Source organism: Amblyomma mixtum, chromosome 1 (assembly GCF_055824585.1).
Source record: "Amblyomma mixtum isolate Tamu chromosome 1, ASM5582458v1, whole genome shotgun sequence".
Lineage (NCBI taxonomy): Eukaryota > Metazoa > Arthropoda > Arachnida > Ixodida > Ixodidae > Amblyomma > Amblyomma mixtum.
In genome coordinates this window covers 159,563,937-159,636,025 of record NC_143012.1, presented here as the reverse complement: position 1 = coordinate 159,636,025, position 72,089 = coordinate 159,563,937, and the positions used below count along the sequence as shown (strand labels likewise).

The 72,089-nt window shown below is 47.0% G+C and overlaps 1 protein-coding gene across 2 annotated transcripts; it reads left to right on the top strand.

Moving 5' to 3' along the window:
- The first annotated feature begins 14,387 nt into the window (after positions 1–14,387).
- On the top strand, positions 14,388–44,172 carry LOC149369521 (putative 4-coumarate--CoA ligase 3). Of its 2 annotated transcripts, none has more exons than XM_089573587.1 (9): positions 14,388–14,510; positions 19,082–19,283; positions 20,158–20,261; positions 23,649–23,851; positions 26,205–26,373; positions 29,485–29,766; positions 32,374–32,518; positions 35,526–35,795; positions 43,942–44,172. In XM_089573587.1, the coding sequence occupies exons 1-9, from the start codon at positions 14,388–14,390 to the stop codon at positions 44,058–44,060; spliced, it is 1,617 nt and encodes a 538-aa protein (XP_089429713.1). In that variant the 3' UTR covers positions 44,061–44,172. The 2 variants fall into 2 exon arrangements, with proteins under 2 accessions (XP_089429713.1, XP_089429720.1); XM_089573594.1 differs by having other exon boundaries at positions 23,649–23,874; positions 26,228–26,373.
- The last annotated feature ends 27,917 nt before the right edge of the window (positions 44,173–72,089 follow it).

Sequence of the window (72,089 nt, the reverse complement as noted above, 5' to 3'; positions counted from 1 at the left end):
CCTTCTTGAAAAAAAGTTGCCCTCTCTTTGAACTATTCCTTGACTTGGAGAATAGATCTAAGCATGAATTGCTTCTCAGTATCGTATCACACTATGGTCGCAAAGTGCTGCTCATGCCAAGAAAAGCAACTCGACGTAGCACTCCCGGCGTGACTTCGCTGAAGCTCCTAGCAATCCAGAGACGCATTGCCGCTCGGGCGCTCCGTTTCCACCGCCATCACTTTAAGAGCGTTAGCTCTTACTAGTGTTTCTGTGTGGACATCACCCATGAAACTCATTGCATTATGCCATCATCAACCTTTATTCGCACTTTCTCTTCCCAGACCCGTGTAATGTGCGATGTCAGTCCTCGTTAAAGAACCCCAGGTGGTCGAAATTTCCAGATCCCCTCACTACGGCGTCTCTCATAGCCTTAGTCGCTTTGGCACGTTAAACCCCATAAACCAAACCAAACCTTTCTCTTCCCTCGCCTTACCTTTCCCCTGTGTGGTGTAGCAGGCCAGGGCCATGTTACCGCCGGCTGACCTCTCCACCTTTTCCTGTAATTAAAATTCCTCTCGCTCTCTCTCGTCTCAAGTATGCGTCTCTGCAATAAAACAGTAACCACGTAACCGCACTATATCAGAAAGCAACAATTATGTGCCAGTACAGTAGCCATCAAAGTGCCCCCCCCGGCCCCCCCCCGGCGGGCCACCTTTTGCATAAAATTGTGGGGCCACCCGTTTCGCGCACAGTGTTCCAAGTGGGTCAAATGACCCGGCTTGCCCCTGAGAATAAAATTACTAATTAAAATGAAGCCTAATTTATGTGTGAGCAACGGCGACTTTTCCACCCCCAAAGACTGAAACATATCAAGGAATACAAATATTCGAAAAACACTGTGGCCAAGTGTCGACCCATATTTTTCTTTGACTCCTTCTCCCTTGCTACGTACCTCGTCTGCTGTCAATGAGCGAAGTGCTGCCATGGCCGTCTTTTTGTCTGAAGCCGCAACTCCTCTCGTTCCTAGATTCTCTACTTTATGATGATGCTGTTTTTTTTTGGTAATGTCAGCTATCTCCGGTATTAATTTGTTCTCGCAGTAATTCTTAAACGATCAGGAAAAAAAAGCACGTTCCATTTAATGATGTAGCGAAGTTACAGGCCATGAGAAGAACGTCTCGCCGAGTGCTGAGCTCCTATAATTTTCAACAGTAAACGGTGCTTTAAGTTTTTCCAGCAATGTTTCCTCTTCACAGCATGGAAAGTGTTGCAGTTGTGTCATAGCTAACGCCCTTGGCGATGCTCTGCCCTTTAGTCTAACACTCTAGGCCACACAAGGCTGATTACCTAAATGTTCCTCAAAATGTGTATATTTAGTGCAACGGATAGTCGCATTGTGAAACTCTCTCAGTGACCTCCACATCAGGCTTTATTTGTATCCACGTGTGCCTGTAAAGGGCATTTCGACACACAAAGCTACAGCCTCTCCGGCAACGATAATGACGTACTGGAAATGTGAGCGATCGGGCTCTGCCTACACTGCGAAGCACGCGATTACAGGCGGCGGGTCACGGTTAGGGCGCTCTGGTTGCCGAGCTGTTGGTAGTTTGTTCACGTAACTGGAAATTTACTACTAAAGGGCTCTTTTCGAGCTTTATGCAAACTGAGTGAAGTTAAGGTTACTATTATGTAAAGATCACGCCACCAACTCTTCAATGCCTGAAAATTGAATTGTTCAAATCCCCGTTACAAGCGGATAAAAGCTGCACGAAAACGCAGCTAGACAAAGCGAGAAGCTCCTCTACGTAACCATAAAAGCAACATTCAGGTACCTCTGCGATCTGCCCTCTGTGCAAATATACCCCGGTGATAAACATGTTGCAGAAGCTATGTCAAAGAAAATGCCACTTGGTAGCACGCGTTTCTAAATATTTGAACGAGGTTTTGCTTACTTTCTAGTTGTGAAAAAAAGAAAACAACACCTCGCTGAAACTTTTTCTAGCCGGTTTGACTGCTGGCTATTTCCGGGACACAGCTTCTGCTGCCTTTATCACCAGCATATCGCCATTGAGATGCCTTGGCTGCATTTTTCTACACAATAGGCAGGCTTCAATTTTTTTTTCGCTGCCATGCGGTTTAGGACTGAGACAAATGTTTCTTGTTTTGGCTTCGCATTTGTGTCGCAGTTCAGTGGTTTCAGAATCAATGTTGGAGTTCCGCATTTTTATGTATCGTCTTTGTCCCGTAATCATTTAACTTCACGAGCCACGAAAGTACATGCAGTGCCGACCTGGAGAGCCATACCTTTGGTTTACTGACATTTAGTGCGCAATTCCTTCTACATACAGAACCCTGGCACAAATCATCTTGCCATGCTGCGTCGCATGGCCTCAAACCGGTCAAAGTAGCTGTATGTCTATTTCATTTCTATTCTAAACAGTTGGAATGAATTAATGCAAACACAAAGGGAAACACAGGGCCATCGACAGCTCTGGTGCTGTTCAAAGTGCCGCGCAAGAAAGAATTGAAAAGTGAAGAAACAAAGAAAATTGAGCGCCACAGGAGATGTGTGTCCTTTTTTTCCGCATTTGTTCAGTGCTTCTTAGTCGCTTCTTTTCTGTGTATCCTTTTACGCTGCTGTTAACACTTCGCCGGTGCGTACATAACACGTGCGTGTGCTGTCTGCATACTTCGCGCATTACGCAGCCTGCGATGAAGCCAGACGCTCATATCTTGGTTGTCACCGGCAAAAATGGGCGGTGTAATCAGCGCTACGCCCACACAACCCCAATACAGAAAGAATGCGTGCTGACCCTTGTTTCGTCCATCTGTGGCATTCGGTTTGCAGCCTTCGGGCTGCGGCCGTGTATCTGTATTTTTCAGCCAGCGTCCGTTCCGGCGGACGCGGTTGCTGCGACGCGCGTCTTTACTCGGTCTTTTACTCTGTCGTCTTATCTTTCAACTCTCTTCTATCTGCACGTGGCAGCGGTGGTGGCTCGGCTTGAGCCAGTTGGCAGGCCCGTGCACTTTCCTTTTCAGCCTTCTCTCAGTCGCAACCAACCAACCAACCCTTGTTTCGTTGCCATAAAAAATATTGGTTTTTGAGAAGATTTAGGTACTATATTCATGCGTATGTTCTATGCTGTCGCCCAGGACTACGAGTAGCTGAAATGTAGCTGAAATATTACACAAAATTTTTGCTGGTGACATGGACGTGTGGTGCAAAGATCTGGTCAATGGAAGGAAAAGAAATACTAGCATCATATTTGGCTTTAGTGCACGTATTTACAACATTCATTATATAGATAATAAAAAGAAAAGGTACCAGAAGGCTGCTTTGGGGCCCACCTCTTGCAATCGGTTTTGGCTCGGAGCCGTGCTCAATTATTTGAACACACTCCCCCCGATGCTCCACGTAAGACTTTATGACGTTCGAGCATCGGCCACGTACTTTATATAATTTAAGTCCTTTGAGTAAAATTAAATGCTCTATTGTTTAGTCCGGGACGCATGCGCGCTATGTTGCTTCTTGATTTCGTTGTCTGTTTGTTTGTTTGATATTTGTCAAAAGATGATGCTTCTTATCATTTGCTTCTTGAATATGTACTCACTTTGTAGATTTTTGTCTCTGTTTTTGTGTGCTAAATGTTCTAACCTATAATTTACTCCTCTTTATTGCAATCTTCAGCGTTCGTATAAACCAAGATAGAATGCATATCTACTGCCTCATCAGTTCAAATTGCTTATGACCGCGCCTACTTGAAGTTTGTTGCTTTCAATGTGTAATGTGTCCCTTTCCTGCAACGGCCTCAAATGTGAGGCTAGCAGTATGTTCAAATAAATAAATAAAATGATCAATACGATCTAATGCATCCGTGATGTCAACCAACAGGCCGTTTACAAGCATCTTACTTGCAAATTGGTATAAAATAAAATGTTTTTGTTCCAAAATGCTAGTTCCGTAGATCTGTGTTTTGTAAACCCAAACAGAGCTGGAAATAGAAGAAGTTTATTTCAGCTGAATGGGAGTACATGATAGAAGATATTTTTTGTTTGTTTCTTTGTTTATAGATCTGCTGAGGTACCCTAGCCAAAAGGTGTCCAAACGACGACTGACATGGACCCGTAAGCTTCGTATACGCTGCACGGCAATGAACAGTTCCATGTTTTGCTGGCCAGAAGTCTTAGACATGATTACCTTAAGTGTCACGGTGGAAACTCGGCATGGCATATAACATGGATACATGAAGATAGAGACTGAGAGGGACCATCTAAATTAGTCTACGAGTAGCAAGAAAAAACTGATTCTTTGAACAAAGAAATAAACAACAGAAGTGACACGAAGAAAGCAGAACACCTTCAAGAAACAGCCGGCAACCAACAGTACAAGTTCACTTATTATTCGACAACACCGGCAACGCACACCAAAGCATTCATGCTGTATTCAAAACGATGTGTTTGTCAAAAATATTGCAAGATGGTCATGAATAATTTTTTGAAATGCGTGGAAAATATAGGTAATACTCAAATAGGGCGATAGTTCTTGAGGTCATTTGCATCACCTTCCATGCGCAACACTGTAACCTTAGCAAACTGCATTGATCCTGGGTGAGTAGCAGTTGATAAGCAAAAGTTAAATAGATTGGTAAGAACTGGAGCAGTTATGCCAACTTTTTTTACAAGGCTCAGTTTTAGTACTTCCAACATCAAAAGTCGAGCTATCTCGAAGTGACATAAAGACAGACCTAACTCCCAATTCGCAGACTGCCTAAAAAAACAAGTAAATTGGTTACCACAGGGCGTAAACTTTGAAAATTCAGGCGCAGAAAAATGATCGCCACTTTGCAGAAAATAGTTAACGAATGCATTCGCAAGGGCGATGCCTGATACTGCGAAATCGATTATTTAATTTTTTTTGTCTCTGGGGGACGTTTGCCATCTTTTCCCACAAAAGATGAGGCTTACGAGACCGGCCGTCAAGTTGAGCATTAAAATATTTCTCTGTATTTAGGTTTATTTCATTATTTAATTCTTCCAGGTACACCTTTAATTTTTCTAGGTGTTTAGTTTTTAATAACTAGTGACACTTTGTATTCTTCTGAGAGCTTTTTACGCTGCCCAGGTTCGCATACCAAGTTTGAATTTTTTATTTCGGAAGTGGCGTTTGTACAGTCCAGAAGTGTGATCTAGGAACGTTTTATACGCCTCAACAGCGATATGAATCCCAAGGAGATATTTGGTTGGTTGGTTGGTTTATGGGGTTTAACGTCCCAAAGCAACTAAGGCTATGAGAGACGCCGTAGTGCAGGGCTCCGGAAATTTCGACCACCTGGGGTTCTTTAACGTGCACCGACATCGCACAGTACACGGGCCTCGAATTTCTCCTCCAAAGAAATTCAGCCGCCGCGGCCGGGATCGAACCCACGTCCTTCGGGTCAGCAGCCGAGCACCATAACCACTGAGCCACCGCGGCGGCCCAAGGAGATATTTATTCAGAATTAAGCACGTCCTCCCTGACGGCATCCAGGCATGTAGCATTTCACCGTAATGAACTGTATTTTGTCATGACGATTAACTTTGTGTAACGCTATAAAAGCAGGAAAACGGTAACTCAGATTCTAGGATATCAGACCTGCAGTATTGTTCAAAGCCCCACAATTAATAATAATAATTTCTAACAACGTTTCTCTGTGTTCTTTGATTCTTGTTGGTAAATTGATTTGATCTCAGCGCTCATTTGAAGTAAAGGTAATATTTATAGGCGTTTTCTCTCCTGGCAAAAAAAAGGTCGCCTGCTGATAGAACAAAGTGTGCAGCACCAGAGAAAAATAATGTAAAATCCCTTCCTAAATCGAAACAAAATTTCAATATTCTCACATGGTGGCTGATAACAAACGGAGATGACAGAATTTACTTTCACGGCCAGAAAGTAAAGTCTACGCCGGCGTGGTGGCTCAGTGGTTATGGTGCTCGGCTGCTGACCCAAAAGACGCGGGTTTGATCCCGGCCGCGACGGCGGAATTTCTTTGGAGGAGAAATTCTAGAAGCCCGTGTGCTGTGCGATATCAGTGCACGTTAAAGAACCCCAGGTGGTTGAAATTTCCGGAGACCTTCAGTACGGCGTCTCTCATAGCCTGAGTCGCCTTGGGACGGTAAACCCCATAAACCAAAGCAAACCACTTTCACGGCCAGAATCTCGTAACAGGTGAGTAAATGCAGAAACTAGACAGCAGCTCACATCTCACCCTGTCTTCAATAGCAGCATTACACCACCGCCAGGGCGATTTGAGTGCTTATGGAAGACTGATAAGAAATAATCTGGAGGTTCCCTTGATCGTATTTACACTATATTTCAGTGAGCGTTATAACATCGAACAAAAATGGATGAGTCGAGATAAAATACTCTGCAGCAGCTTCTTTGTTGCAAAGGGATCAAACATTTGTGTGACGGCATTTCAAAACGGTGGTCTGAAGGGCCTAGACAATATTACTGACTTCATGCAGCAAAAGAAAGTTGCGACGTGTTGCTCCGCACATCATAAAATATAAATAACTGCAGGACACTCAAACTTCACTGCTCAGCCAGATTATACCGGAAGGTGACGCTCATTGCGACACCTATTGCAGGATCACCGTCACCTTTACGAAGATAAATCTGCCTGTTCTGAAGCAGATACATTTTAATCGTTTTTTTTAGCCACATCTTTGCAGTTCGAAACATTATTCGGCATAATATCAAAATACTGTTTTAATTTTCTCTAAGCTTCTGCCTTTTTTCCGGCCATTTATCTCTGATGGATTGCCTTGCATAACGAACAATTGCGCGCGGCACGATGCCAGGTTTCCCCTGGAAGCGGTGTACTGCATCCAAACCCAGTTCACTCAACTCTTTGATGTCTAATAAGCATACCACGGATTTCGCTTTTAAAAATTTATTTTCCTTTGTTTTCCGCCCTCCAAGTTTCTCTCTCCCGTGATTCCTAATCGTGTATCTTGTGACTACATTCCGGTTTCCATTGCTTCAAATAACATTCTGACTTCACCATGATTGCATATGGATTTTTGTTCTTTCTTTTAGATGAATGAGACTGCATTTGTGATTCTTTCACTTAGTCGGCTGAACTATCACTGTGTATATTTGTTGTTTTTATAGCATGAACGAACACGTAGTTTTCTAATTATTTCTTCTTGCTTTATTCAACCGTATTTGTATATATATATATATATATATATATATATATATATATATATATATATATATATATATATATATATATAAAATGCTTTCGGAGAGGGAATCACCAACTGTGAGCGTGTATCGTACGTTTTTTTCCTAGAAAGAACGCCGGTGTGACGCTGTTCAGTATACGGGTGCCTGCGGCTCGGTCAAGCGGTCACTTACGACAGCTTTTACTGCCCGCCTCCAGTGTCATGGATTCTTTTCGTGGCACAAATATAGGCATTTAAATCTTCGCACGTCGTAACCTAAATCCCACGCAATTCCAAATTTAACCGATGATTTCTCCACTACAGTTAATTGATTTCAGCGACCAACTTTTCATCCTCAGTCTACTGACCTTGGGCCCTTTGCTCATACTTCTCTACCCGTGCTGTCATATCTTTTGTGTCCTTTTCCTGTACAGCAAGATGGTCCAACAGTTCATCATGCTTAAGAGACATTACCTTCATACCTTTTATAGGTTTGAAACCGTCTCATTAAAATGCATCAACCCACAGAGCTTTTTATTCATGCTGCCCAAAAGTGAGCGCAATTCAGCGGTATCGTCCCGAATAATTGCATTGCCCTGATTTTCTCTCTTCTGCTTAGTCGCTTTGTAACGCAGACATGTCCACTTTTGGTTGGAAGACGGACTCCAACTTTTTGTTGTTTTCATCTGACACCAGCACGGTTTCCAAAATGGTGACTAATACTTACAAGAATAAAAGCAAGAATTTTCGAACCTTGTTCCAGAAGTGAGTTTGTGCTATTAAAAATGTACTCAGGACCTGCCCGGACGGAAACCGGACAGACGGAATTTGGGGACAAAGAGAAGCGCAAATTCAACCGTTAAACGAATTCCCCTATGAAAAATCTATAGCATAATTTCTACATTTTTGACAACAGTAAGAAAGAAAATGTCGCGTGTACTTTAACATAGATTCAAACGATAATATTTTAAAGGTGGAGTGATTAGATACCTTGGCGTAACGCTTACAAAAAATTAATCTGCTCGAAACACCCATCAGTAACTTCGGCTGATGAGCACCGGAAACTGTGGTTCCTGAAGACGAAAAGGACTACCCCGGCAAGTACCAAACATCTAGCATATAACTGCGCAAGAACTATACTTGAACGCATGGCGGTAGTATGGGATTCGCATAATGAAAATTATATCCTGCAACTCGCACGTGTTCAAAGGAAAGCTGTGCGGTTAATTTTTGACAAATATAAAAGAAATGATTGACCATATATGCTAACGAAACAACCAACAGTACACGGCAAAATACATGCGCTTTAGAGAAGCTTGGCGGCAAAGCAACATCTCGAGTGCACGTAACTAGTTGAAGTGGCCGCAATTGGTGTGGCCAGAGGGCCGAGGGTAACCGCGTTTTCAAAGTTCTAAAAACGAGCATGGATAATACTTACGGTTTCCTACACGCCTCTTAATAATCAGGGAGCCTAATAGTAGTAATTCAAAAGTTAACAATTAAATATTACTTAATTGTCCTGCCAGTGACCACGTTATAGCTTTACTCTGATGTACTACTCCACTGACAATGCTATGTCGAATAAAGAGCTCTTCTAATACAAACATAGTATTTTTAAAAATTGTGTAGTCTTAAGTGAGACACCCTGCACGGTACTCGTAACAAAATGTGATGACTAACTGAAACAAATATTTTCGTAGGTCTGGTAACACACCCCGGGTTTATATTGGTTCGCTATTATCCAGTTAATGTTCGTTTTATTGTTGGCCGTTTTAGAGAACTTCTCTTGTTGTGAAAACTGTGATGTTGGTGACGCTTGCTTCTCTCTTAATTGCGCACTTTGCAAGTTAAGAAAGTGCGCATTACGTTGCTGTTCTTCAAAACAACAATAGGAATGACATATACTATTCACTCCTTCCGCTACAATTTGTGTATGAAGAGCAACAACCGCAGATATGATTAATGTCTCTCCGGGCGAGCTAGCACCGGGGTGATAACACGGCACAGTGTACTTGCATTCCATCGAATTTAAGAAAGATCGCTCTGGGAAACAGAGCGCGGCGTGAGTGCCACATTCCTATTCCAGTGAGTCATGCAGCAGACCCAAAGCCGGAGTGTCACGGAGCCCCGCACAACGACCTAATTACAGCCTCAACGTTGTCATTGTTGTGATGTGATATGCGTCATCTTAGGTTATCGGCTCCCCGTAGTATGCGGGCTCGCTGGAGATATAAAAGGATCCGGGGAACAACCGCTCGCATTGCCTTGCTCATAGTGACGTCTAACGTCTGCTGTGCAGTTGTCAAACACCTAGGGATAACCATAGGCCGACAGCTGACCAAAGAGAGCCCTGTACTGAGGTATGTGCTCTAGAATATCATTTTCTGTCATGCTATGTGAACACCAGCTTTGGGCGCGGATCTCACAAGGGGTTCATAAAGTCGCTCTCTGTTATCTGGCTACGGAGACAACAGAATAACAACATTTATCTGCCCACCCACATTTTGGGATCGGCTCAAGCCGGTTTTGAGACTAGGTCAGGCCTGTCTTCCACCCGAGCAAGTCGAGATTCACCGAGAGTGGAATTCAGGCAAAGTCATTTCAACGGGAATTTCGGGTGTCCTAACCATATCTGGCACATGCCCCATGTGCCGCCCATATGTTACCATCTTACCTTGCAGGGTCATTCCCAAATTAAGCTATGCTTGGTGTGTCACACATCATTAAATCTGCAAAGGTCATTGCAATTAAAAAATTATAGCAGTCGGAACCATGTTTGGTAGACGTATCATGTGGAATACTATGTGGTGTCATCCTTACCCTGCCGGGCCATTAACAAAATTTGACATCGCTTTGTCCATTGCATGCGTACCCATTTCCTTAATGAGTCTGGCTGAGGCTTCATCTTCCTCTCGCAAAACATTGTCGAAATTTCTTGGTGTAGGCTAGAAGTGATTTGGCACTAAAAAGCAAGCACATCTAAATACCCAGATGGGCAGAATGAAAACGACGCTGACTTTTGAGCGAGAATCAATCTCAGTATTGAAGAAGAGATAGAGGCCACGAGGAAAGCAAAACCTCAAAATTTTGGGACGAACACTTATACCGCAGTGACAAAGGCAAATTTGCAGTTATTTTCTAGAAGTTGTACTCGCGTTTAGAGTTGATCGTTAAATCGCACAGGATAAACTTCGTTGACGCCCTTTAAACAATGAACCCGCCGCAGTGAGCTACGTGAACTCACATCACTCGGTTTTCACACACTTCGAGCTGCTCATATGCGCAGCCTTAGTATCTTAGAAGTGAGCTTCCCTCTGCGCGGAAGAATCCTGTCTAGTGCCGGCGTAATCTACGCGTGTAGATCTCCATCCGCCGTCTGTAGAAACACCTGCCATGCAGTAAGCTGTGAGCGGGGCACTTAAGTTTAATCTTCAACTCCCTGACGTTGGCGATCACGACCGTGTTTTTTTGCGTGAGACGTATGCGCGTGGGGATCCCGAACGAGCCTACTTATGCCAAGAAGGAATCAGCACTGCACCTATGTTCTGTTCGCCAATACTGCCTCGCAGCCATTGAAGGAGAATTTTCGGCACCCAAGAAAGCCGACGCTCCATTATTTATTTTTTTAATGCGAGAGCATTACTTGGCTCATTGTGCGAAAACTCGTCCGTCATGAGAGACCAGAGGCCGAAACGCCGGACAGTAAGCCGCCAGCGTCCACGCCAACGCGAGTCCATAGATTGCACTCAGGTGCCTCTTACAGCCTTAAGTCTGCTTACGTCGGAGAATGCGAAAGCATGCGTTTTCAGGAAAGGGTGCAGTAGCTCCCAAATCTCGACATCTCGTTGGACAGCTCAACCGGGCCTTAAAGCATATTGTTGTTCCGACTAATGGAAAGATAAAACGGAAAATGCAAGGGCCTGCCCACTGGCTCGAGCTGAGCCACAACCGCTGCCACGTGCAGACAGAGGAGAGTTGAAAGATGTGAAAGATTGAAAGAACAGACGCGCGTCGCAAAGACCGCGTCCAACGAAGCGACGATACCGCAGTCCCCTTAAAGCATGCAACTGAAGGTGCATGTATCATCGGTCCGAACGCCTGTCGGAACCTATAGCCTCCAACCACGTATCGACATCTCGGTAGGCACCTCAACCGCACCTTAAAGGGGCCCTGCAACATAATCCGAGTGCATTGTTTTGCTTCCTTGTTGTAATTGTTGAGTTATGGCGACGCTATTACCACCGGTCATAACACGCATATTTCTGTATTTAATATTTTAACTTGCTGGAGAACCAAAATCATGGCACTGACGGTGTCGGCACACAGCGGTGGTCTTTTGCAGCGGATATGACTTCAGCTGGCGGGCGATTATGATTGGATGAACAACTAATAACAAGCCAATTGTGTTCGTTAGCAAAAATATGTTATGTTATGTTGTGTCCTTTTATATTAAATTAAAAGAAAACTACCATCTCTTCTTACGCAAAAGCATTTCAAAGTTTGTTAGAAAAAAAGCCCCAGCACAGGCGCTGACTATTACTTTGCATCAAAGAACTTCGCGACCTCCTGCTGCGCCGCTCTACCCAAGCTCCGCCCACAACCGGTGTCGCACTTCGCCGCGCCGTGCAGCAGTGCCTGAGCGGTGCTTGGCTTGGTATACAAATATCGCAAGAAAAGACGGCATCGCCATGTTATCAGAAGGACTGCCAGCTATACTCCAGCGGCGACAAAGCATGGCTGTTTATGTTGCGAGCTTTCGGCAACGGCACCGCTCTCGGGCGCTCCGGGCGACGAGCTCTGCTGTTCCCCCGTCTGCCGTGGTCGTCGCTGGCCCTATAGCCTGTTTCGCATCGAAGTTGCAGGGGCCGGCGCATCGGAAGTCGCCTGCGCTATAATAAAAGGCCTACTCTTCACACCTCTTTGCTGTCAACAGCATCATCTCATAATAAAATAATAGTGTCGTCAATTTCCGCTACGCCTTCAGGAGCGAAGCTAGCGGGCGAGTCGATCCGGACCCCGTCGGGTCAGCGGCTGCCGCGAGGGGGTTCTCGCCACATATTCGCTCGTGCCATAATTGTCACTTTTACCAGCAACTCGGTATTGGCCAGTGACCGAGAAAAATGATATATTTCTCATTTTTCTATCCCAGGCTTCATTATTTAGCTCGTTTTTATGACGCCGGCAGACGTCTGCCGGCGTCCAGGCTGGCCGGCCGGCAGGCTCGGCTTACTTCACGTTCGCACAAGAAAATACAAAAACAGCCATGCTACCTGAAAGGATGCTTTCTAGATTCGAGCAACGACAGCATGCCTGTACTAGAGTGCAGCTTTCGGCTCCTTCGCTCCGTCTCGGTATTTCACGCTCCAACTCTTACAAATCGGGGAAGGACATTCTTCAGCGTTCCACAACTTCTGTGTTGCTGGTGTTTGTTGACACGAGTCGAGCGCCCACGTGCTTGTAACCATGGAAACGACGCCCTCAGCGTCAGCGAAAACGTGTTACAGCGACCAGGAAACTATGAGAAACTATCTTCCGAGACGTTGTGGTGACGTGCTCGTGTACGCTGTTTCGATTGGTCCCACCGTGTGTCGTCATTGGGTGAGTGAAACGGTAAAGCGAAGACCGGGAAAATTTGAGTTGAGGGCAATTTTTTGTTTCCTTGTATTTTGAAAATTCATTCCTTAATAACTCCCGTTCTAATGCACCGATTCCAGTAATTCTTTTTGATTCGGTATCTGCGTGTCATGAAGAAATCATCTAAATCATATGGAAAAAGCGTTGCTGGGCCCCTTTTAGGGAAAATGTATTCTAAAAGAATTGAGGCGGGCACTTTGTTCACATAAAGTGCTGTGAGGCGAAAGCCTTAAGTACGGTGTTGCTGCTTGTGTCACTGATTTCTGGTTAAGATGTTAATGTTCGCCTCTGTGGACGCCGCCAGGGAGTCTATAGAACGCCATCGTACGCCTTCAACCTCGGTAAATTGGTTTTTGAGGAAAGAAAATGTCTCGCATATCTCGGTGGACACCTGAACCTCGCCGCAAGGGAAGGAAGTAAGATGGGAGTGAACGAAGACACCGTATTCACTATTCACCGTATTCACTTTGTTCATTCCAAACCATCGAGCTGGCATGGCAGAGTGGTTAGCGTGCTCGTCTCCCACTCCGAAGATCATGGTTCGATTCCCCAACTCGACCAATTTCCTACTCGGTTTTATTAATTTTTTCTCGTCTGACTAGAAAAGCGTCACACCTCTGCTGACAACCTTCTGTCGACAACGATGAGGCATTAAAGGCTTTCGCCTTAAAAGTTGCTGTTGCGACTGAAGCAAGGATGAAAAGGAAAGTGCACGGCCCTCCTCACTGCCTGGAGCAGACACAATCGCTGCCACGTGCAGAGGAGAGTTGAAAGAAGTAAGGGCTGAAAAAACAGACGCGCTGCGCAACAACCATGTCCGCCGAAGCGAGGACGCCGGCTGTAACATATACTCCAGTGCCCCGAACCGCTTCGGCTATATGTACTGCCCACTTCCCGACAACATTCGTACCAAAATTGTGACAACCGTTTCTCGTATAGCGTACCGGGTGGTTCCGTTCCGGGTGTCGTTGCGTCTAGCTTACATGTGCTAGTCAAGTCGGTGGATAGCTGATGAGAGGGATTCGAACTGACCGTATATGCGCCTTCAACTCTGTGCCGTCCCAGACTCGTTACCTTTTCCCCTAAGGCGAGGTTGTGGTGAGCACTTAGGCATTTAGTATGACATTTCCCTTACTCAAAAAAATTTTCATATCGAAATTGTCATGCAAAAGTTCGTCGTACACCCTTCCGCGCGGTGTTGTACGCGCTTGTATGTCTCCGGGTGCTGTTTGGGTGGGTGTCAATGCACCGAGGGACAGTAATGTTTTCTCATTCCCACACGTAAGGAGTCCTATGTGTCTCCTTAAGGTATTCACGCCTTTGCCTGAATAGCTATTAGGCGGTCAAATCGGTCGTGTTTTTCATGCACTAACGGTGTGCACACAAGAATACGCTTACGCCACTGGTTTACCTGCGATACGTTATGCAACCCGCTAATGTGATACTGAAATTAGTCGTGCGCTTAACGCGGCCTCCATTTTCGGTCGCCAATCTATGGAGAAACGCAAGAACATGGCATGTCTACGTTGCAGAAGTTTGCAGCTGCTCCGAATTCGAAAAAGATGAAGGTCCGCATCGAAGACGGAGTCGTCTACTCGCCGTATCCAAGCATCGAGATCCCCGTGTGCTCCTTCTACCACCTGGCCAGAGAGAAGCTTCTCACAAATCCTGACAAGACAGCGCTGGTGAGCACGAAGGTTTCTCTCTATGACGGGTGTCTATCTCCGACGTCTTTGACTTGCGCGAATTCAGAGCTAGTTTTAACTGGGCCAGGTGGCGCACGCAATAACGGCGGCTGGTGGGTCAGCTGTCTACAAAAGCGCCTAGTGAGAAAGAGGCGCTCTATTTCAGGAGACTTATTGTTTAGTGAGTTCTGTACATCAACTCCCCCCAATCATAGAAACCCTCTATGCTACTGTAAACTGCCTGCGGTTTTGTAATCGCGAACCAATCTCTCCATTTTTAGTTCACCCTTGTGCTGTACGTTTTTCTGCATGCTTGTTCTTTTCAGCTGATACCGTCTGTGCGGCTGACATGCAGTATCCTCCCAGACCCGACTGTTTCGTCTATTATCTATTTCTCAAAATTGCTGTTGCTTCCAGAACCGCTCAAGGATTCTTAGTATCTAAGCCGCTGATTAGTGACTGGATGAGAACAGTTCAAGGTTTCTTAGTAACTAAGCCACTCATTAGTGACTGGGTGAGTGACTCTCTGTAGAACACCAACGTAAAGGCTGTAGTATTTCTGAAGTGCTAGAGTTTAAAAGGTAAAGTTAAAATAAAAACAGCACAGTGCAGCTTTATTAAAAATCTGCCTTGTCATAGTCAAGGAAGTGGAGCGTACAGGTATACCTTTCCTTGGCACATACTATACGTTTGCCTATTTTGAATGAACATTTTACACGATCGATATGAAAGTGATCTCTTGTTAGTTGTATACAGCTGATCCTCACAAGCACTCATGTGCATCTAACCGCTATGTTAGAAGTTTTATTCAGTGACCGGGCAATGTTAGGAGTAGAACCCAGTTTGGGCAACATACTTTCTGAAAATTTAGAGTAGATGAAGTCAATAAAATAAATATTCGCGACTTCACCCCTGCTGCCGCGCGTCTATCTATTCCCTGGTGGGGAATAGATTCCCTGGTGGTCACAAGTAGTGCGACAGAACTACAAAGAGTGGTTGGTGCCAGAATTTTATCATCATCATCATCAGCCTGGCCAGTGCACTGCAGGGCAAAGGATTCTGCCATGTCTCTCCAATTAACCCTGTTTTTTGCAAGCTGCTGCCCCTGTATCCCCGCAGGCTTCTTAATCTCATCCGGCCACCTTAACTTCCTACCGCCCCCTGCTACGCTTACTTTCTCTTGCAATCCACTCCGTTACCCTTAGGAACCAGCGGTAATCTTGCCTACGCATTACGTACCCTGCCCAAGCCCATTTCTTCCTAATGACTTCGAATAGATATCATTAATCAGCGTTTGTTCTCTCATCCACTCTGGCCTCTCCCGGTCTGTTAACGTTACACCTACCACTTTTTTTCTATAGCTCGCTGCGTTGCCTGTAACCTAAGCTGAACCCTCTTTGTTCAGTCTGAATGCGCAGTTTCTTTCCTAGACGCCACTCTCATTCATTTTAGCTCTCCTATTCGTTGCAACTGTTGCACTGCCTATTAGGGCAGTCGGTGGCGTAATATGCGCGACGGGATATCTGTTTATGTTTACGAAAAAAATAACTCATGGAATGTTGTACCTAAAGGGGGGCTGCAACTTGTCTATAGAGTTTTCGCACTGTCTTTCAGTACGTTAGGATTTGGATTCGCTTCTAAGATTTTGCAAACTGTATGGGTCGACTTGGTTTAGAATCAGGTCGAAGATACGCGTTGGTTCTGGTAACCGGGTTCTGGTTAAGGTGTTGTGGTCGCACTGCAACTGTTCAGGAACGCTTTTGCTGTGTCTGAACTGTGGAGGCGCTTATCTCTGAACAGAGCGGTAGTCTATGTAGTATCGAAGTAAAGCTTAATTTCACCGTTTTGTGGAGGAGGAAGCCAACAAGTAAAGCGGACGGTTGAATTTTGTTCTCAGAGAGGCCTCTTGGCAGCTCCTCTTAGAAAAGCCATGGCTAAGATCGCCAATTTGCATGCAGCGGTATTGCTTGCATTAGTGTTTCTCTTTTGGGGTGCCGTTAAAATCGCCCATCTCATTTTCCTTTCCAATGCTCGCCTCATGGTCGGTCTCATGTAGAATTTATTGTTTAACACTTCGTCTTGGCTCCATCGTTAACCAAGACACGTAAAACGGCTTCTTAATGCGAAAGAATTTCTAGGCTATGCCGGCGGGGTCCTGTCTCTAAAACGTGTCCGCAAAACATGTCCGTAAAACGGGTCCGCAGCAGTTGTAACGTTCTTAGAAGAGGTAGCATAGAACGAGTCCTTGTAGTCGAAAGAGGATGATGTCAGGATGCTGTGGAAAAACAATTATGTAGTTAATTAATCAGAGCAAAATGTCGAAGAAACGTCTAAATAGCGTGGATGTCGATATAGTGAGTGGACGGGAAAACAGCCATGGACGCCACAATAGTGCATAAATAGGAAAAGGAGTGAACGTAAAGCTTGTAATGAACTGAAACGTATTTGATGTGTGATGATGATTCGAAAAAAAATTTCAATGACATAGAATAATTAATTAATGATCAGCAAAAAAACCATTGGAGGGTTGAATGGGCTGGACGGGGACAACGTGGACGGGAAAGCAACCACGGCGCGAAATTTGAAAAACCAGAAGGGTTGATTTGGATAAAAGAAGGTATAATGAGAGTAAATAAATAAAAATTTAATTAAAGCACAAGATAATTGCTTTAATTCAGTAGTGAAATTAAAAAAAAGAAAATGATAAAGAGAGGCAAAGAGACGCGATGAGTATCGAGGAGGCGTCAATGCTTCCGCGTTCTCCCAGTGCGGGTCGCCGCTGTGATCTCTCACGTATACAGGAAACTCACATAACAGCACAGTGGCGGTAGTTATTGATTCCAACCTAAAGGAGTTTGCTAGCGCCTCAGTGAGGGATTGCACGGTAACCGAAGAGGAGGAGCTGGCCGTAGCTCTTGCGGCGGTAGCCGGTTATCGAAGCAACATGTCCCTTACCATCCTTACAGATTCGAGAGACGCGTGCCGTAACTACGGGTACATGAACGGCCGCATAGGTCGCGCCGCGCTCCAGCTCCTCCAGAGCTCGACCCCACCAAAAGTCACACATTGCATTTACTGGGTGCCAGGACACACATCGACATAGCGGGGAACGAACGCGCCGACGAGGTAGCTCGAGGGTATACGAGCCGAGCTTCCTCCCAATCGGACGATCTACCCGACCGAGTCGGCCCTACGTACTCAGACATTCTCAACTACTATAAGGGGGTACGGATCCGCTATCCGCCGCATCATCCTGATCTAAATCAACTAGAGGCAGTGTATTGGCGAAGATTGCAAACAAGAACATTCCCAAACGTGCATATCCTTAGCAAGATCTACCCGACGCAATATCGGGACACTTGCCCGTGGTGTGGCAGCAAACCATCGTTGTACCACATCACGTGGCAATGCAGTAAGAACGACAGCTTTCGTAAAGAACCGAGTGCAGAACAGTGGGGGAGCCGGCTCTCCAGCGGCGATTTGGGTTGCCAACAAGGTCTGAACCTAGCACGCCCAACGAGTAGCGAAGCTCAGCGGAGCCATGGAATAGGGGCACCGACCCTGTGAGAAGAAGGAAGATGGACCTCTTCTTTCTCGTCTGCTACTAGCACCTTTCTAGAGCAATAAAAGTCTTTCCTACCTACCTACCTACCTACCTACCTAACGTTTTAGTTATTTTAATACGAAAGCATTACTAGTCCCATTAAGAGAAAAGCGGGCCGCGTTGTGTGTGCGTGTGTATTTCAAGATGGTACAGAAAATCCGAGCGATGGCAAAAAGGGAGACAACATCAAGCGGTCGTATGACGCCCATATTAAGCCGAGCACCGCGACTTGAGACAAACCTATACCTGTCGTGCATCTATACAGTATATACATGCCACTAGCCAACCTCCACGCAGCTCAACTTTTCCCAGCAAAACAGTGATGCAATCGTTCGTGGTAGAGGGTTTCGGGTGGTGTCATATGCCTTTGTGAGCCTGGTTGGGTGTCAATGCACTGAGGGAGATCATTGCTTTCGCATTAGCAGACGTAAATGGTCGTAAGTGTCTCTGCCGAATTTTCTTCTTTACAGTGTTGTTACTATTGAAATAAAGGACGTCTTACAAGGCGCTGCGTCGCGAACAACTAGCAGTGCAGTCCAGATCCAGTCCAGCAGCAGCGATCAGTCCAGAGCACTCACGATGGTCGGAGCGTTCGGTGCTTGTCGTCGTCTTCTTCCTTGAGCGCCAGCCGCTCAATGATACGGAGCCGAAGGCGCGTTTTACACTTGCTAATCGTTTGAAGCGCTCCCTTGCTGCCCTGCAAATATCTTCGTCACTTTCGGGATCTCCCAATCCAATATGGTTTGACGAGATATCATTCGTCGCTACATGCAGTATTTGCTGTATCTGCATTCATTTTCCTTTTTGTTTTTTGGAGCACTAAGAAAGAGACGCTCAAAAGAGGTTTATGCTTTTTCAGGCCAATCTAGCAAGATTTGCGCTATCTCAGAAACCAGCGGCGGCCCTGATGCAAGGAGAGAGCATCGTATTCCGTAAGACTTCAAATCTCCTCTGTCGCCGGTTGCAGGTAGACGATGTGACCAGCCTCACCCGTGCGGAGGTGCTGGCGCGCATGCAGCGGTACGCCATTGGGTTTCGGCAACATGGGGTGCTCCCGGGTGACCGGGTCTTTGTGCATCTGAAGAACAGCGTGGAAAATCTGATCGCCATGTACAGCTGCGTTCTGGCGGGAGCGACGATCGTCCTCGCAAAAACTTCGCTCACCGAAGGTAAGACGTCGACGGGAAAATGCATCTTCTTTTGGGTCGCGTGAGTGCCAGAAACAATGGCACGTCGTGCCCAAGCAAAGCCTGAATTGAAGAGGGCGGGAAGACGTCGGTCGTGGAACATCCGTACAAGCCTCCTGAGGGGTGTCGCAAAGAAATAGAGCGACTGTGGCAATGGCGAAGCGAAAAAATACTGTCATCGACGATCAATATCCCATGGGAATTAGAAGCATTCACCTATTTAAAAAGGATGTCTTCTTTAGCTCCACTAGCTTGAGGAGGTTGGGTACATTACAGTAGATATGGCATGGGCTCTCTTCGTCGGAGCAGGAGGATCGTTTTCGTTTCACACTGAAGCATCCTCACCTCTAAAGGTTACCTTTTTTTTCAGTTTGCCCCACAGTGGGTTAGAGACTTCCTGCGGACAGCTGCTGTGTATACTGCAGCCTGGCAAAGCGAAGCGTGCGGTTGATGGTGATAGTGAGCGGGACTGATCACTCGGCACATACTTCACTCGACGTTGGTAGTGATCAGTTTACCGTGGTCGTTAGCCGGCACGGGATCGTAGGGCGTGAAAGCCAACACCACGGATTCCCATTCACCTGTATATGCACTGACAAAGGATGCGCTCGGCGTAGCCACGGTAGAAGCCAGCGGTCGGTCTTCAGCATGGCCGTCTAGCCAGGTTAATTTTTTTTCGGCTGTGCAAGCGGACTCTGTTATCGCAGTCGTCACGTCGCCCGCGCTATGGTTACCACACGTTGTCCCGCTGCGGTGAACTCCTTGTTTTGCCGGAAGTGGTTTTTCCAGGAATTATTTTCATCTATTGTTCCTTGCCTTAATTGTCGTATAAAAGTGGCTCCACGTTCATGTGCAGGCGAACTCCGCTACGAAGCACAAGACAGCGATAGCACGCATGTCCTGACGGATGAACAGTACACTGAGAAGGTGCGCAAAGCAGTTTCCAGCTTGCCGGTGAAGGTAAGTGACAGTATCGGATAATCTGCAGTATGTTGCGAGGCACAGGAAAAATACTAGAGGGAGTCTACGTAAACTATGGGAGAATTTTGTCACTACTGGCATCAAACATGTTCTTCTGTATGCCTTCTGGTAAATTGTGGACGAGGCCATAAGGAAAAAAAAGACGCGGTAGTTGTTTCGCGGTCAATGGTAAGCTACAGAGGGATCGATTTGAAGAAAGGAAACTAGCAGTCAGAGCCTCACCGCGGTGAACAGCCGTATTTAAATGAGCGTCTAAGCCTCGTGAGAAAACGTTGGTTTGCAGGACGAGGTTCCAATGCTGAACTTTGTGGTGATTTTTCATCGCACCGTAAGGGAAAGGATTAATGAGGCACTCTAACAGAGGAAGAGGCACCATAGAGGAGGTCTGCGGTATAATTTGGAGCACCTCAGGTTTGTTAAGGGTGCGCTGACATCGTACCGCACTCGGGCGTCATTATTCTCCGCTTCGCCTTCATTTAAAGGTAGGAAGGACAGGAGCGTTAAACACTTGGATTGCAGAACTTCCACTGGAATTTCCAACGCGTGTGCCTAAGCCGGGATTAGATCTCGAGACCTTGTGATCAGCAGCCGATCGCCATAAATGCTAGGCCATGTAAGTTGTGGCATGAGGAGCCTGGCTGCCAGAGAGACGAAAGCCAGCGGCGGCAGCGACAACGCGATGCGCAAGTAATAAGCCCTGTGAGGAGCCCAAGCGATAAATCATCGTAGGACGCAAAGAGTGAAAGTTTCGTCTGAGGATCTCAGCGCTATTGTGAGGTTATGAGGCCTTTCCTTGCAAGACCTGCTTCTTCCTGAACGTAATCTCATAGCCGTCGAATTGCAACTACGGCGGTCAAGCTCAAGTAGCTCATGATCCATCTAAGTAGCTCATGATGTTTGGTCCTTGCCAATAGCACTGGCCCTGACGGCGTCGAGAGTTAATAGAGTTCTGCGTTGGCCAGCCATCTTGCTCTTCCAAGAATCAAAAGTATGAGTGGAAGCGGCAAGTATTACATGCTTGGTGCGGTGGTTAACGTGGTTGCTCGCCGAATTATCTTCTTTTGGGTAGCGAATTGTTTTCATTCTAGAAATATATTGCAGCGTCACTGATGCAAGCTGTCAGTAATGTGGCGGCTCCAACAATTGAAGCAGTGTACGATGCGGGGCTAGTTGGTAATCCATGAACTAAGAACGAAAACCACGCAAAGGACGATACACGCGCTCGTCCTGTCTACTTCTTCCCTGTGTGTCGTCCTTTGCGTGGTTTTCGTTCTTAGTCCAACAATTGGTATCTCAACAAGTTATAAATTCTCGCCATGTCGATGCGTGGCGCCACCTGTTGTGATCAACGTATATCACATGCGCTTTAGTTGAGAAATACTCAGCTCAACTAAGCAGAGCACAATGGAATAACAAGTGCGACCTCATGAATGGCAAAAACATCTGGCATTTATTCAGACACCTTATAGACCCAATTAGTACCAAATCAGCGGCGCAGAAAAATCTGCCCCGCATAGCCCAAGCCTACCCAGGCAGCGAGGACGAGTTTCCACAAGAGCTCCAATGCACATAAATTAACACGGAGACAAGCGCTTCCCCCTCTGAGGACTATCTGGGAGCGGATAACCCATGCCTAGACGAGGAAATCACGGAACAGGAGGTCCGGCTTGTGCTAAGTACCATCAAAACCGCCTCGGTGGTGGGAGAAGACGGGATCACTAAGAAGACCCTCCGTAACCTGGATGATGCGTCAGTCGCAGCAATTACCAAATACTTCAATAAGTGTTGGAACAAAGGTGCTATTCCAGCCTCCTGGAAACATGCTAAGGTCGTATTCATTCCCAAAGTGGTCAAGAAACTCGAACTTCAATATCTAAAATCTATCTCGCTAACTTCCTGCCGAGGCAAGGTCCTAGAGCACGTAATTCTCAACAGACTCAACATTTATGTCGACAGGAAAAAACTCGTTCCTAGTAACCAAATTGGCCTCAGGCCTGGCCTCTCGCACAGCACACCGGAGCCGTTTGCGTTCCGCCTCCATCGAAACGCGGCTGCCGCGGTCGGGTTCGAACCCGAGCACTCCGGCTCGTTAGGCGAGCGCCCTAACCACTGAACCACCGTACGTGTGCTTTAATTTCAACAATAGAAACAATAGAAGAAAACTTTCCAAAAAATTGCCTGCTCTTAGTATGAAAACAAATTCACGGAAAGTGTGCAATCAGACAAATTGAAAGTCCACAGATCAAGAGAATTGTGGTCATTAAGCGTCTCTGCAAGATTTACAAAACCAGGCCATCCACATTATTACCCGTAGCCCTTTCTCAACTAATGTTCGTTCTTTATTGCATAAGCACAATATTTCACCTGTCCACCAGCTTTTCCAGTACCACCTTGCAATCATGTTCTTCAGGTTACTACACGGCACCCTACATTTTCAGTTTGTAGACCCCATCCTGCTGATCAATCACAACCCTACCAGATTTGCAGCAAGAAACAATTTTCTGCTCCCCAAAGTCCATAAAAATTATGGTAAATCGACGTCATTTTTTCAAGCAATTTCATTTTGGAATACATTTCCACGCCCTCTAAAAACAATCATTTCCTTGCCTGCATTCAAAAATAAGCTGAAGATATTTTTGTTGGAATGCTGATGTGTTATTCTCTATTTATGTATATTAACTGCGTTATTGTGATTTTTACTCTGTCTTTGTGGTGAAGTATTGATTTTATATTTTCTTTGTTTCATAATTTCCGCTCACTATGCTGTAATCATCTCTTGTATTAATGATTTATCGAGGGTCCCGGTACAGTCTTGGACTTTGGGACCCTCGTCTGTACTTTTATGATCTGCTGTGTACTTTTTTGGGACCAGTAAACAATTATTTCATCAAAAAAAATTAAGTAAACACTTGACACCTAGCAGCAGTCATAGCAGTCATTTGTCATAGCGAGAAGTCGGCTGCTCTGTAATGATCCGTACTGCTCTGTAATGTTCTCTAATGATAAACCAAATGATCACGCTTCACTGATAAAGGCGCCAAAGGCAAATTAAAGAAAACATTTTCAAATTATAATCGTGAAGCACACTACGGGCACCGGGCTTCGGAGTCCATACGTATTTGAGGGTTTGTGGGGCCAACCGAAGCAGATAACATGGCCAGTGAAGACAGCTAGCCCCATCATAAGCTATGCGGAAAAGGCAAAAGTCGCTGCCTATATATTGTTGGCTTGCTGCATAGCTCGTACCATTCAACTCTGTGCTCCCCCGCCCTTACATTAGTTGCTGTAACCTCATGCGCTGCGGAGTTTTCATTCAGCATGTTTCGCTTTTACGAGATCGTCGTCTTGCCTGTCTTCTTGGTTCAGGGTCTCTTCTGCATGAGACGCTCTGATGGCTTCGTGTCAGCCTCGACATTTTCTGAGCTGGACGAACGAGAGTTCCAGGAGAGCCCCGTTGCCGATCCCCAGAACACCGTCCTTGCAGTGTGCTACACGTCCGGGACCACGGGCCTGCCCAAGGGCGCTGAGTTTACCCACTATAACTTCGTCTCCTGCTTCTACTGTATCAGGTATAAAACTGTGACCGAACTGTTCTACTAGCTTGCGTCTATAAAATTATAGTGAACAGAATCACATTTTGGTAGCCGTAAACTAACATAGCAATTGTATTCAATAGCACGCTATATGCTGGTGTTGTGATAAAGGCCTTCATCTTCAACCTGGTTAGGCCCCCTGCAAGATAAATGCATATCATATCCCTCTCCAATTATTTATTTAACTACATGCATTGTTCTATCGCAGAGCAAGACATTACAGAAATAGGTACATATATAATCATCATGATACATTCATAAGTCACCAAAGGAAAATAAAAGAAAACAAACATAGGTAGAAATAGGAGTCGGTGAATATAGAAATGTCACAAACAGACAAAAAGAATCCATTGTCACATATGATTCAGTTATTGACTGGAAAATTCAGCTTGCGACTGTGTACGAAATGAACCAACCAGTGAGTTCTAGGTTTCTATGGCATTCTTAAAAAAATAATGTTTATAAGGCTCTATTGATGGCGGTAGAGGAAAAAAGTTCCGCGGCCTACTGCCTCTCGTGCATGGTGCAGAAGGGTTGAACTGAATTGGTGCTCACGCGGACGAAGTGCCGCGCACTATCTTGTGGAAAAGAATGATGCAGTGATGGATGCGCTTGCCAGCAAGGGATGGAAGTTGTAGGATGGCGGCATGAGTAGAGGTCAAGAAATTGCTGTCATAACACCGATAAAAAATGTGCCCTTTTTTTTCAGCACATTACAGTTGTTTTCTATCGCTTACATGTTAGGGTGACCAAACTGCAACTACCTAAACGTGCAACTGTCGATCGCAGGTGTCGATGAACGCGGCATTCTGTAAAGCACAGCACAACAAATTTCAGCCAACTGCTCGCCATTCCGCTGCCGGACGCATTGAAGAGTTGACAGCTAGTAGCCGGTATCACACTGTCCGGCAGCCACGTGATCGTTCTTTTCAGGCACAAGACATGCATTGTTCAGCCAGGTGCCCGTCAAGAAATAGTCATGCGAAGATTGATTCCACTATGTGAAGAAGCACCTTAACCCCGTCCGGCGCCAGGTGAAGCTATATTATACCCGCAGATATTTTAATCTCATCCGCCCAACTAACTTTCTGCCGCCCACTGCTATACGCTTGCCCGCTCTTGGAATAGCTCGATGTGAAAGTAATGGAAGATGTCTACAACAGCTGCACAGCCACAATAGTTCTCCATACATACAGCAACGGTGTCAACCAATGAGAAAGACCTCTCCAATCTACTCACCGCCTGTTTACAAGAGCTATTCAGAGACCTGGAATGGGGACACACTGGGATAAGAGTTAATGGAGAATATACTAGTAGTCTGCGATTGGCTGATTACTGGCTGATGACATTGCCTTGCTAAGTTATTGAAGGGATAAACTGCTGTGCATCGTCAATGACTCGCGCAGGCAAATCAAAATGGTTGGTCTAGAAATTAATATGTAGAAAACTAAAGTAATCTTCGGAAGCGAACAGCAGTTTATAAATGGTAGCAAGGTGTTGGAAGCAGGAAGGGAATATGTCTACTTAAGGCAGGTAGTGACCGCAGATCCAGATCACGAGAGAGAAATGACAAGAAGACTAAGAATAAGGTCGAGCGCGTTTGGCGCGTTCTCGCAGATCATGAATGGTAGTTTACCATTAACCCTAAGGATAAAAGACATAACAGCTGTATCTTGCAGTACATACCCAAATTACATAAACGTAGAGGCTAATGAAAAGGGTCCAGCTTCAAATGGCAATGCAGCGAGCTTTGGAAAACAAAATTATAGGTCGGACGTTGAGACCGCAAAAGGGCACAGTGGGTCTGGGAACAAACGTGGGTTAATGGCACCCTTGTCGAAATCTAGAGGACTAAATTTCTTGGCGAGGACATGTAATGCGAAGACAAGATAACCGTTGGTCGCTTATGGTAACGGAGCGGATACCGAGAGAAGGAAAATGTAGCCGGGGCGCAAGAAAGTTAGGTGGCTGAATGAGATTAAGAAATTTGTGGGGATACGGAGGCCGCAGCCGGCACAGGGCAGGGCTAATTGGAGAGATATGCGAGAGGCCTTTGTCCTGCATAGGACGCAGTCAGGCTTCTGTGATGATTAGATTGACGCACGCCAACTTCAATTTGTCGTCAGCGTTTTTTCAACACAATGCGCATGATGAGCGTAGATATAATGCTAAAGGTACAAGTGTTCGAGGTTTCATGACTTCTGACTTCGTTACCAGGCGTCACTACCTCGGTATATGTGAGCCGTGAACGATGCAGTCGCCGCTTGCTGGAATATCTGGCTAATCGAGGTTGTGCTTTTCCGTGATGTCGTGCCATACTTCCATGCAGGCCACTTGTTCCCTGCGGAGAAACCGACATCATGCTGGGAATGAGCCCCATAACACACACGTCGGGGATGCTGTACACAATGACTTCCCTCCTGGACGGCGCCACGTGTGTTGTGGCGCCAATGATGATGAGGCCCCTGCAGATCATGGACATTGTAGATAAATACAAGGTATCAAAGCGAAGCTTGCCGCTGTTATAAGCCACATTATGCAAGCTGACGCACTGATTTTCCTTATACTCAAAAAGAAATCAGAGGACCGGTCCCATTTGGCATCATTTCGTCTGCAGCATTTTCAAATGCAAGGTTATAGTCGCTTGCTACCATGGTCACTATCATTATCAACCGAGTCATGTCCTCTAGGTGTCTGTCATTGATTTGCAATGAAACCTTTCATTTGCTAGGCACGGCCAGCATATTCCCACAAACTTCACAATCTCATCTGCCACCTATCTACCTGCAGTCTTGTGCCACATCTACATTCTTGTGCAACTTATTGTGTCTGCCTGATGGACCGCCGGTTTTGTTATCTGTGCCTATACGCCTTCCAAACGGCTATTTATTCTCTTTAATATGAGAGTGGATTTATTTCGCGCTTGCTTTGTTGTCTTCCTGTTTCCTTGCTGTTTATTAACTGTGCACCTGCCTTTCTTTTCGATAGCTTGCTGTATTGTTTGAAATTTGATTTTAAGCATTCCCGCTAGTCCCCGTCAGCAGTACACAACTGTAGCATACACTCTTTTTCAGGCAGCTGTTCATTGTCTTCCACTTCCTTGCAGGTCACTTCCGCTTTGCTCTAAACTACTGCTATTGTTTTCATAATGCTAAATATCAGTTTAATTCGTAACAACTTTGAGTCCAACCGTTTTGCTCTGTGCGACAACGTTAAAAGCCCTGTCCTCCAGAAAATTCAGAGTCGGGTTTGTGTTCGTGAGCGTTTCCAGCAGGTCCGCTCAGGTCACGTCACCTTGCGACGTCATCCCTGGCTGCCCACCGTAGCAGGTAAGCAAACAAGCGAAGGGGATTGAGGGGCTCGTTATAAATATGAAAGAAGCCAACAGCCACAGAAACCAAGGGGCAAAGGGGATTTTTAATTTTATTTACTTTGTGGTGTTGATCAATTTTAGAATATTACTGAATATGTTATCGCTTAAAGCTAATTGATTAGAAAAGCAGAAGAAAAAACAACCACGGCCGCCGGTGGGATCCGAACCCACGACCTCCGAATTACGCGTCCGGTGCTCTACCTCTGAGCTACGGCGACGGCTGTCAAATCTTCTGCTTTCGGGGGTATTTATGTTTACAAGTAATCTAACCTTGAGAGTGTTCATCAGCGCCACCCACGTTCATAAGCGGCGGACGTAGAACGTCCTGTGTTACCGCAGGTGTGACGTAGAACGTCATCGAACGGAGAGGGTGGAAGCTGCGTGAGAACCCTCTTATGCTTCCCTATGGCGTCAAGGCTGCCAGAACCGAGACCCTCGCTAAGCAATTAAGCAAACAAGCGAAGGGGATTGAGGGGCTCGTTATAAATATGAAAGAAGCCAACAGCCACAGAAACCAAGGGGCAAAGGGGATTTTTAATTTTATTTACTTTGTGGTGTTGATCAATTTTAGAATATTACTGAATATGTTATCGCTTAAAGCTAATTGATTAGAAAAGCAGAAGAAAAAACAACCACGGCCGCCGGTGGGATCCGCAGGTGTCAGTTAAGGTAACGATTGATCACTCGGGAAGAGTAACCTGGGCAGCACAAGGCCCGCTGGGAGCACCTGCCATCGGAGGGCAGTGGCGCATCACTTAACCTCTGCACCACTGTGGCAGGAGTTGGTTGAGGACTCCCAGACATCTATGTATGTAAAATCGAGAGCGGCCAACTCTGCATATATGGGAACTGAGCCATTACGCTATCGCGTCATGTCCTTAAGGCAGAGCTTAAGTAAGAATTTACATTCTCCGATACCTCTCCTAAGTAATATGCAACATGTATTCAATCATATATTTGGAGGCTATGAAATCAATCTTAATTTAATTTGTATCCCTACTTATTCTCTGCACATCGAACTGGCGACTTCTTACAATATGGAATAAATATTTGCGGAGCCTTCGTGTCACAGTGCTTAACACCACTCTTGAGGCGCTTTACTTTTAGAGGTTAGGGCTGGGTACATGCGGATAAATATTCGCGGCAAAGTTTAAGCCAATGGTTATTTTTCTGTGCTTGTTGCAAGGCAAGGCATGGATAGGGCACACTTCCGTCTAATTTAATTGCCTGCCGCTGTCACCACGCTGTCACCATATATGTTTAAAATAATCTGCCGTTTAAACATGGTCTCAGTGTGCCGAGTTTTCATAAAGCGGCAACAGTTGGGCGGTGAATAGAATTTTTGAGTAGGAGAGCGACAAGGTAGTTCTTATATTGGGACAATAAGTGCGGCGCTGGAAATAGGCGCAACGGAGGTGCAAACCGAGGCGAAAAAACTTGCCGTCCGCTTTCGGCTTGGTTCTTATTGGCTACGATCTGTTTCTGTGAAAATATTATGTAGGACTAAATTAGTTATAGCTTTTTAACAATTTTTTCTTGCCTGACAAAAAAAATTGCATCTTTACCGATCAGAGTTCATGCAATGATTTGCAATAATCAGCATGCATATTTGGGCAATGCTGAGATTGCGCGTTTTAAACGGCGTCTTCAAACACTTGCACCAAGGCAGTGTTGGCTATAATATTGACGAAAGCTATGAAATATCTGACGCTTCCCATTAGCGTCACATGGTGTAAACAATTATTTGAACTTCGCTTTATTCCCAGCATTCGTGTTCTATGCTTTGGAGTACCCTGCCGCATAGTTTTGCGCATATGTATTTAATTAGTTGGCACCCGTATTAAAACCGCTGGCAGTTACATTAATTGCTTTGTAGTCGGATCAGGTTTATTGGCGCTAATAGTTTAATAGTTGGCTTTTTAATTAAATATGCTGTCGCTTAGATCAAGTGGTTTGCACTGAGATTAAATTACATGGAGTGCAGATTATACCAGTCCACTCTAAGATCATTTCCGCTGACATTAGGATTAAATTTATGGATAAAACCACCAGTGCCACATATTGCCGTAGCCAGAAATATTGTTCAGGGGGTGTTATACACCGCCGGTAAAAAAATAACAAAGCTGGTATAAATTTACTGTTCATGTTCTAGTACATGCGCGTTTAGGCGCGTTTTTTTTCCAAGTCGAGGTCCTCCACCACCTAGCTTATTGTATGAATCTCCGTTTTCACGCAGATCACAGCGGCATTGCTGTTTCCGCTCCAGCTGCAAGGCCTGCTGCTCGAGATGCAGCGCAGTGGCCGGGGTCTGCCCACCCTGAGGGGCATTGCGGTGGGCGGAAGTGTGCTCCCGACTTCCGCCGCCGAGGCAGCTCGCAAGGCCTTCGTCGGCATCGAGAACCTGCTGAACCTGTACGGCATGACGGAATCTTGTGGCATCGTTACTGGTCAGCCGAAAACCGGCAAGCCGCACACTGGAACTGACGTTGGCGTACCCGCAACGATGGTTGAGGTCAAGGTATGTTTGTGTGCACTGCTGTTTATGGACAGCAAACGCGCCTTTACGGCGACAAAAGAAACCTGCACTTGGATTACAAGCTGAGCAAGGAATCCCCGGTGGGAATTTTTTTCCTGTCTGGTGAGGCTGTCCGACGGATGAAGAAAGAAGAGATAGATGGCTCTTCATAGATTATACGGTAGATAATAAATGTGGCAATTCTTCCTAGGGAACTATTCTGAGAAATCTTAGAACAGATTCATGCGTTTAACCTGTTGATGGCTGTTCCAGACGGCAATGACCTTATTACAGTTTCAGCCAGACATTATGGTATTTAAGGGAAACTGGACATCTCGAAGAACGCAAAGGAGTGGAATGTGTGAAACTTGCAGGTAATGCACGCAACGTATTTTTGTGCTAGCATTAGGCAGTATCTAAGACGTCATATCACCGCTTGTCAGGAGCAGAGTACTTAAAATACGTGAACGTGATTTTTCCAACAAGAAGACTACAGTAAAAATCTTACCAGGACTCCCTGTTCAGTGCATCATTACTCGGTGTATCATTTTTTTTGTTTTTGTTGGTTCCAGTGTCTTTCTACCAACAGGGCATTGTTGTTTCCACAGTAGACTGCTAATAAAAAGCAGAGGTTATGATTTTATTTCTGGTGCCTATCAGACTTGCCATCGTATTTTCCAGGTTCATGTCCTCAGCCATTAAAATAATTATTCTATGCCGTTTGCCTGCAGGTACAGGATGTTCCAAATCCAAATTCAAATCCAAATTTACGAGGATGCTGAGACATTTCTCTTCCATTTTCACGCCTAAATCACCTGTTCTTGATGCTATGAATCATTCTTGCTGCAATTATCGGATAATTATGGAAAGACTGTGCCTGACGCGTTTTTAAGAAATATTTTCTCACTCTTGTGTACATCACTAAAATAGCTCAGCACTGGGCGCACATATATCTTTCACGAATTGAGGTGCGATAGACATGCAACTTGTTAGTACAAAGTGTGAAGGACGGCTGCTGTTACCACACAGTTATGTATTATCCTTTTGTCCATGAACACGGCGTGTTGTATCTTTCGCGCTAACCTGAAATATGCTTGATGAATTAAAACAGCGCAAGGAACGGGACGAAAACACGAAGGAAGAAGACACAGACACGGGCGCTGACTAACAGCGCCCGTGTCAGCCCCCGTGTCTATGTCTTCTTCCTTCGTGTTTTCGTCCCGTTCCTTGCGCTGTTTTAATTCATCATGCATTACCAACTAGCCCGGCATCTTGCACTTCTGAAATATGCTGTTACCACAGATTCCTTGTTTAAAATTTATCCTGCGAAAATTTGCTTCTCGCCTCAACTGTTGCGAATCCTGCGTTCACTTAATTCTTCTGCCAGTTGCCACGCACAAAAAGCACAGTGATATAAGAGGTCTGTAGCTTATCAGTATTTTCAGTTCTTCAAGAGGACTTGAAAAAAGTGGCCTCTCAGTTCGAAAGGTTATTCTACTGGAGCATTTTGTGAGCCCCTTGTTTTACTGCATGGCTATTTTTGTGATTTCTGGTAGCGAATATTTCCTGATGCTCAAATGCCTACAAACACTGATTTGTTTCTTAAGAAAGATTGAACAATGCACTGCCAGTAGTAACACTCAAAATGTTCTTCGGCTGCAAAACCAGGGCGAACTGCTTCTGTTCACGAGAAGCTCGCCACGTAAGCCGGGAGAGTGCTGGTAACGAGGGAGAGAATAGAAAGGGGACTGAGGAGGAACAGGACAGTACAAAAGAGTGTGCAAGCTTGGCATTTAACTTCACGGCCGCTGGGGTAGGAGGGGTCAGAGCTGTAGCGGTACAAAAGAAAAAGTCTTGCTTGTGACTCAGTCCCTTTGCTGTAATTTTACTAAGAGCATGAGCCTGGGAAATAGAGAGACAGGAGTGTTTAGGCAGGAATAGTGGAGACCAAATGCACCTCTTCGCGTGTCGCTGCCGCATTAAGTGCCGCGACATTATTCTCAAGGTGCCCACAAACACCCGGCAGCTAGTCATTCTCAAACATGTGATGTTTAATACAGAACAGCTGTTTTCCCAGTTGTCCCTGTGTACTCCACTCTCGCACAAGCCACTGCCAGCGCCTCCTAGAAAGCATCTTACAGTTACCCATCTGCTGAGTATCCGATGCTCGCAGAGATATTTCACTGCGGAACAACGAAACCGCGCACAGGCAGTGGTCCTTATACAATTCGCCTATTTTAAAAGTAACCGCGTTCCCCATACCGCTTCTTATGCTATCTGGACATTTAATGTTATCCAGAAGAACATAGCGGTGCCGTCAGGTTCACGTAACGCACGTTGTTCTTCCCTTTCATCGGGATTCGCGACGGCAGCGTCACCGTACCACCAGAGAACCACGCTCGCCGTGATTACTTTCCACTGGTTGCATTTGGTATAGGCTGTACCGGCCAGCCATGAGAAAGATACTCTTTTGTTCGTGGGTGCTGGCCATGCATATAAAAAAAAACTTAACACATTTCCAACCTTTGCTGGAAGATCTTTGGTGCTTTCATGAATTGTGTCGCGCATACCAAAGTCCCTTTTTTGATGTTATTTTTTGTCAAATTCTAGGTCGTAGACGTGGTCACTGGTCAGAAACTTGGACCGCATCAAACAGGAGAGATCTGCTACCGCAGCCCATCTGCGGTCAAGAGTTACTACAACAGGCCCAAAGAAAGTGCCGAGCTCTACGACAAGGAAGGGTATCTGAAGTCAGGTGTGCAGTTGCTGGCATTATCCTTTCTATTTTCTCTGCAACTGAATACAATGATGAGCAAAAAAACAAGGGATTGAATCATTTTGACTGCCATAGAGGCATTATTAACAATTTTTGTTTTATTTTTACGCTTAGAAAAATGGTCAAAACAGTTTGGTTACACAAAAAATCCAATAGCGATGGCTGAAAATATAAAATGGCCCTGGCGGCATAATATGATAACCAAACGAAAAATTCAAAGACTTGGGAGACGCTTAGGGGGACAGGGTGGGCCCTATTCTATGCTTCTGATGTGTTTTCGGGCATGTCTTGGTACACTTTTCTCAACAACACACAGAGATGCCGCTTACCAGTTGGTATAGTTTTTGTCGTTCTTTTATGCGTTTTTGACTAAACGCAAACTATGTAACACAATTTGAACACAAATGTTCTACGACATTTTCCACGAGGACTAGATTTCAGCCCACTTTTGCGTTGTTTCTGTCTAAAAAATCAAAACATATAATCGCACATTCCTGATTTTGCTTCAATATGCTCTCACATAAGCTACAGTCACAGAATTGGCCTTCTGCTTCGTTTTCTTTTGAAGATAGTGGTACGATCGCAACAGAATATCTTGTTTCGGGATAAATGACTTAAAAGTAGAAAGTAACTTGATTTCGAAGTTTTTCACGCTGCCAGCAATTGCAGACCAACTTATTCCCATGTCACGACCTCCATTGTCATTATTCAACTCATCTTTGCGCTTCTTTACAAGTTTCCATTCCTGGCCTTTATTTTTACTTGCTGTGCTCCTCGACCAGCAGAAAAAACCTATCTGAGCTGGCAGAGTGCTGCTGCTTCAGGTTAGCCTAATGGGCTCTAGAACCTTAGTTCTTGCTATATAACAGGATCTACTCTTGACATCTTTAGGGCCTGTGGCACTAGAGAGGCATTTTTTGGAACTTGCTTTGAGATGATGACATGTCTAAAATTCTCTCATGGAGCCTAACAGCGCCAAGATTTTCCTAATTATATGTTTACTCCAGTTAAGCTAGGAAACATTCAGTTTCAGTCACAGAATTTTAAATCAGATGCCTGCGTGATAAGACATTACCTCTAAAAAAAGGTGACCTGGCTGTTCGCTTGCTCCTTTCAAAAGTACATACGATTATAACACATTGAACTGACGTAAAAAATTCAACTTTTTGGGGATTGTTTGCTTACCCTGTCCCCTTAAGCTTCACCTTAAGAGAGCGAGACGATAGCGCCCGCTCTGTAGTTATACCATCTACCCGACGTCATCACTCCGCACTGCACCTACAGACCCCCGTACGCAATGCCAACTTTCGACTACGCTTCCTCACAGACGGACGAGGACGTCACACTCACGCACAGCGCTCCTAGTGTCCTTCGCCAGAAGTGGAAATCTTTCGTTCTCTCAAGCTGTGCAAATCCTCCACCGCTAGCTCCGCTGGAACTTTTCAGACACTAACGACGCGACGGAGCCGCGGCAGCCCTAGTCTCTGCCGACACCGATGAAACCGGCTTTTTCCCCTCACGAGGTATCTAACGCTGTCGCTTTGAAATGCGAACAGCAGTTTCCATCAGCGCGTGTAGTAGAGCTTCAGGCGAACATGAACAACTTCTGGACGTGCACGGTGCCACTGCGATACTGCATCTCCATTGACCACCTCTTCGCAGCAATTTGCCTAGGTCATCGAAGTCGAAGAATTAGCTTGTACGGGCCGACGTAGCGTCGCAAAAGTTTTACACTCAGTCCGCGGCGAATCGGCGTCCAAACCCGAACTCTGTAACCTAGTTCGTATTTTGGGTTGCGTCTTCGTAGGTTTTAGCATCTGGCGTCGGTGCGCTGCTAGTCTGATGCGTTGCCGGGCAAGCCGCAGGGCTTCCTATGCACGCTGAAGGTATCCGGTGACGTCGACGATGTCTTAATCGGTGACGTTTAGCAGCATAGAGCCGAGCGTGGTCGCTGCCTCCCTCCCGCGGACTAGCCTCAACGCTGTCGTCTTGGTGGTCTCTTGCACTGAGGTGTTATAAGCGAAGACAGCGTAGGCCAGAATGACGTCTGGACTTCTCCTTTGCCCCCACGTAAATGGCGGCAAGCATGCCGCCATTGGTTTGGTTAAGTTGTTCCGTATTTGCCTGCGTAGAGTACGCATTTGTCCTCCGGTGACATGTCTCACTGTAGCCCACGACGTCCTGCGTCAGATACGCTGTGAGCGCTGTTCTCCTGACCGTTATAAGTACCTCTGGGAGACCGGCCGTGCCACAATAGAATGCATTCCACAATATATTTCGCGACGAACCAAAATAATGCAAAAGCATTCGAACTAAAACAGTTTAAATTGAGTTTTCGATTAGCATATAGGAGGCTGTAAACGACACTATAATTGCCCACTGCGTATAGCAAGATGCTCTGATAAAGGAGAAGACTTATAGGCTTACTCCGTAGCACGTCGCCGCTTGATTCATAACTTAGAAAACAGAAACACTCCAGGGAGCTTTCTAATGGGAAGTGCAAAGAATCTGTGCGGCATTATGACTTCCGGCTGGACTCACTGCCGCTTTCGACCGTTTAAATGCCGCACTATGAAGCAGTGTTTCAAAGACGAAATTTCTATTGACGATAAACGCGTGTAACCTTTAAAAAAATATAGTAACACATTCAATGTATATTCATTTGTTTTCGCATGTTCCATTTCTGGAAGATTGGCGTTTCCCATATACAGAATCCTAATGTCGTTTAAAACAGCTTTTATTGTCTGTGCAGTGTTGATGTTGTATTCTTGCTATCTGACCAAAACTACTTATCTGCCTGCGATGTCTTTGAAAATTATGGAGAGCAAAGTATAGAGGAAGCCACTATACTTGGACAATATTCTCCTTAACCGTGTGAGCTGTATCGCATACAGCGCTACAAGAGCCGTGGGGAGCAGGAAACCATTTCTTGTGCAATCGCTTTTATAGCCTAGCTATGATACGAACGACCCAATACTCCTTGCAGGTGATGCTGGCTACTACGACAAAGACGGGCGGTTCTACATAGTCGACCGACTGAAGCAAATGATTAAGTGCATGTCCACCCAGTTCGCTCCAGCCGAACTGGAAGAGCTGCTACTTGGCGAACACGCAGCCGAAATTGCCGAGGTATCCGTGGTGGGCCTACCGCACAACGAGTTGGGTGAGGCGCCCGCAGCTGCCGTCGTACTGACTGAAGAAGGTAGCAGGCGTGACCGTCAGCAGCTCGCCGAGAGCATCAAGGCCACTGTGGAACGTGAGTGCTCCATGCGGCAGTCCAGCCCTCACCACTTCTTCACCTCATAATCATCCTGACTCCGCTTACTGCAGGGCGGATACCTATCCCATGTCTCTCCATTAACCCTGTCCGTCGCCAGCTGCAGCCACCGTATACTCGCAAGCTTCTTAAACTCATACGCTCAGCTAACTTTCTGCCGCCCCCTGCTACGCTTGCCTTCATCTTGAAATCCATTCCGTTACAGTGAAGGACCAGCGGTTACTTTGCCTTCGCATTACATGCCCTGAAATGCATGTACATATCAATTATAGAAGCGGCACTTCCTATGGCGAGACTGCTTCCTTTTGATGCTTCGGCTGCTCATAAAGCAGGCTTGCATGCAGAACGCGTCTGTGCGTTGAAATCGAACCAGTGATCATGTGCTGGAAGAGAGACACGCTCGCATAAAATCGTCCCTACGCCATGTAATCATCCCTCATAGTGGAGTGTTTCGACGTATATTTTTTTTGTATGTTCATTATTTTACCACAAACACTGTGCTAGTCTTACAATGCAGCAAAAGCAGGGATTTTTGTCTTGAGCATTTGCAGTACACCACCCAATAGCCAGCTCCCCACCGCGTCCCCCCCCCCCCCAAGCTAAGGGGCTACCCATCCAACCACCCACCACTATCATGAATTAACCTAGTCATCTCTTCCCACCTTCACCCTCCAGAAGCGCCACCTACAACTAACCCACTTACGCCCACCCTCCGTAAGGCCTCGACGCACCTGAAGCCCATGCACCAGCGGAACGAAAACGCCACGGCGGATCGTATTCAAAGAGGCTGTGTAAAAGGCGGCTACCCTCCAGAAGCACCACTCGCCATCCAGCTCCTCACCCGCCCTCCTTCATTGTAAAATAGCGAAAAAGAAGACAGACGAAAGACAGATAGAAAAAAAGACAAGAGCTTGTCCAATGTCCTTTCACTGGCCGCTAGTCTTTTGCTCTGTTTCAGAGTGAACAATTGCCATATAGCCCAACTAGGGTTTTTCTAAACACCACCCTCGTAGCTAGTTGTCCACCCATCAGTCACCCCTCCACCTACCCACCCCACCATCGCAATCCAGAAATATCACCCACCCTCATCCACCGTAACCCATCTTCGCCCTCGAAAAAATACGGTCGAGTGTACGGAGCCTCGTCTTAAAAAGTTGGTTTGGTTTGTGGGGTTTAACGTCCCAAAGCGACTAAGGCTATGAGAGACGCCGTAGTGGAGGGCTCCGGAAATTTCGACCACCTGGGGTTCTTTAACGTGCACTGACATCGCACAGTACACAGGCCTCTAGAATTTCTCCTCCAAAGAAATTCCAGCCACCGCGGCCGGGATCGAACCCGCGTCTTTCGGGTCAGCAGCCGAGCACCATAACCGCTGAGCCACCGCGGCGGCTCTTAAAAAGTTGGAAATTGTTGTTTTTTACGTCCCAACGTAACACGTTGGCTATGAGCAGAACCGTAGCTTAGGGCTCCAGATTAATTTACACCTCGTTGGGTTCTTTATCGTGCGTTGACATCACACAACACACGGGCGCATTTATCTAAGTTCTGCCTCCACCGAAACACGGCTGCCGTGGCCGGAGATTAACCCGCGTCCTCCTTCTCAGCACAGCAAAGGCATTCATTGTATTGTAAAGATTGCAGGGAGCATCGACATTAAACAAACTGCGTTCACAGAATGCTCGCATCAGAAGTCTGAGCGCCCCATGAATTCTTAGTGCGCTAGCATTAGAATAGACGATATGCGAAATTGCTTTGCGGTCTGGCAACACCGCGCCCACAACTTTCGGTTTCCATCTTGGCTCGGTCGAGCTCGTCGAGCTGGTGCATCGCTTGCTATGCGTACTTTCTTCTTGCGAGTGGAATTTCAACAGGCAAGCTTCAGCTGCTGCGTTGTTTTCACAGCTGATCTTTGACCAAATGTATGTGCTTTCAATAAGCGCCAGCTTATTCCTACCGCATCCTCAGCTTCGCTTGAAGTCTGGCGCTGATGATCGCAATAATCGGCACTCGAAAGTGGGTTGGAAAGTCGAACCGTGACCGTGTGCTGTTGTCGTTTTAATGCTCGCAATAAAGCACCAGTTCATGCATCACGCATTATCATGGCTATTTTATTCCCAGGTGGACGCGAATTCATCTGGTAGGGTAGTGTGCGGTTATTTTGCGGTGAGTGCGCACGTGTGTAGACAAACTTCTGTGACAGTGCGAACTTTCGTTCGCGCCGACGGCAGGAGCTTCGTGCATTGCAGTATAATCACACAAGATGCTCGACCAGCTGCGTAATTCAATTCCTTTACTGTAATGTGCAATGTGCATCCGCGGTTTTCAACGTCACCGTTTCAGAGCCCGGCGTCGGTTGATTTTCGTCAAAATTCGTTGAATCCGCGTCCTGCTTAAGACGCAGTGAGTCGACATTAACAAGAAGAAAGTAGGCATGCACATATAATTAAAAATATTGTAAGCAAAGACGCAGCTTTTTTTTTTCAGATAAGCACTGAGCCACCGCGGCGGCTTGATTAGAGAAAGACGCTGCAGCTGTAGGTGCATGCACGGACTCGATACGCTGGTCAAACTGTGTGTGCAGGGGCGAAATTAGCATGTTCAGTTGCTTCCGAAACTTAATTAGCTTACTCCCAAACTTGGCCACATGGCTTTGTTGCGAAGCAAGCTGTTGGAGCTTGCCACAACGATAATAAAATCTTATGGCCTGAAGCGTTTTCAGAACACTGTTGCACGTACTTTCTAGCTTAGAATTGCGTCCCTCCTTCATAATAAAGTAGCTATATTATTCGCTTCTTTTTTTTAGATTTTCGTCGCTGCACATATCGAAGGTATAGGAATCCTCAAGAAATAAAGCATTCGCGCCTCAGTTTTTATACGTAGGGTGTATTGCTTCACAAAGCATCCTTATAGCGCATAACATATGCGTATGGTCCAGAGAGTTTGCTCGCCCTTCTAAAACTAACTGAACACGGGAAAAACTTAACTGAACACGTAGCAAACTAAGCAGCAATCGGTATATGGTTCTTCGAGTGAACTTATTTCGCCACGGCACGAGCGATTGGCCCGCTCAAAAAAATTACCTTCTCCATTGCGTTGTTCAAGTATGCGTCTATATATATTCTCGCCCGACCGGAGACTTGATAAGTGCACGAAATCGGCTTCTAATTTTGATCAGAGACAACAAAGGCTGTGGTCCTTATCTTAATTTAAACGCAAATCACCTCGAGAGATTTGTCAAAAATCAGCGCAGAAAGCAAAAGCTGCGCACTGATCCGCGTGCTGACACATGACACCTCGCATGGCGTTTTGTGTTAGTAAAACGTTGGGACGGAGTAAAACAATAGAAAAGCGAAAAGTTGGAACGCACCTAGTTCTGGCACGCTTCGTAGTGTCTTTTCACAGTGGAGAGGGTAGCGCAACACTGCATCGGCATTTTACTTTTCAAACGAAACGCAGCCGTTTTAACCCAACGCTGGGCAGCGGTTACGTTTTCTGTACCGTACCAACATGGAGGACTTAGTCCTCGGAGCGCCGAGAGATGGCGCTGCGCATTTCGCATATCGTCTATTCCCTTGCTGAAAAATCTGTCTGTCCGTCCTCCTGGAGCTTTGCTTGGCAGGTTGCAAAACAGGTAGAGAGAGAGAAACACCCACTCCACTTTGAGAGGAGAGGAGAGGGAAAGAAATACGGAGCAGGAAGACGTACATGGTAGGAAGGTGGCGAGGGGGGGGGGGGGGGGGAGTGGCAAGCTTCAGACGAGGAAATCCTCCATCCGCTTTCAGGGAAGTGGACGGAGATGCAAGGTGGACAAAATATTAGGAGAGGGTGAGAAGAGTGGGTGGGGAAGAGTGAAGGGGTCAGCGTGTCACATTATGATTGGTGGATTGGACCCTGGAGCATTGCTAGAATGCGTCAAAATGTGATTCACGGTCTGGGTCACGTCGCCTGCGCTCACGCTCCGGAGCCGCCAGACGCAGCAGATGCTCCATCCTGGTGTGCGCTGTTGCTAATATACTCTGCTGCGTCAGTTGTACACAGTATGTTTTTGTTGCTCGCTGACAGTCTGACACTGACGGCGAGGTGACGCTCATGCCTGCTTAGGCCTTTTGAAAAACGCAGTGAGGGTCAGGCTTTTTTTCTTGTCCCGACAGAGTAGAGTCTTCAACACTTGTAAAACCAGAAACGTGATCTATTCAGGGAACCGAAACTGAGTTTGGCTGCTGACGAAATAGCCGCATTCCTCTTTTAGGGGCGGTTTTCATAGGCGTTGATCAAGCACGACGGCGCTCGGACTTAGCGTGCTGGCGTGCTCCTCGCGCTTTCCCCCTCTGCCTGCTGCAGGCGCGGGTCACTTCGCACAGGGCAGTTTTGGCGCCGAGTGAAGCGCTGCCGCGGTGGCCTAAACGGTTTTCGACAGCCACTTATCGACCCAGGGAAGCAAACAGTTTGAAACAAAACTACTACGCAACTGGCATCGCAGCTTTCACGCCATCAGTGAAGCGAAAACATGTTCTTCAGGAAGCCGACAGCCTATTTGCTACCGCACAAACATCATTGAACCACGAAGTTCTTGCGGCATAGTCATCTGACAAAATGTCAGTACTCCCTATACTATACGCACTTTTCTGTTGTTTCTTTTTCTTTTTTTTTTAATATGAACGCAGGAGCGTCTACTAACGAGCCGGGGCGAAATGTGCGAATGGACTCGCGTGCGCTCAGCGAACTGTTCGGTGCAAATGTTCTCTGCTAGAATATTTCGGGAAACGGATCCAAACCTGTTCTTTTTAGCAGCAAAGGTACCGGCCCAATATTGGGAATGGATGGTTTCAGTCTGTTCCTTTGTATGACCGGCTTTGCCAATACGTTTTCAATGTTGGGCTGATTAGCTGTGCTGCCGGGGTTCTTTCTTTTTAGAGCGCAGTCAGGTGTAGGAAACTTCCATGAATACCATTGACCAGCCAATCCAGACAACAGCGCCAATACCTCCCATAGCCGCTGGAGGAAAACTAACGAAAGCGTCGTATCGCCGTCATGGCGACGGAATCCAGAAGAGAGAGAAAAAAATAAAACACTATTCTCGAGCGGCGTTCAAACCACTGCTTACGAAAACAGAGGCACTTCCTTTGCCGGTGCCGAAGACAAATGGACCATCTCGGCAGTTTCTGGTGTTGCTGAATGTACAGGAATTTATTCGTTTCTAGACATCAGTTTTCCTTCAGTCACCAGGTTGTGCTGGAGTAGTTGAAACCGAACATAACTGGAGTTTCCTACCCCTGGCGCAGCTCTTAGGCGCCCGTTTTTGCGTTGCGCGGTGTGCCTCGGCGCTAACCGAGCGAAATATGGCAGCGGATGACCGAAGAGATGGAACGCAGAGCGCAGCGGAGGACGAAAGAGGACGATAGCTAAGAGGAACGCGGAGAATGAGGGAACGGCGGCAGCGTGAAGAGGAAAGAATGAATGTTTGGTTGTCAGGAATTGAAAGGCACGGTAACGGTATCACTTCTATATGAACACCTCAATCGCACCGTAAGGTGCGATTAGGATAGAGAGAGGAGCCGTAGAAGAGGGCGCCGGAAAATGCGTCAGAGACGCTTACGAATGCTTGCATGCGAGAATGCGAAAGCGTTGAAATGCTGAATCATGATACATTGCAGAATGACTATGAGTCATGATCATGAATATGGACCACGACTATGCATACTGCGCAGCGGCGCTCGAAAATATTATTAGCGAGAAGAGGAATCTTTGGGTAAATATTTTATTAATGCTGACATCAAATAAGAGGCCACGTCGTAGCAACGTCATCTGATCCTATTGTCACGTAGTGGTGACTGCATTCCGGCGAAAAGGAAAACAACGCGAATGGCTCCTAGACAAAAAATTCAGGAGGCACTTAGGCTCTCTAAAGTGCTGCAAGGCGAAAGCGTTTCCTGGCCGCTGTTTCTTTTTATTTACTTTTTTATTTTTCATATTTTGGTTTTTATTTATTTTTTTGCCTTTTCTTAACCTTATTATTTTTATTTTTATTTCCACATTTCATTTTTATTTTGTTTTCATTTTTCTTTATTTTCTTATTTTTATTTTTTATTTTCCTTCTTTTGACTTTACTCCTTTTATTTTATTTATGAAGTTCATGCATTCACTAGATGCGCCTTTATTAATGCTGGAACCTTGAGCCTTTTAAGCAGTGACGCCGAAAGGGGGACGAATCTGCCGACGCGTCTGTCGACACGGCTGCCGACGCGTCTGTCGACACTCCTGCCGACGCGTCTGTCGACACTTCTGCCGACGCGTCTGTCGACACGGCTGCCGAAGCGTCTGTCGACACTTCTGCCGACGCGTCTGTCGACACGGCTGCCGACGCGTCTGCTAACGGCAGTATGAGGCATTAAAGGCTTTCGCCTTAAAACTCTTTATTCGGGCTGACTTGCGCCCGCAACGAACTCAATCACTTGGACCCGCCGCGGTGGCTCAGTGGTTACGGCGCTCGGCTGCTGACCCGAAAGACGCGGGTTCGATCCCGGCCGCGGCGGCTGAATTTCTTGAAGGCGAAATTCTAGAGGGACGTGTGCTGTGCGATGTCAGTGCACGTTAAAGAACCCCAGGTGGTCGAAATTTCCGGAGCTCTTCACTACGGCGTCTATCATAGCCTCAGTTGCTTTGGGACGTTAAACAGCAATAAACCAAACCAATCAATCAATTGGCGGCGGCGTAGGAACAAGCGTGTTCGGCGGTCGTAGAACAGAATCCCCGCTGCTCTCGGCAGTGCTCTTTTTAAAGCTGATAGCGAAATTTGGAAATGAAGCTTGGAAAGTTACTAGAGCATTCTGGAATAACGTAGAATCGGATCCACCTTGATCCGATCAATCGAGATAAATCTAGGCGCGTCTTGCGTCACAAACGAAGCGAAAAAACGGCGTATCGGCAGCCTTGAAGAATGAGCAAACACAAAGATTCGCGGCAGTATTACTTCCCTTAACTCTTCATACTTTGGTGCACAAAAGAGGTGGTACCACGTTGCTTTTCTAATCTGTTCTAAGCGGCTTGCAGAAAACGAAACAACAAGACGTGTTAGGCTCAGAGCAAAGTGAGGCTGAGTCCATTATTAAAAGTCGCAAAAAAGAGGCATTTGTTACGTAGCGTGTGCTCCGAAAGGAATGAAGGTGTTTGAAAGCTACTATCTTACTCAATGTGCAAGTATTCGCCTCTTTTGCTTTGACGTGAACAACGACAACTGAGACACACACAGTTTGACGATGATCCTACTGTGTAAGCCTCAGTTTGCACTGTTCCCTTCATGGTGTTTCATAGCAATCTAGCCCGCCGAAACTGCCTAATGGTCTGTTTTGATTGGGGAACTTTAAAATGCAGAGATAAAGAAACGCTTGCGCACTGGTTCCTCTATTTGTTTTTGAGTGCAAAGAACTGTTATCAGAGAGCACCGGTGATGTTACGGTTGCTCATGTAAACGGAGACTTCAAGAGAGAGGTGAACAAGATAATACGAAATCAGGTGGATTGAGATCACATACGGTTGTTGCTAAAACAATCTTAGCTTAAGCTCACCTGCCTCCGTTTAAAGGAGAGTAGATATCCGAATGAGCTTTTCAGTAATTCCCTTCACAGCCGAGGCATTGAGGCTTGAAGACCTTCAAAGGTTGCTAAGAACTGCCACAGACCAGTGGCAACAGCAGCGATAAGTTCAGCGCCAAGAAGTGAAAAGAGCAGAATGAAAGCGTGAAAAAACTAAACGAACACGTTTTCTTGCACAAGAGTAAAAAATATATATAAGGTGCCCTCAGCCAGGTAATATAATGCACATAGCTGACAATCCGGCTATTAAAAAAGCAAAGAGAATACCAAAAGCGGGGAAATTAATTTGAGGGAACTGAGAGCTGCATTAAATAGAAGCTTAAGCGAAAGTTGGGTAGCCAAACCAAATCAAGAATAAGTGAACTTCGTTAAGAGAAGCGATTGCCCCGAAGTGGAGTGAATGATAATTATGTGTTTATCATAGTGTTTCTGCGGGAGGTTATCCGCTGACGGACGGGCTGCTGTCGAGAATACAAGTTATTGGCGGCACCATGTCTGCTACGAGACCAATTTTACCTTGTTCGTTTTTTCAGGTAACCTAGCTGTCCACAAGCACCTCTACGGTGGCGTCTTCTTTTTGGAATCTCTGCCAAAGACGGAGACCGCCAAGGTTAACCGACCAGCACTGACCCGCTCTCTCCTTCAAGCCTAACAGACTATTGCTAAGTGAAAGAAATGTTGCGCATGCGGCTAGTACACGTCCACTGATCTGCGAAGGGCTTTGTTTGAAGCGCAAGACGAGTTGCTCCAGACCAGGCATTGGCCACTGGAAAGTCACGTCACATTCAGAACTTTAATAGCGAGGCTGCACTGGTGCAAGACAGGGTTCACCGGGGATCAATGGCAGACACCTTTGTCTTACGGCGGGCGCAGTTCGAGTAGTGGTGACAATGATGATTAGAAAGTGGCAATGATGCAGTTACCTGAAGCAGCGACAAAAATTTTATTCAACTTCGCACTCTTAGCTGCCCTGTTACACTTGCATTCGCATTATTACCCTTCTTGCTGCTTTGTAGATATCTAAAAGCGATAGAAATAAATACCAAAATAAACAAATTACATGTTATTTGTGCTTAAATTCAGTCCCATATCAAGTGCCTCAAAAGAATACAAAAAGCCCAGTTAGGCTTGTGTTCAATATATTTGCGAGATAACATTCCCCCTCTAAATTTATGACAGAAAATTCTATGCCTTGAATGCCCTTGAATCCCGCCGAAAGCTGCTGGAGATTCCCTTTTCTGCTTTTTAACAATGAACGAGTTGCCTTACACAACGCCAGCAATGACACGGCACACGTTATCATTCTGATTGATTGACGCCCTATTATCGCGGCAATTTTGTTACAACTTGAAACTTTTAGCTAGTCTGTTACAGTTGTATTGGCACGGCTACTCTTGTTGCTGTTTTGTAAATATCTAAAAGCGAAAAGAATAAATCCCAATCCAAAGAAATTACTGTCTTCGTTCTTTGTTCTTCCGTTCATTCCAGTATCAAGAGGCACAAAGGAACAGAAAAACGGCAGTTAGGTTTGTATTTAAAGGGACTATGCAATAAATTAACTGAGATTAAGTAAAGCAGGACGGAGGTAGGCATTCCATCACTCGTCACCCCAGCGCAAGAATTTTTGAGCTAACATCAATAACACCGAAGTGAGAGACGATTAAAAATTATGCTCCTCCTTTCCCCCTGAACTCCTACACGCGGTTCATGAGAAAAAATTTAAGAAAACAGCTCTGAGACTGGGCCCCGCCCATGATTACGTCATTCGCTGACGTTCGGTTTGCGACTTCCGCTTGTCGCACCCAGCGCCCCAGCAGCAGCGTCGGCAGCATATCTACGGTCTCTCTTCGCCTTGCTGGGTTGAGGCGCGTGTCGGATTCTTTGCTTGTCACCGCGGCAAAGGCACTGCGAGTGGCTCTCGAACTCCCGACGGAAACCATATGCGCTAAGGCAATGCCCTGGCTCGCGCTTGCCCGAGGGTATCGCGCGGCGGCACGAGCAGACGATTTTCACGGCTACCGGAAGTGTGCCCGTGAAGTCGTGGTTGCCTACGTCACGGGACTAGTGACGTCTATTTTCACAATTTTATTATTAAAATCGGTCACTGCGAATACACCAATCGACCCGCGAAATTGAAAACACACGGTTTTGAAAAATTTATAATAAATTGCTGGCTCAGCTCCGAAGACTCATACTTGGTGTGAATGCTTCTTAGCATCATTTCTAAGCACTGAAAACATTCAGAAGCGACTTTAGTTCGTTGCATAGTCCCTTTAATGAATTTCCAAGACTACATTCGCCCTCTAAATTTACGACAGAAAATTCTATACCACGCCGAAAGAAGCTGAAGATTCCCTTTTGTGCTTTTTACCAATGAACCTGTTGTCTTATATAACGCCAGAAATAACACGGCACACAAGATGTCGTAATCCTATTATCCCCGCCACCCTAGTATTCTCAAACAGGAAAGGTTAAACATTCCTTTTTTCCTCTGACAGTATCGGATGGAACGATGGTTTGCAGAAAGCTGTGCAGTGTAAATAGAGGAGACACTTAAGCTCAGCTTGAAGGGTATTTCGCGATAGCGTAGTAGGCTGACTGGCTTATATGTATAAGGTTATTCAGTAGTTTTACATTCATATATACCTAGGAGTCCTCCTACACCTGCTGGCGGACAGGTGCAGTGGTTGAGCAATGCGCCGCTGCCGTAAGATCGCAGGTGCTCGGAGCGGTGGGCCTTGAGCACTTCATATTGCTGTTCGCGAACGACCAATCATTAAACTGCCACCTGCCAAGGTGGGCAGTGTGTTCACAATCCGGTGGACAGATTGCAAAGTATTATTCATTTAACCGTATGTTAGTTCTGCATGAAAGGTGGGCAAAATTATTTCCAAAGAAAAACAAGGTAGTGTCATCAGCGTAGATAATTGTGTTAGGGGTATGTGGAATGCCTATAAAGTCATTAATATACGTAATAAACAACAACAATCCCAGTATTGCGCCCTTCGGAACACCAAATGTTATCTCTTTTAACTGGGAACACAAACCATTAAGGTATGTGTATTGCAATCTGCCGGATAAATACATGCGAATCAAAGTGAGCGCTACGCCTCGGATGCCGTAGAAGGGGAGTTTTCGGTAGAGAATATAACGCTTAATCAAGTCGAAAGCCTTCCTGAAATCTCAGAACAATCCAGCGGTAAATTGTTTATTCTCGAAATTACTCAACAGTTTTTCTTTAGCATTCTGTTATGCCATTTCTGTAGAGTTATTTTCACGAAAACTGTATTGCACTGCAGCAAATACATTCTTCCCTTCATGAAAGCTAGTTAATCGCATTTTCAGGAGACGCTCTAAAATTTTTTAGAACACAGGCAAGACTGAGATAGGGCGGCATTGTTTATATCATCATGCCGACCTCCTTTATGTATAACTACGACTTTGGCTATCTTCATGCTATCATCGAATATACCGCTAGTTAAAGCTTCATTACCAATATTACGCAAAAGAGCGCATAAAATATCAGCAACAGCTATGATCGGCTAAACTTCGAGGTCATCAACCCCAGCTGCTGTGCTTGGTTTTAAGGACCCAAGGAAAGAGGAAATTGCAGTTTCCGTGTTGGGGTTCGTTAAAATACAACTAGGGCTTTTAGCACACATATAGTTTTATATTTCCTCCTCAGCGCCACTAGAGTGTGAGTGTGCACCAGGGCCCAAAAAATTGTCATTAAAATTTTGCGCTAGGGAAGTATTGCAGTTTTAGGCACCATTAAGCATTAATGTGGTAGGAATCGCATTGTTGCGGAGGGAAGTACTGTCATAAGATCTTTTTTCCAAGCCGCAAATCCTGTCGGTCTTATATTGCGTGCGTCCTTACCATGCTGTCTCGTTCAGCGATGTAAGTTATCGCCAATATTACCGCCATTTGCTAGGAATTATTAAACGATCGTAAAAAAAAACCTAATTTCCAGCTAAGCAGGCGGCCTAGTTACTGGCCATCAGAATAACGTCCCGTCGAGTGTTGAGCTCCTTGAATTTTCGGTAGGAGGAAGTGATTTAATTTCATCACGCATTGTTTACTATTCAAAGCTTGAACTCTGTTTTGGGGCGTTATAGTTCATGCTGGTCAAATGTTTAGGGTAAACCCCCAAAGTGGAGTAAAATTGTAATAAATCAGTTATTATTCATTGGCATCCGCCAAAGTGCAACCGTGCCACCGCGGTGGCTCAGTGGTTATGGTGCTCGGCTGCTGACCCGAAAGACGCGGGGTCGATCCCGGCCGCGGCGGTTGAATTTCATTGGAGGAGAAATTCTAGAGGCGCGTGTACTGTGCGATCTCAGTGCGCGTTAAAGCACCCCAGGTGGTCGAAATCTAGAGAGCCCTGCACTACGGTGCCTATCATCGCCCTAGTCACTTTGGGACGTTAAACCCCATAAACCAAACCAAGCCAACCATACGGCTAAAGGAAAGTTGTACAGCTTTCTCTGAAATCTCGCAGTTAAACAAAAATTCGTGCTGGTCCGGGGTACGAACCCGGGACTACCGCTTCACCGGAGCAGTCGCCCTACCAACTGAGCTAACCGGCACGGCAAGCTTATGGTAGAGCGAGATCGAATTGATCGCTAACTTCAAGTGGGAACAGTGTTGGCCCAATGTTTAGAGGAAACTACCAAGGTTTAGAGGTTTAGGGGAAACCCCAGACAAGAATAAATTTTTCTTTGACTGCGAGGTTTCCGAGAAAGCTGTACAGCTTTCCTTTGTAGCTGTACGGCAGCGCTTAAATGGATGCCAATGAATAATTACTCCTTTATTGTAGTTCATGTTGTGGGCAATGTTCTGCCCCTTACACCCTTTGACAGTCTAGGCCAGACAACGCTTAGCGCCGCGCGAAACCAGGCATTCAGAACGACAAGTAAGCGCATTCTGAAGCTCCCTCTATAATGTCCACATCTGGTTTATTTTGTGCCCTAGAGTGGCTGATAACGAGATTCCCACGAACAATCATAGAGTCACTGCGATCCCGATAACGACGAACTGAAAATGTGAGCTATCGGGGTCTCCCTACATTGCGAGAGACGCCATAAGCGCCGGCAGATCGTAGTTAAAGCACTGTGTTTGCCAATTCCCTGGTAGGCAGTGCCCGTGACTAGAAGTTTGGCATGAAACAGCACTTGTCGAGCTTCAATAAACTAAATTAATGATGTTTCAAGAGTGTGAAACATGCTCTGCAATGCTTGAAACGCTGACAAAATGGATGCACAAGCAATTGTTTGAGCGGTACATATGAAACCTCACAAATTTCTTCTTGTCTGCGGTGTGCACAACTTTATTTTTGCATTGGGAACTTGTGTAAGATGAGTCACACCATTCAAGACACGAAGTTGCATGACAGGAAAGCTATGTCCGAATATCCTCACTCGTCCTATGCACCAAGGAGGCACAGATTTGAAAGCAATACTGAGTACTACATTCAAGTCTATCTCTATTCATATATCACTGAGGTCTAATAACCGAGAGACCGATTTAGCCATAAATAGAGCTGTAATAAGGTCGAAAACGTCAAAATGAAAAAAAAAAATTCAGCGGGTACTTTGGCTGTCTAAAGTGCGTAGAGGCGAAAGCGTTTTCCGCACCCCTTTGCCTATGTGACACAGGCGACGTCATCACTGGATGACGTCACACATAATTGCCGACGAAGAAATGATAAATTACTAAATAATGACTAATTACTGATTAATCACTCAGCACTAATTGACTGCTAATTAATGGCGCTTAAGGTTCGCCTTTAAGAGTTGAACGCGACAGCGTGTTGCAGCACTGCCTGGGAGTCCACGTAACGCCACCATCCGTTCTGCGCGATGCCTTGCCCTTTGAACGCAACGCTTTTTGAGGAAAGGAAATGGCGCTGTAGTTCTCAGTCATCTCGGTGGACACCTTAACCGCACCGTACAGGAAGGGGGGAATGAATAAATGAATGAAAAACTTTATTGTATAAGGGTTCTTTCTCGCAGCGTAGGTGGAGCCCTCAGTCCAGGGCCCCAGCGGCCTTTGCAGTCTTGCGAGCCCTGTCGATTAGCTTGAGCTGCTCTTCCGGCTTCGAGCTGGACAGCGCAGCCTCCCACTGCTCCGGTGTTGGTGCGTTTATCAGCGCTGCCTGCATTTTCTGACAGGCCCATGTAACGTGGTAAAGCGTGGGGTGTTCACCGCATAGCGGGCATTTGTTGTCATATGTGGAAGGATAGATTTTGGTGAGTGAACTCAGATTGGGGTATGTATTAGTCTGCAGTTGTCTCCAGGCAACCGACTCCTCTATACTAAGGTCTTTGTCGGGAGGAGGGTAGGTCCTCTGGAGGGCTCGTTGGTGTTCTAAGATGGCTCCATACCGTCAAGTGACTGCGTCCAGTTCCCCGAAGGTGCGCGCCTCCCGGTTGGCATGTGCTCGGGCATTGGCGTCCGCACATTGGTTCCCTTTGACAGCCTCATGGCCTGGTGTCCACGTGATGAAGCATCTCGTAAAAGTGATTCTCCTCGCCTTGAGTGCGTGAATGGCTGCAGTGTATACGCGTCCACTGCTGTATCTTCTGCACGCCTCTTGCGAGTCTGTAATGATGTGTGCATCGGGCTCGTCACTCTGCTGGGTGATGGCCAGTGCAATTGCTGCTTCCTCAGCCTCGAGGATGGTGTTGGTTTTTATCGAAGCGCAGTTGATTTCCCTGAGCAGGTGATCCACCACGCTGGCTGCCGAGCCGTATCGGTGTCTGTGTGTTTTGCGTCAACGTATAATACGTCTTTTGCCCCGGCGATGCTTCTTTCGTGGAATTCAGATCTTGCCTTTCTTCTCGCCTTATGTATATCTTTTTGGAATCGGACTGATCTCAATGATCCTCCTGATTTAATTTGGAACGCTCGTTGTGCTATTGATTTCTTTCAAAGCGTCCCTCATGCCCAGCAACCGCAGCGTGTTTCTGCCAGTTGCGGACAGAATCAGTCTTGTTTTCCGCGCGAGAAGGTGGGCCTCGATATGTTCTTGTACTGTGTTGTTTATGCCCAGTTTAAGGAATTTCTCCGTAGAAGTGTTGAACGGCAGTCCGAGAGCGCATTTGTGTGCTTTTCTTAGAATTGCCTCTAACCGCTCCTTTTCTTGTTGGAGCGGTGTTTGGTAGGGGACGCCGTAATATATCCTACTGACCACGAGGGCCTGCACTAGCCTACATGTGTCTTCATCCTTCATACCTCTTCTTCTGTTGGAAATTCTTGCAATCATCCTGGTGATCTGTGCTGTGGTATTTGCTAGCTGTCTGATCGTGTGATCAATACGACGGTTGCTTTGGATCCACATGCCGAGGATCCTAACTTTCGATACTTCCGGACCCTTCGTTTCCCCTATGTAGATATCTATGGAGTTTTGCAGATCATACCATTGTCTGTAGACTTTGAGCACCTCGGATTTTTCAGCGGAGCATGCAAGTCCACAGTGTCGGGCGTATGCGTTGTCCGTGTCTGCTGCTCGCTGAAGAAGCTCTTGTTTTTCTCCTAAGGATTCCCTTGTCACACAGATTGTGATATCATCTGCGTAGATGGCATGCCTAATTCCTTCAGATTCTTCGAGCGCCCTTGCTAAACCAATCATTGAAATATTAAAAAGCATAGGTGATAGCACAGAGCCTTGCGGTGTTCCTTTTTCGGGGGTGTTGAAGGTGTCAGTCCTGATGCCTCCTATTCCAATGGTAGCGGTTCGGTTAGTCAGAAAAGCTTTCACATAGTTGAATATTCTCTGCCCACAACCCAGTTTGTTGAGCCCCTCCTGTACAGCCCTGGGACTAACGTTGTCGAAGGCCGCTTTCAGATCGAGAGCGAGCAAGATGTTTTCTCCATATTTTGAGACGGTAATAAGCACCTCCTCCTTGATCTGCAGGAGAACGTCTTGTGTTGATAGGTATTTTCGAAATCGAAACATAGTGTGCGGCATGAGTTCGTTGTCCTCAAGGTGGGTCTGCAACCTGTGATGCACAACTCTCTCGTGCACTTTTCCCAAGCATGATGTTAAGGAAATGAATCTAAGATTTTCCAGGTTTGGAGTCTTTCCGGACTTCGGAATCATTACTATTTCCGCATGTCGCCAGTCGTCCGGGAGGGTCCCCTGTTCCCAATGTTTATTGATGATTTCCGTGAATCTTTTGATTGAATTGTCATCCAGATTCCTTATCATGGCATTGGTGACGCCATCCCTCCCTGGTGTTGTGTTCTTTGTGGCGGACATCAGAGCGTGTCTGACTTCTTCTATGGTAACGGGTTCGTCCAGAGCAGGATTCGCTTCGCCCGTGTATGCCAAGCTGCTGTCTGCGTGTGTTGCATTGCCGCTATAACACTGCTTGATGTTCTGTAGCATCTCCTCGTCAGTGCCTTGAACTGGTGCGCGATCCTTTGGGTCGTCTTACGGGTTTCGGATTTCGTCGTGGTTGACTCTATGAGAGCCCTTAGCAAGGCCCATGTCTTGGCCCAACCTAGAGTCCCCTGAAGTTCGTTGCACTTTTGGTTCCAGTCGCGCCTCGAGAGCTCCGTCGCATATTCTTCGGCTTGTCTGGTGACCTCAGCGATCTTACGCTTGAGCCGCCTATTATGCTTTTGCGTTTTCCACCTTTTTAGCAGGCCCCGTCTGGCGTCCCAAAGGTGTAAGAGATGTTTGTCCACCTCGGGTGTGTTGGTATTGAGGGCAACATTTCGGGTTAATTTTTGCCAGTCTGTCTTGATTCTTGAGACCCAGCATTTTATGTCGGTGATTTCAGCGTCTTCAGCCTGTGCCCTGGTTTTCCTATAGGCTTCCCAGTTTGTCTGTCTTGCCTGGCCACGTTGTCTCCCTATCGGGAGGGTTTCTATATGGATGCGCAGGATGCAGTGGTCACTGCCTAGAGTTTCGCTGTCGTTTTAACATCTTGCGTGCCTTACCTCTGTGACAAATGATAAGTCTGGACACGAATCTCGGTTGATGCTGTTCCCCACTCGCGTGGGTTGGGTGTGGTCAGTGATGAGGGTGAGCCTTCTACGATCAGCTTCCCTGGCTAGATCCCTGCCTTTCTGGGTTTCCCGAACGTAACCCCAGCTTTTATGCCAGGCATTAAAGTCCCCCAGAATAACGATACCGTGCTTGCCTGCTGCTTCTCCTGCTTTGCCTAGCAGGTAGCTGAAATTGGCTTTCCTCTGCCTTCGCGGGCTGTACACGTTAAGTAGGAAGGTGCTTTCTTGCCTTCTCTTTTGGGTAATGATTTCTATAAGGACGTGGTCAATGCCCGTTCCGTCGATGTCGTGTCTGATTGCGATGACTGCTTTCGCAACCAGCATGGCGACCTTGCTTTGCCCCTGCCCCTCGTAGGCGGAATACCCCGCGAGAGGGGATGGTTGGATGGAAACAACTTTATTACACACACACAAAAAAAAATCTTCCAGGGTGGTACCCTACTGGTCCAGGAGTCCACGGGCTAGTGCTTCACGTAAAGCCCGATCCACTAGCCGTTTCTGGCCGTCGGGCTGAGCGGTCCGTAAAGCAGCCTCCCAGGAAGAATGAGTGGGATTGGGGATGGGGGAAAGGGCATTCCTTTGGGGAAGGACATTCCCAAAGGTAAATATGAAAGAAGCCAACAGCCACAGAAACCAAGGGGCACAGGGGATTTTTAATTAGTTTATTTATTTTGTGGTGTTGATCAATTTAGAATATTACTTAACATGTTATCGCTTAAAGCTAATTGATTAGAAAAGCAGAAGAAAAAACAACCACTGCCGCCGGTGGGATCCGAACCCACGACCTCCGAATTACGCGTCCGGTGCTCTAACTCTGAGCTACGGCGACGGCTCTCAAATCTTCTGCTTTCGGGGGTATTTATGGTTACAAGTAACCTAACCTTGAGAGGTTAGGTTACAGAAGATTTGACAGCCGTCGCCGTAGCTCAGAGGTAGAGCACCGGACGCGTAATTCGGAGGTCGTGGGTTCGGATCCCACCGGCGGCAGTGGTTGTTTTTCTTCTGCTTTTCTAATCAATTAGATTTAAGCGATAACATGTTCAGTAATATTCTAAATTGATCAACACCACAAAATAAATAAACTAATTAAAAATCCCCTGTGCCCCTTGGTTTCTGTGGCTGTTGGCTTCTTTCATATTTATAACGAGCCCCTCATCCCCTTCCCTTGTTTGCTTAATTGCTTAGCGAGGGCCTCGGTTCTGGCAGCCTTGATTCCATAGGAAGCATAAGAGGGTTCTCACGCAGCTTCCACCCTCTCCGTTCTATGACGTTCTACGTCACTACCTGCGGTAACTCAGGACGTTCTACGTCCGCCGCTTATGAACGTGGGTGGCGCTGATGAACACTCTCAAGGTTAGGTTACTTGTTAGCATAAATACCCCCGAAAGCAGAAGATTTGACAGCCGTCGCCGTAGCTCAGAGGTAGAGCACCGGACGCGTAATTCGGAGGAGGTGGGTTCGGATCCCACCGGCGGCAGTGGTTGTTTTTTCTTCTGCTTTTCTAATCAATTAGCTTTAAGCGATAACATGTTCAGTAATATTCTAAATTGATCAACACCAAAAAATAAATAAACTAATTAAAAATCTCCTGTGCCCCTTGGTTTCTGTGGCTGTTGGCTTCTTTCATATTTATAACGAGCCCCTCATCCCCTTCCCTTGTTTGCTTAATTGCTTAGCGAGGGCCTCGGTTCTGGCAGCCTTGATTCCATAGGAAGCATAAGAGGGTCCTCACGCAGCTTCCACCCTCTCCGTTCTATGACGTTCTACGTCACTACCTGCGGTAACTCAGGACGTTCTACGTCCGCCGCTTATGAACGTGGGTGGCGCTGATGAACACTCTCAAGGTTAGGTTACTTGTTAACATAAATACCCCCGAAAGCAGAAGATTTGACAGCCGTCGCCGTAGCTCAGAGGTAGAGCACCGGACGCGTAATTCGGAGGTCGTGGGTTCGGATCCCACCGGCGGCAGTGGTTGTTTTTTCTTCTGCTTTTCTAATCAATTAGCTTTAAGCGATAACATGTTCAGTAATATTCTAAATTGATCAACACCACAAAATAAATAAACAAATTAAAAATCCCCTGTGCCCCTTGGTTTCTGTGGCTGTTGGCTTCTTTCATATTTATAACGAGCCCCTCATCCCCTTCCCTTGATTCCCAAAGGTAGTGGAAAAGTGTGGATTTGGGCACGTCAAAGGTGTTACAATCAGGAGGGAAGGTGGGGTGAAAGCATGACAGACGGTGGGGTGAAATAAAGCAGCCTGTCTGTAATTGCCGCCATGTGGCGCTGGATGAGGGCGACAAGGTACTGTGGGGTGGTGGCAGTGTCATGCGGCTGAATTTGTAAAATGTGGTGATTTGGTGATATGTAGAGAGGACCGATGGGGCTTCTTGCGCAGGGTTGGGTGCCTGATCCTCCGGGGTCCGGGAGGATAGTTCTCGGGCCAGCGCATGAACGCGCTCATTACCGGGGACCGAGGCATGCTCAGGGACCCACGACAGAGTAACCGTTCGGTCGAGAGAGGTGGCCGTTGTAAGAATACGATGTGTTGCCGGAGTCGCCACGCCCTTTAGGTAGTGGCGGTACGCGGCCTGTGAATCTGTGCAAATTTCGGTTATGTTTTTGTCAATGATGGAGTGGCCAGAGCAAGTGCGATGGCGGCTCCTTTCGCCTCTGCAGGCGAATTCTGCTTTCGGCGGAGGAAGTGGCAGTGAAAGAAGAAAGAGGGGCCGTAATGAAGAAACTGGAAATTGTATTTGGGAAAAGGAAATTACGCAGTAACTGTCTCAGATATCTCAGTGGACGCCCGTCAAAACGCGGACAGATCTGTCGACACGGCTGCCGGCACGGCTGCCGACACGGACGCAGACACGGCTGCCGACACGGATTGCTAACGACAGCATGAGCGATTAAAGGCTTTTGCCTTTTAAATTGCAGCCATCCCTACCATCTGCCACTTTCCCAAGCATACTGTGGCGATAAACGCACCAGAATCTGTGTCAAGGAAAAAGCCATTAAGTAACACGCGCTTATCTATGTTCGAACAAAGTTTTTTGAAGCGAAAAGCTTCTCTAGGCTAGTCAACACCGAGGCTAGAGTGGGCCCCGTCGTCAGAAAAAGCCACAGGTGCGCATGCGCAAACTGCGTGACGTCACGGTGGACACCCGAACCGCGCCGCAAGGGAAGGAAAATGAAAAGAAAATTGGTTTTAAGAAAAGGAAACGACGCCTGTCTCTCTCATATCTAGGTGGATACCTTGAACCGCGCCGTAAGGGCCTTAAGGAAAATGAAATGAAAATTGGTTTTAAGGAAAGGAAATGCCTGTCTCTCATGTCTTGGTGTACAGTCGAAAGGAGGACGTCACACGCTGCACAAATAAAAAAATAATGAAAAGACAAGCAGTGCGTGAGGAGCCTCTCATATATCGATGGGCACCCGAACCGCGCCGTAAGGGAAGGAAAATGAAAAGAGAATTGGTTTTAAGGACAGGAAACGACTCCTGCCTCTCTCTCATATCTCCCTGAATACCCGAACCGCACCGTAAGTGCCTTAAGGAAAATGAAATGAAATGAAAATTCCTTTTATGGAAAGCAAATGCCTGTCTCTCATATCTTGGTGTACACCCGAGAGGAATGCACGCCACAGTACATGTCTCTAAAGCAACCAAGACAGCACCATATTCACTACACGCGCAGCTCCTCCTCCGCCTTGCCGCAGCTTTTCCATTCGAGATATCGAGGATTAACCTTAGCTAAGCCACAGACATTTTTTTTTTTGATCGAGTATTGCTGATGCGCCAAGACAAAATTAAACAACGACGCTGGACGTCACACATAAATGCATATTAAGGAATATACGCAAAGCGATTGTCAATAGGCAAAACAATTTACCCATTTTGCTATAATTAGCAGCACACCTTCCAACGTTTGCGCCAGTGGCATGGACAACCCTCGGTTTCAGCCTTTGATTCCACTGGCAATCGTTCAAGACCCGAGGCTGGTCCCTTTGTATGAATAATCAGTCCAATAAACTTCTCTTCAATGCCTACTATACTTGAGACCGAACACGCTTATTAAGCTGGGATTTCGTTGAACTTTTCTAATTATGAAGTGGTCGCCGCGGTGGATCAGTGGTTATGGCGGCAGGCTGGTGATTCGAAACAACCGGGTCGATCCCTGCCGTGGAGGCCAAGTTTCGATGGAGGTGAAATTCTAGAGGCCCGTGTACTGTGCGATGAGGGTGCACGTTCAACCCCTCGTGGTCGAAATTTCTGGAGCCCGTCACTACGCCGTCCAATAAAATCAAATCCTAATTACCAAGTTGCTGGTCGCTGCGATATTCAAGCGAAAAGCTTCACTACGCTAGTCAACACCGCGCTCCGCGTGAGCCCGAGCCCAGATTTGCCACTTGTGCGAATGCGCGAAACCGAGTGACGTCACGCACTGCGCAGGTCGCCGCCGCCGCTGACACAGACCAAAATAAAAAACACAACAGAAATGATATATCACAAATGAAAAAAAAAAGAAATGAGAGGGAGACAGTGGTTCAGCAAACCCTCATATCTCGGTGGACACCAGAATCGCGCCGTAAGGGAAGGAAAATGAAAAGAAAATTGGTTTTAAGGGAAGGAAACGTCACCTGTCTCTCTCATATCTTGATGGATACCCGAAACGCGCCGTAAGAGCCTTAAGGATTGGACTGGATTGGAAAACATTTATTTCGCCAAGCAGAGCTTGGTGATCGGAGGGCCGTGTTAGGTGGCCGCTAGTCCGTGACTATTGGCGACCTTGTTGGCCAACTCGACGTCCCGGACTTGTGTCTTCGGGTCTGAGCTGGCCGCACAGCCTCCCACCGCTTGAGAGAAGGGATTTGTACTAGCTCCGCCGGAGACGGCTCTTCCCTACAATCCCATAAGATGCGGTCGTAAGTGGCGCGTTCGCCACAGAGGAAACATTGGGGTTCATATTGAGAGGGGTACTTTCTCTTTAACATTACCCTCATCCCCCTCGCCCGAAAACTGGCAACTATTCCCCATCTGAAGCACACTCTTTATGCCGACGATATCCCCCTGTGGACCACCCACGGCAGTGACGGCGGCATAGAGAACACCTTACAGGAAGTAGCCACACTCACCCAAAATTACACACGGACCATCGGACTGTGTTGCTCCCCAGAGAAGTCCGAACTGCTCCTCATCCGCCCTAAGAACCACCGCTGTCCCCGCTCCCCCATTGCATTGAACTGAACGGTTACCTGGTACCTGAGGTTGGCACCCTCCGTGTATTGGGCCTGCACATCCAGAACGATGGCAGAAACACCACCACCCTCAAGAAACTCAGGCAGGTTGTAGGCGCGATATCGCACCTCATCCGCAGGGTTTCGGGACATCATAGAGGAATGAAGGAGCACGACTTATGTCGCCTCATTAATGCCTTTGTCCTCAGCCGTGTGCTGTACAATACGCCGTACTTACAACTATCCAAACATGACATAAACGCTTTGGATGCTTTGATTGGCAAGGCATTCAAAGTAGCACTTCATCTTCCCCTCAACACACCCACAGATAGATTACTAGGCCTGGGCCTCCACAACACGATCGGGGAACTGGTGGAGGCCCACCGAGAGGCCCAATGCATCAGGCTCACACAAACCTCCACAGGTCGGTATATCCTGGACTCCCTCGGAATCGGAATACCGGCCAACGACCCAGCCCTCCTCGCCATCCCACGACCCCTTCACCGGGAGCTCCTCATCAGGCCGCTCCCGAGGAATATGCACCCGTCCCACCATGAGCAGCGCCGCAGAGCCCGGTACATTTTAAGTGACTAAAACTGCGACTCTAAATTTTGCTCGAGGCCGACTCCATGTCCCTGCTTTTGGCGTACTGCACTTGCCCGATGCACCCCCACCCCGCCAAGTGAAGCTGATATGGGTGCCTGCGCTCTCCAAGAATCCCGGAAACGAGGCCGCCAACCTTTTAGCCCGAGGTTCTTTAAACCGGGCTCAGGTGGCCTCGGATCGGGGATTCACGAAGGAGCGCACGCACTCACTCAGCGAGCTGACGCAGGCCTACAGAGCCTCACGCCAACTCTACCCCCCCGCCGCACCCCTCCCTAGATAACAAAGAAGCAACACTCTGGCGCAGACTACAGACACACTCTCGCCCCTCACCCCTTACCCTAACACACTATCATCCCTGCTTTCCCAATCCGGCATGCGCACTATGCCCAGAACCCTTCGCCTCTTGCCTCCACATCCTTTCACTCTGTCCGGCGGACCCTCCCCCGCGGGACGTAGAGAACCTCAAGACCCGGGAGGACTGGGAGCCCCTGCTGTGCTCGTAGGACCCGGCCGTGCAGACCATCGCCACCGGCCGGGCTGCCAGTGTTATGTACCTTAGGAACATAAACACCTGAGTGCAGTGGGGTCGTGCGGGGTCCCTGGGGCGTGCCCCGAATTCCTCTTCAAATAAAGTTTTTTCTCTATCTCTCTTGAGAGGGGTACATGAGCGACATTTGCGCGGGTTTCGCCAGGGAGCGCGTCTGAAGCCGTCTCCACGTGGTTTCTTGTGCTTTGGACAGCGTTTTAGCCGGAGGGGGATAAACGCGCCTGCTCAAGGTGTAATGGTGGGTAACGTCATGAAAAGAGGTCATGCCGTCTCTCGTAAACCTCGGATGAAGAGGCGAGCTTCCTGTCCGGTTGACGGAATCCCGGGCTTTATTGTGAGCTGCCTCGTTCCCGGGATTGTCCGAGTGGGACGGCACCCAAATTATTAGTTCGGGATCTCTGGAAGGTTCGACTGCTTTTGCAAGAATGCTGAGCGTGGTGGCTGCTATTCGGGCCGTCGGGAAATTGCGAACGAAGAATTTTGAGTCGCTGGAAATAATATCACCGCTGGTATTAGTTATGGTTAAAGCTATTGCCGCCTCCTCCGAGATTTCAGAGGAGCTTGTTTTGATAGTCGCGGCAGCGAGCAGTCCGTCGGGTCCATCCAACGCCACCAACGCGTAGGCCTTGTTGTGTTGGTACTCCGCAGCATCGACGTAGACCGCTCCCGAGTGCTGTTTGTACTTTTCATGCAGATCGCGAGCTGTGTCCCGACGACGTCCCTCGTGGTGCATGGGATGCATATTCTTGGGGAGGGGTTTTATGAGCAGGTTCTTCCTGATATGTTTTGGTAGCTGAGTTTTCGCATCTCCGCTCGGAGGTGCGTTGCCCATTCCTAGTCGAGAATAACTCTTCCCGCACTAGTACAAGTGAGTCTCTCAGCATGTGTCGTGAGGTGTGCCTCGCAGAATTCACCTAGCGTGTTGTGTATGCCGAGCCCTAAGAGCCTCTCTGTTGACGTGTAACGCGGTAGACCGAGGGCGGTCTTGTGCGCTTGTCTGATGATACTATCGATTTTTTGCTTCTCCGCTGCATAGAGGCGGAGGTAGGGGACTGAATATACGACTCTGTTGAGAACGAAGGCCTGAACAAGACGACAGAGGTCCTTTTGCTTGATGCCCCGTCTGCGGTTGGCTATTCGTCGGATGAGTCTCGTCGTCATACTGACTGTAGATTTTAATTTGTCAATAGTTTGGTTGTTCTTGCGGTTGGTTTGCATGTATAGCCCCAGGATGCGTATGGTGGAAACCTCCTTCACTGGCAAACCTCCTACGTATACGTTTAACGGAGGAGGGGGAACGTAGTTTTTGAGGTGTATGCCTCTGGGCTTGTTTCTGAGTACAAAGAGTTCAGATTTTTGATGCGAGTACGAGAGGCCCGCCGCTTGGGCGCATGTTTCGACCATGTCTACCGCGAGCTGCAGTGTACTCTCCACTTGGCCGTCACTCCCTGATGTTACCCACAGAGTGATGTCGTCCGCGTAGAAAGAATGATGCAACCCGGGTATGGTGGCGAGTTTTGAAGGAAGTTTGATGAGGGACAGATTGAACAGAAAAGGTGAGAGGACTGAACCTAGAGGTGTTCCTCTGCCTCCGAGGGGGATGGGGTGAGACCTGACGTCACCCACTGCGAACTCCGCGGTCCTCTCTCAGAGGGAGGAGCGGATATATGTGAATACCTGCACCCCGGGCTTAATGTTGGATTGGTTCGTGAGGACAGCCTCGTGCAAGACGTTATCGAAAGCCGTGTTCAGGTCTAGCCCGAGCACGGCCTTCGTGCCCGTCCCTTGCACGGGGTCTATGATGTCGGACTTCAATTGAAGCATGACATCCTGTGTAGATAGATGTGCTCTGAAGCCGATCATGGTGGGAGGAAGTAAGTCGCTGTCTTCCACAAACCCTTGAAGACAGTTAAGGATTACGTGTTCCATCAACTTGCCTATGCAGGAAGTAAGTGATATGGGTCTAAGATTATCTGTAGAAAGTTTCTTGACTGGTTTGGGAATTAAGGCGTCTTTAGCGTGTCTCCAATCCTGTCGTATTTTGCCTTCGCGCCAATAGATATTGAACAGGTCTGTGAGAGCCGCGACCGAGCCGGCTTCGAGATTTCTAAGCATTTTGTTTGTAACTCCGTCCGGTCCGGCCACCGAGGTGGTGCGGAGTTGACTGAGGGCGTACCACACCTCGCAGTCCATGATGTTGGCATCTAACTCGTCGTTGGGGAGCACTGGTAATCCGGGGGTAGTGTTTACGTAGTGCCTGCGTAGGTCCTCGAGAAGCTCCGTGTTAGTGCCCTTGTACTGGTGTACCAGTCGCGGAAGCTGGCTGCGTTGGGTAGACTTCGTCTGTGTGGTGTGTAATAGTTGACGTAGTAGCTGCCACGTCGTTTTACAGCCCATCTGCGCGTTCATGTTATAGAAAATTTGGCCCCATTTCTTGTCTTGTAGTTCTAGTGTGTACTCCTCTATCTGCCGTTCAACTTGTTAAATTCGTTTGCGCAGAGATTTGTTGTGTTTTTGCTTTTTCCACCGCTTATGCAGGATGAGGTGGGCCTCCCACATGTGCAGTAGCCTAGAGTCAGAAATCTGAACCTGTTCCTCAACCGGTTGCTCAACGGTGGCAGCTTTTGTATTTTTTTTTGAGGGAATCGACCCATTCCGAAAGATTTGTGATTGTTCTGGGAGCGGTTAAGTGGCGTAAATCCCTAAACCTATCCCAATCCGTGACCATCACTTTTGCGAACGAGGATTTGTGTGGTGCTGTGTGAAATGATGCAGATATGTAGTGATCACTACCTAATGCGTGGCCTGTGTTAGTCCACTGAGCCTCCTTAATGTTTCTTGCTGAAGTTAGATCCGGGGTGGTATCCACGCTGACGCTATTGCCTATGCGTGTGCATTTTTGGGGGCTATTAAGGATGGATAGCCCTAGATTCTGTACTGTTTCCCATAGCTTAACCCCATTAGGGGTAGCTTTCCTATAACGCCATGCCTGGTGTTAAGCGTTAAAGTCGCCAACAACCAGCAACTGTGCTTTTGCTGCAAGTTTAAGGGTTTTAACCATCAGGTTTGCCAGGCCAGTGCCCTTCTTCTTCGGGGAGCAATACAGGATTAAGACGAAAAGGTTTGCGTCCCCCTTCTTCTTAGGTATTATTTCCACTAGTGTGTAGTCTTCTTTAGTGTCCTCTAGTATGTGTTGTATAGCAGTGATGTTGCGATGCACAGAGGTGGCAGTAAACGAGCCCGACGGCGCCGTCGCGTCGTAACCCTGTGGCAGGTATGCCTTAAAGCCCGGCAATTTCGCCGCGCCACTAGCTTCCTGGAGTGCTATTACATCTGGTGGACTGTTGAGGCTTTGAATGTGTAACTGCAAGTTCCCTCGCTTGCGACGAAAGCTCCTGCAGTTCCACTGCCAGATCTCAATTTGTTGGCGAGGAGTCATGTTGATGAGATATGATAGGGGATTGGATCACGGTGGCGGGGTGCACAATCGCGGGGGAGATTGCCTCCTTTATGGCCTTCAGGTCATTTGCTAATTGCTGTATCCAGGCGGTGACCTGAAGCTTGAATGAAGCGAATTCGGTCGACAGAGAGTCAATGCGCCCTGCTGTCGTATACTAATATGTGTGCGCAGCTCTTCTGCTGCACTGGGGGCAGTCGGGCACTGCTCTGCTAGCTCGACGCGGGCGACGACTGCGCGGTGTCATCTGGTGATGTCCCTCTACATTGCGTCCTCTACATTGAAGCGCGGCTGTCCATTATTGGAGGAAGGCCCTCATGTCATTGTATACGCTGGTACCTATTTGAATGCTCGTGAGTGCATGTAGTATTGCAGTGTTGTGTACAATGTCGAATGCTTTTTCATGTGTATAGCTAATATCCCCTTAGTATGAGTTGGTATAAGTGGCTCAAGCTCTTGTGATGGTAGTTGTAGCATAGCGTCATGTGTAGATGGGGGGGGGGCTTAGAAACCGACCATAGTGTGCGGGTATTGTCCCGTGTCCAAGGGCGTCCGCAGACTTTATCCAGGTGGAGGGGGGGGGGGGGGGCACCCGATGGCCGGGGATGAGGGAGGCGGTAGGTTAGTACCAAAAAGGAACTATTTGTGGTCTAAACTGCGCACATGAAACAAAAATCAGAAACAGCAAATTAGTGCTAGGCATGGAGAACATACATTGGATTTTAATGATGAAAAAATAATTAAGGTAAATAAGCAAAATGTGAAAAGTTACTATCACGTAAGCGTGCCAATCAAGTTGTGTAGTTGTTTGCTGCTAGTACCTAAATGATATCCGTAATTCCAGGTGGGGGGCGGCAACAGCACCCCTTGCCCTCCCCTTTCCCGACGCCCATGCCCGTGTCATCCAAGTATGCTGTTAGCCGAGCTAGCATGATCTGTTCAAGAAGTTTCCCTAATCTTAAGTTGAGCGATATTGGTCGCATGCTCGCTAGGGTGATTGGCTTTTTGAGCTTTGGACTTATCATTACTTTGCCGTGCGTCCATTCTGCTGGGAATGTGCCTTTTTCCTATTGTATGTTATAGAGGCGCAGTAGTTCCTGGACTAATTTTCTGAGGACCGCATTTGCAACTTGTTCTTCACCCGGCTTAGTGTTCCTGAGCCTTTGAAGTGCTGCCCGTACTTCTGATGTCATTATTGCAGTATCCGATTTATCATTTGGCTGGCCTTCATAGGGGGTTGTGGTTTAGTTTATTTATTTGGAGCATTCTTTCAGACACAACCGGTGTAAGATAGCAGGGCTAAAGGCAGATGATCTCTGCCTGACGAGGCCCCTGTCATCTATACAGTGCTCAGACATGCACAAAGGATTACAAGATTTTACCAGTGCTAACGCAATAATAAAAGAGAAAAAACATATTATTCAGAGCTTATTTGGTTTTCAACACATGTATGCTTAATGCTTTGAATTGGACTGTAAGTACGTTATGAAGGCCTTTTTGAATTTTTTAAATGCTTTACATTGCTGCGATATCTCAAGAAAAGATGGGTGTGTATTTAGAAAATTAGCGAAGAAATACGTCCGTATGTGTGTATCATAGCTCGTTCTTATGGCGGGTAGTCTACTGAAGCTCTTTCGAAAGTTATACCGTGTAGTACTGGGCAGGCGCAAATTGGTTATTTTCATTCGTAGTATGAGTAGAAAGTTTAAGCTGACATAGATGGTTTAGTTTTAGCACATTATGCCTTACGAACACCGGGACCGTGTGTTCCAGCCGCTCAAGGTTTCTGATGCATCGCATAGCTCTTCTTTGAAGAACAATCAATTATTCAAGGTTACACTTGGTAGTAGAGCCCCAGACTTTAAGCAGTAATTGAAATGTGGTTCAACAAGGGCGTAGTATAACGGGCACTTTATCCAGACAGGAAGCATGTACCTACTTTTGTACACCATGCCAACAGATCTGCATGCACTGGCATGCATCTTGTCTACTTGAGGCGTCCAGCCCAAGTGCTCATCAAACTAAATGGCCGAAAATTTAAAACTAGAAACGCTTTATATTACAAAGTTATTAAATTTAAATATGATGTTTTACTGATCAGGTTTATTTCTAGCTTTTAATATGACGTATTTTGTTCTACTAAGATTTATTTGCAGCTGACTGACCGTCAGCCAAATTATTATTCATTTAACCATATGTTAGTTCTGCATGAGAGTTGGCCCAAATTATTTCCAAAGAAAAACAAGGTAGTGTCATCCGCTTAGATAATTGTGTTAGGGGTATGTGGAATGCCCATAAAATCATCAATGTACGTAATAATCAACAACAGTCCCAGTATTGCGCCCTTCGAAACACGATATGTTATCTCTTTTAACTGGAAACAAAAACCTTTAAGACATGTGTATTGCAATCTGCCAGATAAATACATGCGAATCAAAGTGAGCGCTACGCCTCGGATGCCGTAGAACGGGAGTTTTCGGTAGAGAGTATAACGCTTAATCGAGTCGAAAGCCTGCCTGAAATCTAAGAACAATCCAGCGGTAAATTGTTTTTTCTCGAAATTACTCAACAGTTCTTTAGCATTCAGTAGCGCCATTTCTGTGGAGTTATTTTCACGAAAACTGTATTGCACTTCAGCAAATACTTTCTCCTCTTCATGAAAGCTAGTTAATCGCAATTTCAGGAGACGCTCTAAAATTTTTTAGAACACAGGCAAGACTGAGATAGGGCGGCATTGTTTATATCATCATGCCTACCTCCTTTATGTATAACTACGACTTTGGCTATCTTCATGCTATCATCGAATATACCGGTAGTTAAAGCTTCATTACCAATACCACGCAAAAGAGCGCATAAAATATCAGCAACAGCTATGATCGGCTAAACTTTGAGGTCATCAGCCCCAGCTGCGGTGCTTGACTTTAAGGACGCAAGGAAGGAGGAAATTGCAGTTTCCGTCCTGGGGTTCATTAAAATACAACTAGGGCTTTCAGCACACATATAGTTTTCTATTTCGTCTTCAGCGCCACTAGAGTGTGAATGTGCACCAGCGCTCAAAAAATGGTCATTAAATTTTGGCGCAAGTGAAGTATTGCAGTATTAGGTACCATTAAGCATTAATGTGCAAGGAATCGCATTGTTGCGGAGGGAAGTACTACCATAAGATCTTTTTTCCAAGCCGCAAGTCCTGTCGGTCTTATATTGCGTGCGTCCTTACCATGCTGTCTCGTCCAGCGATGTAAGTTATCGCCAATATTACCGTCCTTTGCTAGAAATTATTAAACGATCGTAAAAAAAAACCTACTTTCCAGCTAAGCAGGTGGCGTAGTTACTGGCCATGAGAATAACGCCCCGTCGAGTGTTGAGCTCCTTGAATTTTCGGTAGGAGGCAGTGATTTAATTTTATCACGCATTGTTTACTGTTCAAAGCTTGAACTCTGTTTTTGGGCGTGATAGTTAATGCTGGTCAAATGTTTAAGGTAAAACGCCAAAGTGGAGTAAAATTGTAATAAATCAGTAATTATTCATTGGCATCCGCCAAAGTGCAACCATGCCGCCGCGGTGGCTCAGTGGTTATGGTGCTCGGCTGCTGACCCGAAAGACGCGGGGTCGATCCTGGCCGCGGCGGTTGAATTTCTTTGAAGGAGAAATTCTAGAGGCGCGTGTACTGTGCGATCTCAGTGCGCGTTAAAGAACCCCAGGTGGTCGAAATCTCCAGAGCCCTCCACTACGGCGCCTATCATCGCCTTAGTCGCTTAGGGACGTTAAACCCCATAAACCAAACCAAACCAACCATACGGCTAAAGGAAAGTTGTACAGCTTTCTCTGCAATCTCGCAGTTAAACAAAAATTCGTGCTCATCCGCGGTACAAACCCGGGTCTACCGCTTCACCGTAGCAGTCGCCCTACCAACTGAGCTAACAGGGACGGCAAGCTTATAGCAGGGCGAGAGCGAATTGATCAATAACTCGAAGTGGGAACAGTGTTGGTCCAATGTTTAGAGGAAACTACCAAGGTTTAGAGGTTTAGGGGAAACCCCAGACCAGAATAAGTTTTTCTTTGACTGCGATGTTTCCGAGAAAGCTGTACAGCTTTCCTTTGTTGCCGTATGGCTGCGCTTGGGTGGATGCCAATGAATAATTACTCCCTTATTGTAGTTCATGCTGTGGGCAATGTTCTGCCCTTTACACCCTTTGACAGTCTATGCCAGACAACGCTTAGCGCCGCACGACACCAGGCATTGAGAACGACAACTAATCGCATTCTGAAGCTCCCTCTATAATCTTCACATCTGGTTTCTTTTGTGCCCTCGAGTGGCAGATAACGAGATTCCCACGAACAGTCATAGAGTCACTGCGATCCCGATAACGACTAACTGAAAATGTGAACTATCGGGGTCTCTCTACAATATGACAGACGCGATAAGCGCCGGCGGGTCGCCGTTAAGGCACTGCGTTTGCCGATTTCCTGGTAGGCAGTGCCCGTGTCTAGAAGTTTAGCATGAAACAGCACTTGTCGAGCTTCAATAAATTAAATTTGCAATGTTTCAAGACTGTGAAACATGCTCTGCAATGCTTGAAATGTTGACAAAATTTCTGCACAAATATTTGTTTGAGCGGCTAATTTGAAACCTCACAAATTTCTCCTTGTCGGCTGTGTGCAGGACTTTACCTTTGCATTGGGATCTTGTGGAAGATGAGTCACACCATTCAAAACAGGAAGTTGCATGACAGGAAAGCTATGAATCTCCTCACTCGCCCTATGCACCATGGAGGCACAGATTTGAAAGGAATAGTGAGTACTACGTTCAAGTCTGTCTCTATTCATAGATCACTGCGGTCTGATAACATACAGACCGATTTAGCCATAAATGGAGCTGTTTTAAGGTCGAATATGTTGAAATTCTTCGTCGGCAATTATGTGTGACGTCATCCAGTGGTGACGTCACCAGTGTCAGATAGGCAGAGAGAGAGAGAGAAAACTTTATTACAACAGGAATTTTTTTCCTGCCCACCGATGTTGCCATTATCATCAACCCACTAGAATTCAAGCGGAGCGTCGCCAGCCTTTCATCTTAACATTTTTTACCATTGTTTGCCAGATACCATCCACTCCCTCATGTAATGTCTCAACCGAGACCTTTGAGGAAATAAATAAATAAATAAATAAAAATTCAAGGGCACTTTGGCTGTCTAAAGTGCGTAAAGGCGAAAGCGTTTTCGGCACCACTTTGCTTATGTGCTCGCCCGATGCACCCCAGCCCCGCCAAGTGGAGCTAATATGGGTGCCTGCGCACTCCGGGAATCCCGGAAACAAGGCCGCCAACTTTTTAGCCCGAGGTTCTTTAAACCGGGCTCAGGTGGCCTCGGATGCGGGATTCACGAAGGAGCGCATGCACTCATTCAGTGAGCTGACCCAGGTATACAGAGCCTCACGCTAGCTCTACCCTCCGCCCCACCCCTCCCAAGATAACAGACACGCAACACTCTGGCGCAGACTACAGACACACTCTCTTCCCTCACCCCTTACCCTAGCCCCACTATCATCCCTCCTTCCCTACTCCGGCATTCGCCCTATGCCCAGAACCCTTCGCTTCTTCCCTCCACATCCTTTCCCTCTGCCCGGCGGACCCTCCACCGCGGGACCTAGAGAACCTCAAGACCTGGGAGGACTGGGAGACCCTGCTGCGCTCGGAGGACCCGGCCGTGCAGACCATCGCCATCGGCCGGGCTGCCAGTGTTATGGACCTCAGGAACATAAACACTTGAGTGGAGTGGGGTCGTGCGGGGACCCAGGGGCGTGCCCCGAATTCCTGTTGTAATAAAGTTTTCTCTCTCTCTCTCTGCCTATGTGACACTGGTGACGTCACCACTGGATGACGTCACACATAATTGCCGACGAAGAAATGACAAATTACTCATTAATGACTAATTACTGATTAATCACTCACCACTAATTGACTGCTGATTAATGGCGCTTAAGGTTCGCCTTTAAGAGCGGAACGCGACAGCGTGTTGCAGCACTGCCTGGGAGTCCACGTAACGCCACCATCCGTTCGGCGCGATGCCTTGCCCTTTGAACGCAACGCTTTTTGAGGAAAGGAAACGGCGCTGGAATTCTCAGTCATCTCGGTGGACACCTTAACCGCACCGTACAGGAAGGGAGGAAGTGGCCATGAAAGAAGAAAGAGGGGCCGTAATGAAGAAACTGAAAATTGTATTTGAGGAAAGGAAATTACGCAGTAACTGTCTCAGATATCTCAGTGGACAGCTGTCAAAATGCGGTCAGATCTGTCGACACGGCTGCCGACACGGCTGTCGACACGGCTGCCGACACGGACGCAGACACGGCTGCCGACACGGATTGCTAACGACAGCATGAGGCATTAAAGGCTTTTGCCTTTAAATTGCAGCCATCCCTACCATCTGCCACTTTCCCAAGCATATTGTAGTGATAAACGCACCAGAATCTGTGTCAAGGAAAAAGCCATTAAGTAACACGCGCTTATCTATATTCGAAGAAAGTTTTTTGAAGCGAAAAGCTTCACTAGGCTAGTCAACACCGAAGCTAGCGTGGGCCCCGTCGTCAGAAAAGCCACAGGTGCGCATGCGCAAACGGCGTGACGTCACGGTGGGCACCCGAACCGCGCCGTATGGGAAGGAACATGAAAAGAAAATTGGTTTTAAGGAAAGGAAACGACGCCTGTTTCTCTCATATCTCGGGGGATACCTTGAACCCCGCTGTAAGGGCCTTAAAGAAAATGAAATGAAATGAAAATTGATTTTAAGGAAGGGAAATGCCTGGTGACGTCACGCGCTGCACAAATAAAAAAATTAAAAAAGGACAAGCAGTGCGTGATGAACCTCTCATATATCGGTGGACACCCGAATCGCGCCGTAAAGAAAGGAACATGAAAAGAGAATTGGTTTTAAGGAAAGGAAACGACTCCTGCCTCTCTCATATCTCGGTGAATACCCGAACGGCGCCGTAAGGGACTTAAGGAAAATGAAATGAAATGAAAATTGCTTTTAAGGAAAGCAAACCCTGTCTCTCATATCTTGGTGTACACCCGAGAGGAATGCACGCCACAGTACATGTCTCTAAAGCAACCTTGTAAGACAGCACTGTATTCACTACACGCGCGGCTCCTTCTCCGCTTTGCCGCAGCTTTTCGCTTCGAGATATCGAGGCTTAACCTTAGCTAAGCCACAGCTATTTTTTTTTGATCGAGTATTGCTGATACGCGCACGACAAAGTTAAACAATGACGCAGGACGTCAGGCATAAATGCATATTACGGAATATACGCGCAGCGGTTACCAATAGGCCAAAAAATTTACCAATTTTGCTATATTTAGCAGCACACCATCCAACGTTCCCGCTAGTGGCATGGACAGCCCTTGGTTGCAGCCTTTGACTTCACTGGCAATGGGTCAGGATACGAGGATCCTTACAGGATCCTTCGGCGCTGGTCCACTCGTTTCATCGTCGCAGGCAGGGGCCGCGTGTCGGTACGGCTCCTACCGTATTAAGTGTGGCGTGCCCGTGTGGTGCGCGTTCTGTTCGCGAGTTCTGTACGCGCATTGTATTCGCGCATTCTGTTTGCGCATTATGTTTGCGCGTTGTGTTTGCGCGTTGTGTTCGTGCGCGAGGTTTGTGCACGTGATTTGTGCACGTGATTTGTGCACGTGATTTGTGCGCGTGATTCGTGCGCGAGGTTTGTGCGCGTGATTTGTGCGCGCCGTTTTGTGCGCAGAGTTTGTGCGCGTTTCAGTTTGTGCGCGTCACTTGTGCGCGATGATTGTGCGCGGGCTTTTGTGCGCGGTTTTTAAATCCGGCGTGCTTCCCCCGCGCGGTTGGACTCTTGAACTTTCTTAGGCATGTTGTGTTCTTGGACATTTAAGTTCCCCGCGTGTGTATGTTTGCACCGGGCGACGTCAGTCGCTGCAATGTACCCTTGTTTTGTAGAGGGACGGACGTCCCTTTTTTGTTTAAGGGTCCAATAAACTTCTCTTCAATTCTGTTTTTCGTCGCAGTGACGTGTTCAAATTCAAGCGTAGGTTTGGCGTCGATGCCTTCTTTTCGTACGCCAGCACGCGTTCTAGCGGCGTTGGCGTTCTTGTTTTGAACCGCTCACTGTTGCGCGATCATCATGTTATCTACGATGCGCTTGGACGCGTTTTGGCGTTCGACTGCACGTTTAACGCACTTCACCTGAGAATTCTTTGTATTTATGCGCCTGCGCATTCCAATTTGGTAAACGCATTCTTTAAAGATTTAGATGTGTATTTTCTTGGACGGCGTAATGTTGTGATGTTGGGCGATTTCAACTGCGTGCTCGATACGGTCGCCGATGTGCAAGGCCCTGGTAGGGGTAGGCCAGGCTGGAATGCGCGAGTTGCGCCGCTTAGTGAACCATTTCATGCTCACGGACGCGTATGAGCTCCTCTATGGCAACGTCTTTGTGTGGACTTGGCGTCGCGGGTTATCGTCGAGTAGGCTAGACAGGGCGTACGTTCCGGCGAGCCTTTCGCGGTCAGTGTGTGTAGCTAATGTACTGACGCTGCCATCCTCGCCGGTGCACATATCAGACCACCGCCCTTTTCTTCTATAACTCACGGTTCCGGCGTCTGCAGTATCACCTCATAGACCATGGCGGTTGGATGTACGCATACTTCAGGACGCCAGCACTAAAGACGGGCTCACACGGGTCTTGCGTTTTAAGCATGAAATGCTTTTAGCCCCCGTTGTCGGCAGTGTGGTGACGTCACGCCGAGACCGAGAGCCATCATCCGGGCACTGAAATCCACTCATCCGGGCACTGAAATCCAGTCATCCGGGCACTGAAATCCATTCATCCGGGCTCTGAAACGAGAACATCCGGGCACCGTACGAGACTTAACTAGATTTAACGAGACTCTCTAAGCCCTCCTACGCGACCGGCATGCAAGCGCCGGTTGGTCTCCAAACGAGACAAAAAATAACTGCTGCCAGCGCCTTCTCAATGTTTATCAAGATATCAGTGGAGCTGTGGGTTTGATAATGCACGGAATTATAATTTCCGATTTCTAATAACGCGTGCAAAAAGCACATAAATGCCACGTTACACTTCGTTGTCATACGTGATCTCTTAGGGTCTTCGCGCATCGAAGGAAAGCCGCGCAGGCGCACAGGGGCCCGGGGGAGAAGCGCTGCGTTGAAAGGGCAAGGCATCGCGCCGAACGGGTGGTGGCGTTCCTCCCTTCCTTTACGGTGCGGTTCGGGTGTCCACCGAGATGGCAGAGAATTACTGCGCCATTTCCTTTCCTCAAAAAACCTTGCGGTCAAATGGCAAGGCATCGCGCTGAACGGGTGGTGGCGTTCCTCCCTTCCTGTACGGTGCGGTTCGGGTGTCCACCGAGATGACATTAGGCCCGTAAACATTTCATGCTTACTCTACTCTCGTTTACGGGAGAGGCAGAGATTTTTTTTTTCGGTTGTTGGGGCGGTGCCTGGTGACTGGGACCGTCTGAAGGAGCAGTGGCGTCACCATTGCGCCGCATCTGGTCGAGCCCTTAGGGCTCGTGTGTCAGATGAGGTGCGTGTGGTGACGGCGAAGCTACGTATTGCTCAACGCACCCCGTCGCCTTCGTCGCTTATGTGCGCATGGAAAGAGGAGCTTTCGGAGCGCCTACAGCGTCTTTTACGTGCCTCCTCTTTGACAGCGGCTGCATGGCGTTGTCGACGCAGTCCAACTGCTCATCCTGAGGTCCTTCGGTTGGCCCGCCAAGAGCTGTTGTACACTGAAGGTGCCCCTGCGTTTACATCTTCCGCCGGGGTTA

Coding starts and splice junctions, on each gene's coding strand:
- LOC149369521 (XM_089573587.1), top strand. CDS start 14,388: ATGAAGGTCCGCATCGAAGACGGAGTCGTCTACTCGCCGTATCCAAGC. Junction 23,852..26,204: donor TCCTGCTTCTACTGTATCAG/GTATAAAACTGT, acceptor ACTTCCATGCAG/GCCACTTGTTCCCTGCGGAG. Junction 35,796..43,941: donor CATCAAGGCCACTGTGGAAC/GTGAGTGCTCCA, acceptor TCGTTTTTTCAG/GTAACCTAGCTGTCCACAAG.